Source organism: Pipistrellus kuhlii, unplaced genomic scaffold (genome assembly GCF_014108245.1).
Source record: "Pipistrellus kuhlii isolate mPipKuh1 unplaced genomic scaffold, mPipKuh1.p scaffold_m20_p_3, whole genome shotgun sequence".
NCBI classification, from domain to species: Eukaryota; Metazoa; Chordata; class Mammalia; order Chiroptera; family Vespertilionidae; genus Pipistrellus; species Pipistrellus kuhlii.
The window spans coordinates 3,145,543-3,213,800 of NW_023425529.1; the positions used below are offsets into that span (position 1 = coordinate 3,145,543).

General features: G+C 55.4%; 4 protein-coding genes and 1 long non-coding RNA gene across 8 annotated transcripts in view; 3 read left to right on the forward strand and 2 right to left on the reverse strand.

Annotated features, from left to right (window-relative positions):
- Window positions 1–283: 283 nt before the first annotated feature.
- MPST (mercaptopyruvate sulfurtransferase) lies at window positions 284–10,038 on the reverse strand. 2 transcript variants are annotated; one of them, XM_036455759.2, is made up of 3 exons: window positions 9,908–10,038; window positions 3,829–4,462; window positions 284–862 (listed from the first exon to the last, which is right to left on the reverse strand). In XM_036455759.2, the coding sequence occupies exons 1-3, from the start codon at window positions 9,941–9,943 to the stop codon at window positions 564–566; spliced, it is 969 nt and encodes a 322-aa protein (XP_036311652.1). In that variant the 5' UTR covers window positions 9,944–10,038; the 3' UTR covers window positions 284–563. The 2 variants fall into 2 exon arrangements, with proteins under 2 accessions (XP_036311652.1, XP_045443473.1); XM_045587517.1 differs by having other exon boundaries at window positions 10,006–10,030.
- Window positions 8,799–17,009, forward strand: TST (thiosulfate sulfurtransferase). Of its 2 annotated transcripts, none has more exons than XM_045587518.1 (3): window positions 8,799–8,825; window positions 10,992–11,607; window positions 16,551–17,009. In XM_045587518.1, exons 2-3 carry the CDS (start codon window positions 11,013–11,015, stop codon window positions 16,847–16,849), a joined length of 894 nt encoding a protein of 297 aa, XP_045443474.1. In that variant the 5' UTR covers window positions 8,799–8,825; window positions 10,992–11,012; the 3' UTR covers window positions 16,850–17,009. The 2 variants fall into 2 exon arrangements, with proteins under 2 accessions (XP_045443474.1, XP_036311653.1); XM_036455760.2 differs by lacking the exon at window positions 8,799–8,825 and adding an exon at window positions 10,296–10,401.
- Window positions 14,157–15,495, forward strand: LOC123653115. The gene is made up of 2 exons (XR_006742744.1): window positions 14,157–14,380; window positions 14,413–15,495. It is a non-coding gene; the product is annotated as an uncharacterized LOC123653115 (long non-coding RNA).
- A 2,657-nt stretch (window positions 17,010–19,666) lies between the features above and the next one.
- TEX33 (testis expressed 33) lies at window positions 19,667–34,113 on the forward strand. Its single transcript, XM_036455761.2, has 7 exons — window positions 19,667–19,885; window positions 19,970–20,058; window positions 24,148–24,192; window positions 25,778–26,196; window positions 29,067–29,211; window positions 33,687–33,797; window positions 33,947–34,113. Exons 3-7 carry the CDS (start codon window positions 24,171–24,173, stop codon window positions 34,033–34,035), a joined length of 786 nt encoding a protein of 261 aa, XP_036311654.1. The 5' UTR covers window positions 19,667–19,885; window positions 19,970–20,058; window positions 24,148–24,170; the 3' UTR covers window positions 34,036–34,113.
- An 18,443-nt stretch (window positions 34,114–52,556) lies between these two features.
- The window catches only part of CSF2RB (colony stimulating factor 2 receptor subunit beta), a 22,194-nt gene continuing 6,492 nt past the window's right edge, over window positions 52,557–68,258 (reverse strand). Inside the window, exons 2-15 of one of the 2 annotated variants that reach the window (XM_045587519.1) lie at window positions 67,918–68,097; window positions 64,393–64,636; window positions 63,294–63,417; window positions 62,292–62,482; window positions 59,941–60,092; window positions 59,689–59,857; window positions 59,019–59,154; window positions 58,705–58,859; window positions 57,445–57,581; window positions 56,521–56,680; window positions 55,926–56,016; window positions 55,636–55,693; window positions 54,798–54,901; window positions 52,557–54,293 (exon numbers count right to left, since the gene is read on the reverse strand). In XM_045587519.1, the coding sequence (XP_045443475.1) occupies window positions 53,159–54,293; window positions 54,798–54,901; window positions 55,636–55,693; window positions 55,926–56,016; window positions 56,521–56,680; window positions 57,445–57,581; window positions 58,705–58,859; window positions 59,019–59,154; window positions 59,689–59,857; window positions 59,941–60,092; window positions 62,292–62,482; window positions 63,294–63,417; window positions 64,393–64,468 (2,688 nt within the window). In that variant the 5' untranslated portion in view covers window positions 64,469–64,636; window positions 67,918–68,097 and the 3' untranslated portion in view covers window positions 52,557–53,158. Of the gene's footprint in view, window positions 54,294–54,797; window positions 54,902–55,635; window positions 55,694–55,925; window positions 56,017–56,520; window positions 56,681–57,444; window positions 57,582–58,704; window positions 58,860–59,018; window positions 59,155–59,688; window positions 59,858–59,940; window positions 60,093–62,291; window positions 62,483–63,293; window positions 63,418–64,392; window positions 64,637–67,917 lie in introns of both variants that reach the window. The other variant, XM_036455762.2, reaches the window with a different exon arrangement.

A 68,258-nucleotide genomic window follows, 5' to 3' on the forward strand; every position in this document is an offset into this window, starting at 1 on the left:
CACCTGTGGACCCCCTCTATCCGGAAATGAGAGGCACCCTCACCCCTGGACTCTGAGGGGAGCCTCAGACATCTCAAGGCAGCATTCACCTGAACCCGTGCAGGAACCGGAAGGGAGCGCCCCAGCACTGGGGGGTAGGGGATGGTTGTTGGAGGCATTTGGCCCTTGTCCCCAGCTCCTCTCAGGGGCGGGGACAGGCCCCCAAGACCCTCGGGCTCCGTGGAGCTCCCCTTGCTGCTGGGCGTGCTGGAAACCTTGGGAAACCGAGGCAGCCCCCGGAGTGAGAAGCACTTAGCACTTGGCTTTTTTATTTCCTCAGAAGTAAACCAGAAGGGAGGTGGGGCCCGACTCCACTGCATGTGGGTGGCTCCCCTCGCCCTGTGTCCACCACCACCTCCCACCCGCCCACAGTCAGAGGAAGTCCTGGCCTCCTGGGTGGCACCCCGTGCGCCCCCGGAGTTGGAGAAAGAAACGCTCTTCTGCTGAGAACAGCGTGAGAACGACCAGGCTGGCCCCGCGGTGGCCGGGCGCCCCCTGAGCTTCCTGTGTCCCGTCCGCCCGCCTCAGCGGGTCTTCCCCCGGCCCTCGGAGATGATCTCCTCGGGCTGGGCCCGCATGTACCACTCCACCCAGGAGCCGTCGTAGATGGCCACGTCCGGCTTGCCGCAGAGGTAGGCCCCCAGCGCCACGTGGCAGGCCGTGACGCCGGAGCCGCACGTGGCCACCAGCGGCCGGGACAGGTCCACCTTCTTGTCCTGGAACATGCGGCGGATCTCCTCGGGCGTCTTCTCCAGGCCCTCCTTGGTCATGAAGTCCGTGAAGGGGATGTTCACGGTGCCGGGGATGTGGCCAGGCTCGATGCCTGCAGCAGGAGGGGCAGACACAAGGGCGTGTGAATGGCCCCGGCGGTAGGCAGCGCCCCCGCCGCCCTGGCACTGCACCCCCCGATGGGCATCATCTCTCGTGGTCCGCACAACTGGGAGCCCGGGTGCGACTCACGGGCATCCCCATTTCACAGGCGGAGAGGCTGAGGTTCAGGACTGCCCAAGCTCGTGCCTGCAGCCAACTGATGGCGGGAATCCGAGCCCAAGACTCAGAGCCCATCGGAGCCACACTGCCCGGGTTTCCTGAAGACTGACTATGTGCCCTGAGGCAATGGAGAGAAACAAGGCCTCTGCTTCTAGGTCAGGGAGTGCCCGCAGCCCAGGAGTTCAGATCCGGCAGAGCAGGCACACCATAGCTAAACAGTTAAAGTATGATGAGTGTTGCCAAAAGGCACACCATATAAGATAACAGCTGGCATCACTGACCGCTCACTCTGTGCCTGGCACTGTTCTGAGCCCCTCCGCTGTACTTTCTCCTTTAATTCCCCCCCTACCCCCCACCCAAACGCTGTGGGAAAGAAATTACCACCATCTCTTTTGTAGAGGAGACTGAGGCACACAGACTAACTTGCCCAAGTGAGTACGGGCAGAGGCCCAGAGCCTGTGCTCTAACCATCAGGCAGCACTGCCTGGTTGGGGTGGTCAGAGAAGCTTCTCTGAGAAGTCCCTGAAGGGTGAGTCGGATTCAGCCAGGTAGAGGAGTCTGGGCTGTGGGAACGGGAGGTGCTTGGAGGGGTTCAAGGTCGTCATAGCAAAAAGCCTAGACAGTGGGGGGGGCTGAGGCCCAAGGGGAAACTGAGGCAGGCGGGAGCTCTAGGGTGGCTTCTGCCTCAGTTTACCCTCTGCAGTGGAATGACACTCCTCCAGGGAGGTGCTGACTGCAGCCACTATCTCTCCTCAGGGCCACACAGATGGCCAGACTGGAGCCCCTCGTGAGGCTGGAGCGGGCCAGCAGCTCCGCTAACGGATGCAGAACTGGGCTCAGCCAGAGACATTCCGTAGAGACTAACTTGGATCCAGAGAAGCACAGCAAACTGCCACGCCCGGTCAGAGTAGTGCTGTCCCTGCGCCTCGAACCCCACCAAGCAAAGCAGGCTCCCCTCCCGGCCGGGACCACGTGGCCAATTCTAGGCGCACTTGGCCGGGTCTCGGGCCAGGGACGGGAGGGATGGAGACAGTGACCTTCTGCGCAGGCTTAGCGCTGCTGCTCACTGACATTAAGTGTCCCTCCTGGCTGGGCTGCTTCCTGACACCACACACATCCCAACTGGGTCATCTGACATCAGGCCTGCTGGGTGTATCTCCTGTCCTGTTTCAGGGATGAGCAAGCTTGGCTGAGGTGAGTGTGAAGCACCCAGGTCAGAGCCACAACCAGGTAAGCACCGTAACTAGATCACTTCCCGTTTCCGGCGTGCACCTGCCAACGCAGAGCTGCCACGTGACATCTGACCCTGACCCCATCCTTGAAGTTCCCCATTCTGCTGCCACTGTACACAGGCAGAAACCGCAGGTCAGAGATGAGGTGGCTGCCAGGGGTCACACAGCCAGATGGCCTTCTTATGGGGCCGAGCCTGTATGGCTTTGCAAGTGGTTGGATATCAGCAACGAGGCAGGGACTTTCTGAATTTAATACTCTAAGGCAGTGGTCAGCAGCGGCTAGTCAACAGAGCCAAATATCAACAGTACCGCGACGGAGATTTCTTTTGAGAGTCACATTTTTTAAACTTAAACTATATAAACTAAACTATATAGGTAGGTACATTGCTATTAACTTAATTAGGGTACTCCTTCAATCGCACTGTACGTGCACGCCCACACGTGGTATGTTGTGGAAGAGCCACACTCAAGGGGCCGTCCCAAACACGGCTGGGATAGGGTGAGTCCCAGCTGCTCTGCCCGCTCCGGAAGCCCCACCCCGGATCCGAGGGCCCGGGGGTGCCATTCAGGAGAGCATCCCAGAGCCAGGGGCAAGTTCCTCACCCCCTCCCTGAAGCAGGCGCGGGAGAGATGCTGGGGACTCACTGCTCACGGACATTAAATGCACAGGATCCAGGAGTTCAAGTCCTGACACCCACAGCCAGGTCGCCATTCTATGGCTCCACTTCCTCTGCTCTACAGCGACAGCGGACACCTTGAGGCATCATGGAAAAATCTCGCATGAGGGCCGCTGACTCGCCTGCTTTGTGGAGACCCTTCCCTGCTTCACATGGGCTCCCTGAAGGCTCCTTGCTTAGAGAATGGAACCCCACCCAGAAGATGCTGCCCCAACTCCGGCCAGCAGCCACCCTCTATTTTAGGGGTGTCGAACTCAATCAGAGAAGGGGCCAAAATCTAAAATCCAGCCTAAATCGCGGGCCAAATGGTTTACTGAACAGTCATAAACTGTCATTGTGATGGAAACGCAGCGGAGTGCAGTGATGACAGCGCGGTGCGGGCCACATTGCAAGGCCTGGCGGGACGGATTTGGCCCGCGGGCCTTGTGTTTGACACATGTGCTTAGTGCCCCCTCTCCTGCCCTCTGCCAGCCCTGTCCCCTGGCGCTCAGGGGATTGGGGGGAGGGGGGTGTCTCAGCCTCCTCTATTCCAACCCCATCACCCTCAGAGCTGGCCTAGACCTGGCTAGGCGCCATTTCTTTGGGGCTTCTCTCAAACCGGACCTGCCCCCCCACCCCTATACAGTGACCCCCTCCATCCATAGCATTGGGTTTGCAGATATATACACCCTGGGACTCCAACAAACTTGGGGGAGTCGTGGCCCCAAGCGTCCCTTGTCCTCGGGTGAGGAATGAAGTCAGCGGGGCTCCCAGAGGGAGCGACTAGAAACCACACCTTGGGCCCCCACCCCACGCGGGGTCCTTTACAGGCCAGGGCGGTGCCCCGCGGGCGCTGACCCCTCTCCCCGGTGGGGGCACCCCCCAGACCCGTGGGCCACCCCGTTACCTACCATCTCGGGGCTCAGGCTCGGTGCCCTGGAAGCGGCCGGCGGCGCGGGCGTCCACCACCTGGAAGCGCCGGGACTCCAGGTTCTCCTTGATGTCCTCGAAGGTCTTGACGAAGGCGGGGTCCAGCGTGGCGCGGAACTCGGCGGGCGCGGGCCGGCTCTTGCCCGAGCTCAGCGGCAGGCCCTGGCGCAGCCAGTTGCGGAGGCCGCCGTCCAGCAGCGACACGGCGGCGTGGCCGAAGGCGCGGAACATCCACCAGACGCGGGGCGCGGCGTACAGGCCCTGGTCGCTGGCGTCGTACACCACCACGTGGGTGCCCGCGCCCACGCCCAGCTGGCCCGCGTACTCGGCGAAGCGCGCGGCGCCGGGCAGCATGTGGTCGTAGGGCGACGTTTGGTCGCTGCACTGGTCGATGTCGAAGAAGGCGGCCCCCGGGATGTGCCGCTCCTCGAACTCGCGGCGCGCGTCGCGGCCCAGCTTGGGCAGGTACCAGGAGGCGTCCAGCAGCTGCAGCGGCGGCCCCTGCCCGGCGCGCGGGGAGCGCAGCGCCTCGGCCACCCACTGCGCCGACACCAGCGCGCGGAAGAGCTGCGGGCGGGCCATGGCGGCGGCGGCCGAGACACTGGGACTGCGGGCCTGGGAAAAAGGGGGAAAAGTCAGGAGGAAATCTAGGAAGGGCCGGCCCCAGGGCAGGAAACGCCCCGTGCCTCTGAGGCTGGGCCTGGGGCAGGGGCTGGGCCCCGGAGGGGAGGTGGAGCCGCCGGAGGGCAGAGTCCAGGGACCTCAGAAAATCAGCCGCGGGTGAACCCAGGTGCAGACTTGGGTTCACCGCAGCCTTCCCTCCCCTCCCCCGCCTGGATCTATAACCAGCACAGCGATGACCATGACCCCTAGAAAGGGCCAGAAGGGCCCCTCGCTGCTGCTTGCTGCGTGGGGCTGGGGGGCACATTGGGAGAAGGCCCAAGCAGAGGCAAAAGCCTTAGGCCCTCCCGAAGGTGCACCCAGCAAGGACGGTCCCTGGAGAAACGCATTCACTCAGCATTTACACAAGCAGCCTAGAAGGAGGAGTAGCGGGGGCCCACTGGGTCCGGCTGTGGGGACCGTTTCATCCTCACACCACCTTAGAACAGTGGTTCTCAACCTTCCTAATGCCACGGGGTCTTAGGCGACCCTGCTAGCGGTTCTCTACAGCAGTGATTCTCTACAGCAGTGCTTCCCAAACTTTTGACATATGTGTACCCCTTCTATAATTTTCATAATGCTGAGTACCCCTCATACTCATGAGAACAGTATTAGGTGCTTAGGCGCATCTAAGCACGGTGCAGTGCATATCCCCACCAAACTCCGGTGCAATGCGTACCCCCACCAAACTCTTCCAGTACCCCTGGGGGTACGCGTACCATACTTTGGGAAACACTGCTCTACAGCAGTGGTTCTCGTTGAAAACCCAGTCAACCTGTTGAGCAGTAGTGACCAGGCTCCACACTAGGCAGTCCCACAGGGAATCCAGACCTCAGCACCAGCCTAAGACCATGGGGAAAACACAGATATTTACATTATGATTCATAGCAGTAGCAAAGTTACTGTTATGAAGTAGCAACAAAAATAACTTTATGGTTGGGGGTCACCACAACATGAGGAACTGAATTAAAGGTAGTGGCATTAGGAAGGTTGAGAACCGCTGCCTTAGAACAAGGCAGGTCACCGAGTGGGCTGGAAACGTTTCTTCTGCCAAGGCCATTGGGATATTTATAACATCATTCGAGGCTATACAGAGTGTGGAGGGAAGGGCCACTTGCTGATCTGACAGCTCAGGGGAGGCCTGCATGGTGGGCTTGCAAACTCAGAGACCTAGAATCAGCACAAAGGATGGTCTGAAATTAAACTTGAACTAAACGCAGTGATGGTGGGCAGTTACGTCCTAGGCCGGTATCTTCACTGACAAGGTCAACCATTACCTAAACTGAGCCTGTCTTTTTGCATCTAGGATAACAGTATCCTTGAAATGTCTGGGTAACTTGTAACTTCCCTTTTTCGGGAGCCCCTGGGGCACAACCAAGTGTGGTGGGCGCCAGGACAGATGCATCAAATTCCTTCGTTATCATGTTAGTTGTTCCAGCACCCACCTAAGTATGTGTCCTTCATTTTACTTTTTATCCTATCCCAGGGCTTTCTCTGCCCCCCTCCCTTTGCTTTATCCCCCCCTCCTTAATCTATCACCAATGAATTTTATGTAACCCAACTATGTCCCTCTTTTGATTGCAATGTATGAATACAAATGTAAAGGGCCATTCTCCCAAGCATTATCTCAATTTCTTGAGGGTCTGTATATATTGACAGTTTGGCGGGGCAGCTCTCATGTAAACTCACAAAAAATTCTTTACTGGCTTCAATGTTTTTTGTTTTTACATTAACAAAAGTTATCAACTTAAAGATCAGCCTACTATAGTGGTCAAACATTTAAGTTACTGGCCCCTAAAGCCTTGACTGGGCCAGACCAAATGATTTCTGGCCCCGCAGGCCGAATGTTCCCCACCCTGCTCTAGGTGATTTGTTGAGTGAGTCCCTCAAGAGGTTTGGTATTATCCTCCCTGTTTCATGAGGGGCCGCTGAAGTCCTAGAAGTGCCCTAACTTGAGCAGCAGTGACCAGGCTGCACACTAGGCAGTCCCACGCGGGAATCCAGGCCTTACTGACACGCACTGAGGGCTCCCCGAGTCCAGCACAGTCAGATTTTGCCCTGTGAGCCTGAGCTTTCCCTCTGGATCTTCTTGTAGCAGCAACGGTGACTTAGCACCTCACTCCCTCTCCCCTCCCTTCCCTGTGAGCCAGCAGCGGCCACGGTCCTATTGGCCCTCAGTCTCCCAAAGCGGAGATGCTCCCACTGTGGCAGCCCCTGTGCAAGCAGCCCCCAGCTCCCCCAGAGGCGGTGGTGCAGGTTAGAGAAAGGCGTCCCTTTGCAAGGCCTCCAGGTCATGCCCCTCAGCTGTGCGCTCCCTGTGCAGGGCACAGCCTTTATCTCCACCTCAAGCGGATGGTAGAGAAAAAGAGTTTTCAGGAGGGCCCTTTGGGCCAGGCTACAGGCTACGCACTGCAGCAGACCAGGGGCAGCCTCAGGAGTTGAAGCCAGATTTCAACTCCTGAGGCTGCACTTCTCCGCCAGGCGTAGGTCCGAGATGTCCAAACCTAAAGGTACTGTGCGCGACCTCAGGCCCAGCCCCCTCCCACAGTCTCACTGCAGGCTGAGGTTTAGGAACCATGTTGTAGCTGAAACCGGTTTGGCTCAGTGGATAGAGCGTCGGCCTGTGGACTGAAAGGTTCCGGGTTCGATTCCAGTCAAGGGCATGTACCTTGGTTGCGGGCATATCCCCAGAAGGGGGAGTGCAAGAGGCAGTTGATCGATGTTTCTCTCTCATCGATGTTTCTAACTCTCTATCTCTCTCCCTTCCTCTCTGTAAAAAAAAAAAAAAATCAATAAAATATATATGTAAAAAAAAAAAGAACCACGTTGTCCACAGGCCCTGTGCTGGACACAAATAAACTCTTGACTTGGCGAGGTCCTGGAGGTAAAGACAGGCCCCAGGTCGGCTTGCGGTACAGTATAATTAAGGAAAAGCTGAAGGAAGTTCAGCGGGAGCACAGGGGGGCCTGGAATGGAAGGTGTGGGAAGGCTTCCTGGAGGAGGGGGACATCCAAACTGGTTTGGCCTTTTCGGGGGGCTTTGGTGAAGGGGTGACCCCAGAACCTGTGGCTTACACAGCTAGGTGATATTGAGGTTTGCCTTGGGCCCCTTCTTAAACCAAAGCAGCCCCTGACTCTCCCACCCTCCCCACCATTCTTGGGGCTCTTTGCTTCAAGGGTACATTTAGAAAGAAAAGAACCATGGTTTGGGGGTCAGATCCCCCCACTCCCACCTGAGAGCCAGTGCCAAGTTCACGCTGCAGCTTAACACATTGCGGACGGAACACAAGAATTCTATTCTATTCTTTTCTATTCTATTCCATTCTTGCTTTGTGTTCTAAGGCTTGTGGCCAATCATACTTTAGAAAGATAGTTGCTTATAAGAACATGTCATAAATGACTTCAACGTGCAACGGGTATTTAATTTTAAAGCGTGCCTTTAACATTTATGTAAAACTTTTGTACTTGTTTCATAGAAACTTACCTGGTCACTGGGTAAAGTAGTAATAACACTGCTGGTCCACAGTGTGTTAACAGGCTGGCAATGTGAAGGTGCATGTTAAGCTCCCTGGCCTGTTGCCATTTCCCATAAAGGGCTTTCCAAACCCCACCTCTTTTAGCAAAGATTAAATAATGAGTGCAGAGGCCGTGGTGATGCATATGCTGGCATTAATTATCATTCGAAATGGCTTTTGATTTTCAAAGTTACTCTTGTAGGTGGCCCTTTTTAAAAAATGCATTTTTATTCATTTTAGAGAGGAAGGGAGAGGAGAGATAGAAACATCAATGATGAGAGAGAATCGCTGATTGACTGCCTGCTGCACGCCCCTGACTGGGGATAGAGCCGGAAACCCAAACATGTGCCCTGAACTGGAATCGAACCCTGACTTCCTCTTCATAGGTCAATGCTCAACCACTGAGCCATGCAGGCTGGGCTCACTGGTGGGACTTCAGAGGTTTGAAGTCATCCCGCCCCACGCTGCCTGCTGGATTGGCAGTTCTTAAAAAAAACCTGGGAGGTGGAGGGTCTGGGAGAGCAGGCTGCCCGTGTCACCGAAGGGCAGGATCAGGTTCCCGCGTGCTTGGCAGGCCGGGACCAGTGTAGGTGGGGGTGTCTGGGAGTGAAGGGCTCCAGGACATACAGGCTGGCCCCAGGCCCATCTCCAGCTGCACCAGGGGGAGTGTGAGCCCCAGGCCATCCTCTGGGTGCCCCTCCCCCCCAAGATCAAGGCTCCAATCAGACTGGCATTCAAAGACTTGTCAGCCTTGTCCTCCCTGGGACCCCAGCTGCAAAGCACAAAGTTCAGAGGATTCGCTGGATAAATGCTCCTGCAAGTATGGCTTTGTGCAGCTTCCTGAGAGAATATAATTCTTTCAGAACAAAACAACACTTTCAAAGGGGATGAGAAAAGCATTCCAGGTATCTGTAACCACATATGCCAAAGCTAAGTATTGGGTGGTGAGGCCTCACCAGTTGTTAGGGTCTCAGGAATGATGCCAACTGGTTGCTAAAGATGAAAGTATATAAACTTACAGTTAAATGAGAAAACAAAGGCAATTATATTTAAGAGTTTAAAGTCCTGGAGTCCTAACCGGTTTGGCTCAGTGGATAGAGTGTCGGCCTGCGGACTGAGGGCATATACCTTCGTTGCAGGCACATCTCTGGTGGAGGGTGTGCAGGAGGCAGCTGATCGATGTCGCTCTCTCATCGATGTTTCTAATTCTCTATCCCTCTCTCTTCCTCTCTTTGAAAAGTCAATAAAAAATTTATTTATTTATTTATTTATTTATTTATTTATTTATTTATTTTTAAGTTTAAGGCCTGCAGATTGGCAAGGTAAGGAAACGCGGCTGGTGCCACGTGGGCTCCGGATCTGGCACAGCCTGGCCTCCACGCGAGTGCCCCGGGGCAGCCAGCCCAGCTGCTCTCTTTGCTCTTTAAATAAGTTCTGGCCTTGGCCGCGGGGCGATTATGGGAACTAAGGAACACCCCCAAAAAGTGCCGCCCCACACAGGCCCTGACAGAAGTTACTTTCATTTCACGCCAGCAAGTTCCTTGCTAGGTTTCTCCTCTAGCCACCCCTGGGCCGGTTGGCCTCTCCCTAGCTTATCTGTCAGGCTTTGAGTCCCTCCTCCCTCCCTCCCTCCCTCCGGTCCTTCCTGGCCGCACCAGGTGTCTCCCTCCCCCAGCCAGGGCCACTCACTCCGCCCCACCCTGCAGGGCGCCCCAAGCCGCTGCACACAGCCAGCCATTCTTAGGGCAAACCCACGGAGCGCGCCCTCCCGCCCAGACTGCAATGCCCTCCTCCTCCGATCAGGCCGCGCAGGGACCCCCGCTCCGTGCACCCCGAAGACCGGCCTCCCCCCTAGCAATCAAACGCGTCATCGCAGTAAAAGTTACCCGGGGTTCGGGCTCTTGGGCTCCCGGCTCGGCCATAGCCCTCGCCGCGGGGTGCCCCCTCCCCGCGCCCGCCGCTGTCCCCTCCTCCCGACACCCACCTGCGGCCGGAGGGAGGCGGAGACTAGGGCACAGCCCCCCGCCCCGGCCACTCGGAGCCGCCTCTGCCCGCGCCTCCCATCGGCCGGGCCTGGGGGACGCCCGCGCCGCTGAGGCCCACCCCGAGCCACCCCGATGCCCCCCGGCGCTCCCGGCGGGGTTTGCGGGGACCGGAGAGGCGCCGAGCGGGGGGACGGGCAGGGGCGGCGCCGCGGGGCGGCGGGGCGTGCGGGGCCGGAGCGCGTGGCGCGCGTCCCCCCCGCGGGCGGCGGCGGATGGTGCAGGCCGGCGGGGAGGTGCCGGGAGGGGAGGTGCCGGCGGGGAGGCGCCGGCCCCGGGTTTGAACCGACAGCTCCTCCGGCGGGCAGGGGCGGGAGCCCGGGCGGCTGCGAGGGCGAGTAAGTGCGGCGGCGGGTGAGGGATCGGGCCGCCGGTTAGGGCGAGGTCCCGTGGCGAGGGCGGGCGCGATGCCCCCGGAGCCCCTAACCCAGCTGGGCAAGAGGGCACCGACCCGGGGCTGGACTCGGGCATCCTGGAGGCAGGCTGGCCCGGGCTGCCCGGAGACCGCAGGAAGGCTTTTGGAGACCCGAGGCGGGTTAGGGGGGCGGGGAGAGTGCGGGGCTCCGGCGGACCCTCCCCCGCGAGCCATTCACCTGCCCTCCCTGGGACGGGGGCTCTAAGCCCAAGATGCCATCTCCCCCCCATCCTGGGCATCTGTCCGCCGTTCTTCTCGGCTGGGTCCTGAGGGCAAGTATTGTAGCTTCTAGGGCCAGCTACCCCACCCCCACCCCCATCCCCTTCCGTGATGGGACCCCGGACCGAGGAGGCTTTCCTTAGGGGATCTGCCCACCTATCCCCCTGCACCCCCGGCTGTGGGGCTGCAAACGCCCCACCCCGAAGGGTTCCAGCTCCTCCCAGGCCCCAGCCGCCGCGCTGCCCACCACAGGGTCCTCACGCCCGTCTCTCTCCCGGTCCCCACCCGCGCCAGGTGACGCGCCGAGCCGGAGCCATGGTCCGCCAGGTGCTCTACCGGGCGCTGGTCTCCACCCGGTGGCTGGCCGAGTCCGTGCGCGCCGGGAAGCTGGGGCCCGGCCTGCGGGTGCTGGACGCGTCCTGGTACCCGCCGGGCACCCGGGACGCGCGCCGGGAGTACCTGGAGCGCCACGTGCCCGGCGCCTCCTTCTTTGACATGGAGGAGTGCAGGGACCGGGCATCCCCCTACGAGATGATGCTGCCCAGCGAGGCGGGCTTCGCGGACTACGTGGGCCGCCTGGGCATCGGCAACGACACCCACGTGGTGGTGTACGACGGCGACGACCTGGGCAGCTTCTACGCGCCCCGCGTGTGGTGGATGTTCCGCGTGTTCGGCCACCGCACCGTGTCCGTGCTCAACGGCGGCTTCCGGAACTGGCTGAAGGAGGGCCACCCGGTGACGTCCGAACCCTCCCGCCCCGAGCCCGCCGTCTTCAAGGCCACCCTGGACCGCTCCCTGCTCAAGACCTACGAGCAGGTGCTGGAGAACCTTGAGTCCAAGAGGTTCCAGCTGGTGGATTCGCGGGCCCAGGGGCGGTACCTGGGCACCGAGCCCGAGCCGGATGCCGTAGGTAGGTGTCCCAGCGGGCGGGCTGGTCCCTGGAGAAGAGTGCCCAATGGGAGAAGGGTGGGGGAGAAGGATGGCTGGGACCCTCTGCGCGTTTTGCCCTCAGGACCTCCTAGGTGGGCCTAAGTTTTTCCATCTGTGAATTGAGAGGACAGAGCCGAACCTAAAGGCTTTTTCCCCTCTGATGCATGAAGACCTCCATATGTGGTCCCATAGTTCTGTGCCAACAGGCCCCTAGCATCTGTACAGGGTGGCATCAGCAGGAGTGGCTGGTGACATATCTGCCCACACCCATACCAGGCACTAGCTCCCCACATGCCCAAAGGCACAAATGACTGTACGGAGGCCTCTCAAGGACATCTAGGTCCCAGGGCCTCTGTTCCTCAGAAACCCTTATGGACGCCAGCAATGTCCTCCCCGTCACCCCCCCATCTCCCCCCCCCACACACACACACCACCCTCTCCAGCTCTCCCAGGCCCCCTGACCTTTCCAGACAGCTGCAGCCTGTCTGCAGAGCTACAACGGCATCTGCTGAGCACTGGACATCACATTATCTCATCCAACGAGGCTTCATGTCCCCGTGTGAGAGGGGAGGCAACGGCGATGCCAGGATATTGAGTTACTTGCTCAGTGACACGGCCAAGTGAAGATCGGAATCCAGTGCTGCCTGCACGCTTCAAACCAGCGACCTGAACCAGGATGCATTGCTCTTTCTGCCCACCCCTGCCTTGCAGGGTCAGGAGGGAGCCCCCTCCCTAGGGATCAGCAGGGAGATGGCACATGAGTGCTCCCTCTCCTTGTGGAAGGTTCTGGACTGCAGGGGAGGGGATTGTCTCGGGAGAGGAAACACAGAGTTCTAGAACCCGCCTCACAGACCTCAGAGGCCTTGCCATCTCCCCTGCTGGCGCCCTGGACCTCAGTGCTCTTGGGGCTTCTCGTGGCCCAGGCTGGCCTGAGCCCTCAGGGTGCCTGGCCACCTCCTGGGGCCGTGGTTCTGCCCTGGGTCAGGGTTTCTCTGCAGAATCTAACTCCTTTGCAGCATGTTGCCCAACTTGTTGAGAAATGTCTCTTCCTGTCTGTGCGAGGAAGAGAACTCGGAAAGCCGTTTCCAACACTCTGAGCTGGAGGGCCTGAAAGGCACCTCATCGGACAGAAGGGAGACTGAGGTACCGGGAGGGAGGGCGGGGCCAAGGCCACGAGGCTGGTTCGTGGATGAGTCAGGAGAACGCAGCGTTCCGCGCCCCTGTCGTGGGCTTTTTCCACGTCCTGTGTTTTCCTTGCCCAGCTTGCTCTCTGAAGGTCCAGAGTTGAAGATTCAAGTTCATTTGGCACCTTCTAGAGACTCCTGGCACGGCGTTCTGGCAACTCCCTCATGGCCTTGGTTCAAGACGCCTTTCTCTCCTTGGGACTTAAGCTGCCTGATGGGGAGGGCATGTAGGGGAGGGGAGACTGGTGGAGTTGTTCCCCAGCTGCTTTCCAGCTAGCCCCAAGCTCTGTGAGAATCAGGGAAGGGATGCCAGACCCATTTTAGAGATGAGGAGACTGAGGCACAGAGAGGGGAAACCGCCTGCTGCATGTGATGCCTCTTGGAAGTCTGGAATTTCCAAGCCCTGCCCCCTGCCCTGTGGCCCTATTCTCACCTCCCACAGTTCCCATCTGGAGGCCTGGGGAGCGTGGGTCTTAGTTGAGGTCAGGAACCGGGTGGGACCTCAGTCTAATTGCTCAGCTTCTCTGGGTTCCTTTATTGTAAAAGGAGAAGCGAAAGCCAGCCCTGCCCACCTGGGGGCAGTATTCCTTTAAAAGCAGCAGTGGCTGGGAGGGTGTTTTGAGAAGGGTGAGGAGGAACTACAGAGGCTAAGGCCGCCTGGAAAGGCATGGAGGACGGAGCCCTTCCCTCCCTTACTACCTAAGTGGCTTTGCTGGCCTTCCTTCCGTACAGGGCACTTTGGGGACACAAAGGCACATGAGGTCCCGCTGAATTCCTGGTCGCCAACTCGGGGTGGATCAGGGAGGCAGCGCGTGGGCCCGGCAGTCCGGATGTAACACCCGGGGGAATGTGGGTGGCGGGCCCCGGGCAGCCCTGGAAGGAGTGTCCCAGGAAGAGCCGGGAGGAAGCAAGGCCACTTCTTGCAAAACCTAGGCAAGCCACGCCCCCTCGGGCCTAGGGTTTGTGCCCCCAGTACCTCTGGTCCCGTTTGTGAGGGGAGCGGGGGAGAGGCAGACGCCTGTGGCCCTTGCGTGTGGCCTCGAGCAAGTCCCTTCACCTCTGAACCCGGATGAAAGGACACTGCTCCCCTTGGAGAAGCCTGGGGTGAAGGGGAATCAGGTGGGAACTGAGCCAGCTCCGTCTTTATAAACCCAGGGGTGGGGTAAGGCTGAAGAGGGAGGATATTGACCTAGTGAGCACTGTATTTGCAGAGCCTCTATAAATCTATTTTATTGATTTTTCTTACAGAGAGGGAGGGAGAGGGATAGAGAGCTAGAAACGTCGATGAGAGAGAAACATCGACCAGCTGCCTCTTGCACACCCCCTATCGGGGATGTGCCCGCAACCAATGTACATGCCCTTGACCGGAATCGAACCTGGGACCTTTCAGTCCGCAGACCCGGGGCTCTATCCACTGAGCCACACCGGCTTCGGCTGCAGAGCCTTTACAGACGCCACAGCAGCCCTGCCCAGGGAGGCAGGTGGCGGTTAGAATTGGTCCCGCTTTGCAGGTGGGAGCAGAGACCTCTCTAAGGAGGCAGCGTGGCCAAGGCTTGACCCCAGTCTGCAGTCTGGCATGACCACACCTACTGTGTGCCCAGGGGATAAAGCGGGGCTGTTTCCCGGACCACTGTGTGCCAGCAAACACAGACGGAGGAAAAAGCCCTCACTGTGTGCTGAGGCTACGGGATCCTGTGGCCCCTCTGCCTCTCTCCCTTGAGAGTCTGGGGGCTGGGGTAGGGTGTGGGAGGGTGCTAAGATGCCTCCCAGGGGCCTGGGTTGGGGGCTACCCACTGGCGCTACTTGCACCGAATTTCTTAGTGCCTTTAGGAAGAAAGAGCCAAACAGGTTTCCTGGCCTTGAAAACCCACACCTACCAGTAGCCTCACCAACTTGACTGGCATCTTTGTGGCCAGAGCTGGAGCACAGAGTCCCAGACCTCTGAGCAGCTGAGGAAAATGAGGGGTCGTCTCATTCATCCCCCCCACCTCAGCCCCCTCTTCCAGGAAGGCCCGGGCAGTCAAAGAGCACGGTGTGCCTTCACACTCCTGTGCTGTGTGTCCTGGGGAAGGTTCCCTCACCTCTCTGAGCCCGGACTCCCCATTAGTGCCAAGAGGATAAGGTTCTTGAGGTTGTCCTTTGGGGGCTTGAAGCCAGAGGTTGTGAGCTTGGTGGTTGGGAAAGCTGAGCCTGCAGCTGGAGTTGAACCTGGAAAAAGCAGCAGGAGCTTCTGGGCCCATCACAGCTGCCTGTTCTCCAAGGTGCTCTGGGCTGGGTTCACTCTTCCCCTCTATGCACGCATGTACACACGCATACAGGTGTGGGCAGGACAGGCAGTTCCTGCTCATTTAAATTCCTCAGACACACCCTGAGCCCCTGCTGGCTGAGAGGAAAGGGGCCCCATCCTCTGACTTCTTCACTCCTAAGAGGCGCCTCTTACATAATCAGAGGGAAACAATGAAGCTGTTTCAGAAGGAAAATCAGCATTCAGAACTCGGCAGGCGCTTGTGCTCTTAAATGCACTAACTTCAGCCCACTGCGTGGATGCTGACCATCTTAAAGTGGGTTTCTTGGCAAAGAGCATCCTCAGAGCCGACAGGTAAAATATTTCTCATTGGCAGGGTCAGCACCATCCAATCTCGAGATTAAAGTTGCCAGACTAAAAGATGAAATAATTTTTTTTTTTTTTAAAGGGGAGATCAGCACAGGAAGAAATTGCTGTAGTTTTTTAAGCTGGGCATCTATTTAATCAAAGAAACTCTTGAGTTGTGCCAGCAAATTCCAGAATCCTCTTTGTCCTTGGGGGAGAGGACTGGGGCTTTGCTGGCATGACCACACCTACTGTGTGCCCAGGGTCCCTAGCGGGGGCGGTGAAGTGGTGGGAGCGACAGCAACTGAGGGTGGGAGGCGGCCTCAGTAGTCAGTGCTGCTGTCCTTACAATGACTCTGCTCATTCCCATTTACCCATGGGGAAACAGGCTCAGAGAAGTGAGGTCACTTGCTGAAGGCCACCTTGCTGGTAAGTGTCAGAGCTGGGATTTGAACTTGTCGAAGACCAGGGCATATGCTCCTTCCACAGCTGTGTGCTTAACAGGAAAACCCAGTGACTGCGATCCTGGGTCTGCCCTTACTTCTCGGTGTGCCCTTAGGAAACCGGTTTATTTAGTCAACCTCAATAATCACCTTTTAAAATGGAGCCATGTTAAGATGAATGAATTCTGAGGGTGTCTGTTTAACATCTTTCGTCCTTGCTGGACCATACATACTCCCAGAGAGCGGAGCTGAGTTTCTTTCACCTCTGCATTCTCAGCAGTTGACATAGCTCATAGCATCCACATTATTTCACTTGCTCTTCTCAACAACCCTCTGAGCCGGGGCTGTACCGCTGAGCCCATTTTACAGATGAGAAAACTGAGGCCCAGAAAAGTGATACGATTTACCCAAGGCAAAGGTTAATAAGTGGTAGAGCTGAGGCTCATTCCCTGTCCTCTCAGGCAGGTATGATTTTGGAAATTCCTACTTCGAGGCAGTTTTGCAGGGAGAGGACACTTTGTAGTAAGGCCTACAGCCAATGCTCAGAGAAGAATATAGGTGAGCTCAGAGAAGGGCAAAGACGATCTGTGTTTTTGCGAAGCGCCCTATCCTGATAGCCTTGATGGTTTTGGACTCCAGGCCCTACTTGCCCCACCCCCATGCCTGCCTAATCCTGCCCTTCCCCTCGCCCTCTGCCCCTCCCCAGGACTGGATTCGGGCCACATCCGAGGCTCGCTCAACATGCCGTTCATGGACTTCCTGACGGAGGACGGCCTTGAGAAGAGCCCAGAGATGATCCGAGCTATGTTCGAGGCCAAGAAGGTGGACCTCGCCAAGCCCCTCATCGCCACCTGCCGTAAGGGTGTCACCGCCTGCCACATTGCCCTGGCCGCCTACCTCCTCGGCAAGCCCGACGTGGCCGTCTATGACGGCTCCTGGTTCGAGTGGTTCCACCGGGCCCCCCCAGAGACCCGCGTGTCCCAGTCGAAGGACGGGAAGGCCTGAGCAGGGAGGCTCTCTGCTCGCCCAGAGCTCAGACGATTAGCGACTGGCATGGCCTGCAGCTGGTTCTTAGCTCCACCTAGGAGATCTTAGGGTTGTGGCTAAAGCTCTCTCCTTACCCCTCCCCCAACCACAAAGCTGGAATAAACGTGGCTTTTTCTGAGTGCTGTGTCTGCCCGTCTCTGCCTGGCTTCCCTCCTTGCCCTGCATACTCCATATTTCCATCTCCGGCTGATGTCTTAAAAACCCCCAAGGAAAGACACTCTGTAGCACCTGCCAGCTGGGTAGCCACTTTATTACTTAGTTTTGGCAAAGGAGGCCACCTGTTGTCCCATGTCAGGTGGGGCATGCTGGGCCCTACAAGGAAGGGGCACCAGGAAGCCGGAGAGAAGTGAAGCCACAGCTGGCCAGGCACCAACCCCTGCTCTAGGCCCAGCCCTCTGGGTGTGTGTGTGGGGAGTGAGACTGGGGGGAGGGGAGGGGCAGCTAGCCTTCAGAACGGCTATTGAAAGAGGTGTCACACAACACAGGCCCTGGGGCCTCGGAAGAGGAGATGCTCAGCAGCAGGCCAAGGGAAGGTGGCCACCACCTTAGGTGACCTTCCTGGCTCAGAGTAAGACCCTCCGTCCCCGGGACAGGAGCTCCGCAGGTGAACCAGAGCTGCAGTGGGAGAGAGCCACCCGGCAGACTGGACCCAAGTGGCTGGATTTCCAGTTTTCCAGCAAGAGGCTCTGGGGAGAGAGGATGACTCCAGGCCCCACCTCCTGGGGGTTCCCTACTGCCTGCTGTCCAGCTTGGAAAGAAGTTCTTCTGAGGGTAAAATGCTACCCCACAGCATCACATGCCACAGAGAAATTGTTCATGAGAGGGAGAGTCAGTGGATGTGGCAGGCTCCGTCTACACCACATGTGTCAAACACAAGGCCCGCGGGCCAAATCCGTCCCGCCAGGCCTTGCAATGTGGCCCGCACCGCGCTGTCATCACTGCACTCCCCTGCATTTCCATCACAATGACAGTTTATGACTGTTCAGTAAACCATTCGGCCCGAGATTTAGGCTGGATTTTAGATTTTGGCCCCTTCTCTGATTGAGTTCGACACCCCTAGTAATAAAAAAGAAAGATGCAAATTAACTGTGCCTTCACAATGCCCACCAGCCAATCAGGAGTGTGTATGCAAATTAGCCCAACAAAGATGCTAGGTTAATTTGCATATGCAGGCACTGAGCAGCAGGGGGGTGGGGGGTTTGGGCTGGACACAGGTGTTCCATACCGCCCCAGCTGCTCCATGCCTCTGGGCAGCATGGGAAGGCAGAGAGGCAGCTCTGGCCAGAGTGAAGGTGGTGCTGGCAGCCAGGGGAAGGAAGGCTCATTCTTGCACAAATCTGCGCGCATCGCACCTCTAGTTGTTTTCTATTGAGAAATTGCCACTGCCACCCCAGTCTGCAGTAGCCCACCCCCCTGCTCAGTCAGCAGCCATCCAGGCAAGACCCTCCACCAGCAAAAGGGTTATGACTTGCTAAAGGTTCAGGGGGTGGTTAGCAATTTTCAGCAACGATGTATTTTAAATTAAGAGGTGTTGTTTTTTAGACATAACACTAATGCAAACTTGATGGACTGTATCGGAAACATAACTTTTATATGCCCTGGGAAGCCAAAACATGTGTAGGACTTGCTTCATCGTGATCCTCGCTTTATCATGGTGGCCTGGAACCAAACCCACAATACCTGTGAGGTCCGCCTGTACGTTGATGCACTTATAGGCAGTTAATTTAGGGGACAGAGCAAAACCAGGAAACCCGTGAGGGGGCCAGTGTGCTAGCCCAGGCAAGAGGTGGTGGTGGTTTGGACCAGGGTCAGGAAAGGTGAGGGGGTGGATAAAGGGGTCTGAGTCTGGTATACTCTGAAGGACTTGCTGATGGGTCATGTACGGGGTTAGCTTAGGGTTATAGGTGACATCTCTCTCTGCCAGGCAATGTTCAAGGCATTTCACAAAACGTCCAGTCCTCACTTACCCTTGGAGGTGGGTTATGTATTATATGTTTCACACGTGAGGAAAGTTCACCTAAAGAACATGGGCAGCCAGGCTGGTGTGGCTCAGTGGTTGAGTGTCAACCTATCATCCCCAGTAGGGGGATGTAGGAGACAGCCAATCAATGATTATTGCTCATCATTGATGTTTCTATCTATCACTTCCTCTCCCTCTCTGAAATCAATTAAAAAATATAAACAAACAAACAAACAAACAAAAACCCACCCATGGACAAAGCTACTCTTTTTTAAAAGTGGCAGGCCCAGACTCTGGCACCCCAAGTTTAACCACAGGGCTCTCTGCCTCCTGGGGAGACCCTGAAAGGCTGAGCAGCAGCGAGACAGGACTGAGTGCTGGCACCAACTGCACAAGTCACAACCTCATACAATCTTCTGAAGCCCTTATGTTTCAAGAGGAGGAGAGTAGACCCCCACTATGCCAGCCCCCTTAATTTTACTCCTCCTTTCAGAGCCCTTCACATCCAGCTCAGGCAGTTAGTGCATCTTCTCCTCCCCTTCCCTCCCCTCTCCCCTGGACCTACATGTATGCTCATAAACACATCCATGCCTTTCATATTTGAGGCCCTTCTAAACTGTTGAACTCCTCTGCATATTACAAAACTCAGCTCACATGGCCCTTCTTTAAGCCCTGTCTTTCCCCCCTAGATAGAACGAATCTCTCTCTACTTAATCCTTTGTCATCCCAAACCTTCCTTCCCACTTGATGGTACACAGCCTGGCACATGGTGGGTGCTCAGGGGACATTTTGTCCCTCAGTTCTGGTTTTCCATGGCCTCTGGCCCCTATGATTGGCCTCTCTGCCCTCTGAGGTAACAGAGCCCTGTGTATAGGGGTTGCCATGGAGACTCCAATGAACAGCAGGGAAGGGCTGCTCCCTAGCAACCACTCATTGGTCTTCAGCAACTGTGCAGTGCAGATCTGCATTCCTGGGCTTCAGCACACACCAGAGCGGTTCACATGTTTTCTGACGTTATAACGGAGAGTGGAGAGGTCAGACAGGCACTGGCCAGGTGGGTGGGAGGGTGGGGGGAGTGTCTATCATGATCCAGACTTCATCTTCCTTCTCCTGTTTAGAGTTGCTTGTGAGTGAAGAGTGCCCAGCCTGCAACTGGACCTTCTCTTCCTCCCTTCTTCACCAACGTCTCTTGGGACCTTCTCTTCAGGTCAGAACCTGCAGGGAGTCCACCCATCTGTGGGCTGGGGGCGCCATGGGGGCAGATGGGACGCTGCTGTGGGCACTCGGGTGGGAGGCTGGGGATGGGGAATGAGGACAAGAGCAGAAAACTCACTTGAAGGACATAGAAGATGTGGGTTTGTTTTCAACACCACTCAGTTTATTAACTCACCCTCTTTCTGCATCTGTGAAAGAGGGTGAGTTAAGACTTTCTCTAAACACCTCGCTGAGTCCTTGTGAAGACAGATCAACCTCCTAGACTGCATAACAAACCGCCCAACGCGTAGTGGCTTAAGACCACCATATTGTCTCCGTTTCTGTGGGCCGGGAATGCAGGTGAAGCTTCCATGGGTCCTCGGTCTCAGGTGCTCTCACAGGCTGTGATTAAGCTGTTGGCTGGGGCTTCAGTCTCATCTGAAGGCTCACCTAGAGAAGGACCCCTTCCCAAAGCTCCTCACCAAGGTAGGAGGGTGAGCGAGAGCCTCAGTCCCTCATGAGCTGTTGGCCACGAGGGGGGCCTCTCCGTTCCCTGCCCTGTGGGCCTCTCCAGAGGGCAGCTCATCACATGGAAGCTGCTTTCGTCAGAGTGATGGAGCCAAGAAGAGCCAGAGAGAGTGAGCCAGAGAGTCACAGTCATTTATCCTCTCATCTCGGAAGGGGCATCCCATCGCTTCTGTCGTATTTTATTTGTTAGGAGCAAGTCAGTAAGTCCGGCCCACAGAGGGAGCGGTTAGTGGAATGAATACCAAGGAATAGGGGACCCTGGAGCCATGTCAACTGCCCCGTCTCACCCTCGATGATACACGTCCCTTCCACTTGCAATATACATTCACCCCCTCCCAAGATCTCCAAACGTCTCACCTCATTGCAGCAGCTCCTTCATATCTAGAATCTGTTTCCATAAATCAGGCCCAGGTGTGGACAAAGCTCTTTATGTGTTGTTTCTTTTCTTTTTCTAAAACTAGAAACACTAATACAACAGTCTTCAGGGTCTCGAACTCTCTGCCTGCAGGTCACAGATGTGTTTGATGGGGCATGTGTGTGCGTTATTTTTTTTATTTTTTATTTTTATTGATTTCAGAGAGAGAGAGGGAGAGGGAGAGAGATAGGAACATCAACGGTGAGAGAGAATCATCAACCAGCTGCTTCTTGCACGCCCTCCAACCGGGGATCAAGCCCACGACCCTGGCATGTGCCCTGACCGGAAATCGAACTATGACATCCTGGTTCACGGGTCGTCGCTCAACCGTTGAGTCACACCAGTCGGGCAGGGGCTGTTGCTTGAGCTCAGTCCCCCATCAGGAGGTCTGTGAGACTGAGTTGCCTTCCCTGAACACAGCTGGCATGCAATGGTGCGGCAGGCAGAGGAGAAGAGCTGCTGACATTCCTATCCAAATAGGAGGAAAATGGAAACACGGAGTCACTGGTCCGTAGCAGTTCTGAAATCTGGTCAGGCAAATGTTGGACTTTCTTTATTAGGTTTTAAGGCATGGAAATAATTCTCCATGGCTCTCAGCTCTGCCCTATGGACCCTTGCTTCCACTCTCTAAGTTACCCTTAAAAAAAAAAGAGGTAGTGCATGTTTGCAGCTGAGTGGTTTTTTCAGATCATATCTGTCAGTAGAATTAGGAAGTCCACTGGTTTCTCTTATTTTGTACTGTCTCTGCCCCCTCACTCCACGCTGGCAGTACTTTTGCCGATACAGTTTTCCCAAAAATACGACATTGTGCTTCTCATTGGCACTCCTGCTGAGAGTTAGCAACCTTAAACTTCCTAGAGGCCCTATTATTTTATTAAGAGAGTCTGTGAGGCATATTTTTAACTCTGTTAAGGGCCCATTGTGTGACTGAATAATACTCTGATTCTTCACCTTTCCAAGGTTTTAGCTAAAGGTTGTACAGTCACCCTCTTGGATAAGTTTTCCTGACAGCACTCTGAAGCATTCCTTTCTTTTTAAAAAAATTATATTTTATTGTTGACAGTATTACAGATGTCTCTCATTCCCACACCACCCCCACCCCCACCCCCACCCAAAGCATTTTCTTAATTTTAGCATCATTTGGCATTTGGAGAGAGAGAATTTTCAAATTCTGCCTCATTTTCCTTTAACCATTCTTTCTTCAATCTTTCTCATTCCCCTCACCTTCCACGACAAGTAGCAAGAAAAAACCAGGAGGTACCCCCAGTACTTGGTTTGGAAATCTCCTCTGTTAGATCACCCCGCTCATTAGACACAGGCCCTGCTTTCCACAGAACTCCAATGGGTATCCCTAAGTTTCTGTCACTACACAACACGTACACTTCTTCTCTGGGTTCCAATGGCACGCCCCTCACTTCCTTCTGTGCCTTCATCGGCAGCATTCTCCAAGTCCAGATGTCTACTACCAGCCCATTTAACACAATTCAGGTCTGGTCTGTCATGTTCCTCAAAACCCTTCCAGGCTCCGCCCACTGCGTGGTTCCAAAGCCACTCCCACACATTTAGGTATTGGTTACAGCAGTACCCCATCCTTGGTACCAAAATATGTGTTAGCTATTGTTGCATAATACATCACCACAAAGCTCAAGCAGCATAAAACCATGTGTTTTAAACAACAACAACAGGCAAATTATTACCTCACAGTTTCTCAGGGGCAGGATTTTGGGTGTGGCGTGGCTGGGTCCTCTGGCTCAGTGTCTCCCACAGACTGTAATGAATGTGTCAGCTGGGCTGTGTCCTCATATGAAGGCTCAACTGGGGAAGGATCGTTCAGGTGGCAGGATTCAATGAGCTACGTTCTGAATCCTGCTGGACGAAGGGTCTCCATTCCTCCCCAGCTGTTGGTCAGCCCCCCCCCCCCCCCATGTACCTTCCACCGGAGCCTCTCCATAGGGCAGCTCAAAGCACAGCAGCTGCTTCCGGCAGAGCAGGCAGGCCCAGAAGAGCCGGAGAGCGTGTGTGAACAGGACAAAAGCCACTGGTCTAAGGTGGAAGCAACATTCCCTCACTTCCGTCATATTCTTTCGATCTGAAGCAAGTTGCTAGGTCCAGTCCACATTTAAGGGGGGCATTTTGCGCAGTGTGTGAATACTGGGAGAGCTGGCGGGGGGTGGGAGGATGGGGGTGGGGGAAGGGAGGGTGTTGGGATCGTTGGCAGTTACATCAGAACCTGTACAATCACCAAACAATTAAGTAAAAAACTAGTAAGGCGTTTTGCTTAGTGATTCTTCAAGATGATAAAATGAACCCAGTTCTTACACTGCTCTGAGCTTGCTTGCAGAAAAACTTGCTGGATGACCTAAGACAAGTCACTCTCCTTCTCTGGGCCTCCATTATATTTATTAATAAAATGAAGCCGTTAAATTATCTCAAAGATCCCTTCTAGCTGGACTAAACATCTGTTATATCATAACTTGCTTTATTTAAAAAATCATGGGAACCTTTTTAAAAATGTGATAAAGTAAGAGAACATAAATAAAAAAGAGATCACCTTGGAAAAAGGAACACAGACCTAAAAGGTGCAGAGGCTTTTGAAGATGCCGGAGCAGACCCCCCCCACCCCCCCCTGTTCGGCCCAGAGGCCTGTCTTGGGAGGAGAGACACCAGAGTGGGGGGTGGGGGGGTGCTCTCAGCTTCCCTCCAAGTTGGCCAACTTGGTTCCCCTCACGTGAGCTTGAATGGCCATCTGGTAAAATGGACAAAATCCCATTTGCAGGGAGGCAGACAGTCACCAGCATGGGGGGCCTGGGGCAGCACCCCTCAGCCAGGGGAGTGTTGGGGGTGCAGATGGGGGAGGAGGAGGAGGAAGAGGAGCCTAGGCCCCAGGCTGCCTGAGAAAGGCCTTGGGGGCACTCGCTGGTGTGGGGGTGACCAGGGCTTCTAGAAAGAGCAGAGCCCGCAGGGGTCCAGGAGGCAGGCCCAGTGCCAGGGGCGGTGGGTAGGTGGATGGGGCAGGGGACCCCTTGAGTGCCAGGGAGCACCGGGAGCATGGAGAGGCCTCCGGTCGGGGCGGGGCAGGTAGCCACCGGTTTCCTGTTCCACTCTCATGGAGCCTCTGTGACATCTGAGCCCACTGACCGGTTGTTCCTTTGTCCTCAGCATTAAGCTTGGAACAAGAATCCATGGAGCTGGGCCATCGAGCAGGTAGGTTGGGCTGAGCAGGTTGGGCACTGACCGTGCAGGGGACACTCAATGCAAACCCAGGGCTTCGAGAGAACTCCCCAGGGGCAGCAGGGACCACCCCCTCCTCTCCCTGGGTCTTGCTCTGGCTTCCAGACCCTCTGGGTGGCCCTGACCTCCTTGGGCATTCCCTGAAGGTAGAAGGAAAAGAGAAAGAAAGGAATATCCCTGCTCCGGGCCTCGATCTCCCTGTGAGCAGAGAAGGGGCCACAGTCGATGGGTGGGTGCTGAGTGCACTCTGCCTCCGCTCCTCTCCAGAAGTGTCCCCACCCCACACCACCCCACCCCCACCCCCCATCCCCATCCCCACCCCCACCCCCACCCCCACCCCATCCCCATCCCCACCTCCACCTCCACCCTCACCCCCATCCCCATCCCCACCCCCACCCCCCATCCCTATCCCCATCCCCACCCCCACCCCCACCCCCACCCCCATCCCCATCCCCATCCCCATCCCCATCCCAGAAGCCTTGGTTTCCCCAGAGGTGCCCCTGGCCGGGCGGCCTGCTCCTTGGGACAGAACCCAGGACAAAGGGAGGGGACGCGTCCAGCCTCTTAGACTTGAGGGCGGTATTACTCTGAGCTGAGGTCCCCTCCCTCACGAGGGACTCCACCTACGTCCGATGCCCAGGGCTCTCTGGTGGGTGCTGGGGGAGGCCCAGGACTGACTCACCCATGGACCCCACCTTCATGACCGCCCCCAGCTAGGAGGAGAGACAAGAGGTGCGGAGGAAGGGAAAGCCCAGGGGTGAGAAGCCAGGGGGAGACTGGCGGGGCATGCTGGGGACACAGTGTGAAGTGCAGAGGAGGGAGCGGGTCCCCCAGGTTGGCAGCTTGGGGTGGCTGAGGCTGTGGTGAAAGGAATGGCAGAACTTTGATTTAGGGCGGAGAGGGGCGGGGGGAGGGGGGGGCAGAACCAGGTGGCAGAACCAGGCTGGGCAAATGCTGGGAGGAGGGACATCCCAGGTTGTCATGGAGATGGGAGAAGAGGATGAAGAGGAGACCTCACAGGCTGGGAGCAGGAGACCCCTGGGACAGAGAGTCAGAAGCAGGGATGGGGAGGAGAGGAGGGAGGGGAGAGGTGTCCTGTGAGGCGGGGTGACGCTAGGTTGGGCTGACAGCACCCGATTAGCCCAGGGAATAGAGGAGGGAAGTGAGGGCTGCTCAGAACAGGGAACAAAGACCGTGGCCCAGATCCAGCTCTGGTCCATGCCAGCCGGGGGACTTGGCCAAGCCAAGGAATGCCCTGTGCCAGCTTCCAGGGCTGCTGCCCCCACTGTCAAAATCCACGTGGGAAGACCCTGTCCCGCGGGAGGCTGGCAGCTGAACGACCTTCTCTCCTTGTCTCTTTCCACATTTCTCACCCGTGCTTCCGGCTCCCTGACCTCTCTGTTTCCGCCCCTTTTTCTGCTCTGGATCTCTGGGGCCCTGGGGCTGTCCATTCCTCCCACTCCCCACCGCTCTCTGTCTCCCTTCCCGCCTGCCACTCTGCATTCGTCTGCTGTCTCCTTCTTTCTCTCCCACCCGCCCTCCCTCGTCCCTCTTTCAGGTACAACCACTTTGACCGGGGCCCGCCTGAATAGCGAGGAAGGCCAGCAGGACACGGACCCCAGAACTGCCCACAGCCCCTTGGAGACCTCCAAGGTCAAGCTCCAGACCCCAGTCTCCCCGCTGGCCTCCCAGGACCAAGAAGGCAGCCCCCAGGGGCAGGCCTACCCGGCGGGGAGCCGGCCTCCAGGCTCAGCCGCCGGCCAGGACGGCTCTGGGATGGACTCACGACCTGGGTGGATGAAGAACGGGGACAACAGAGCCTCCCCCCGGGAGAGTGGGGCCACTCTCCAAGAGGGCCAGGGGCTGAGGGAGGGCCCCAACCCCGGGGCCCAGGGCCCGAAGAGCAGCGTCATTCCTGACAACATTCGCCACAAGTTTGGGAGCGACGTGGTGGACCAGCTGGTGACCGAGGAGCAGGTGTCGGCACAGGGCACACAGGAGGCCCAGGGCAGCTGGAGGGTGGTCCAGGGAGACGTGTAACGGGACCCAAAAGGAGCCGCCCCTGGAGAACAGAGTTTCTGTGATAATGTCACCAGGAAGCAGTGTTTACTGAGCGTTTGCTGTGTGCCAGGCCCCGTGCCCCGTGTGAACGCTACACACATAACAACTCCTTTCTCCCGCCCAGCCAGCAGCTGCTGTCATCGTCATCTCGGGGAGGGGCCCACGCTCAGGCAGGGCTAGGGAAGTTGGCCAAACGTACCCAGGTGTGTAGGGTGAGGGCCCAAGATGGGCCAGCAGATTCTGGAGCCCAAGACCTCAATGATGCTGTCGTAATAAGTCTTAGGTTTGAATTAGAAACTTTCATTAAAAAAAAAAAAATGGATTTCTCTATTGATTTCAGAGAGGAAGGGAGAAGGAGAGATAGAAACATCAGTGATGAGAGAGAACCATTGATGGGCTGCCTCCTACACGCCCCCTACTGGGTATGGAGCCCACAACCCAGTATGTGCCCTTGGCTGGAATCAAACCCAGGACCCTTCAGTCCACAGGCTGATGCTCTAGCCCACACGTGTCAAACACAAGGCCCGCGGGCCAAATCCGTCCCGCCAGGCCTTGCAATGTGGCCCGCACCGCGCTGTGATCACTGCACTCCGCTGCGTTTCCATCACAATGACAGTTTATGACTGTTCAGTAAACCATTCGGCCCGCGATTTAGGCTGGATTTTAGATTTTGGCCCCTTCTCTGATTGAGTTCGACACCCCTACTCTAGCCACTGAGCCAAGCCGGCTAGGGCGAATTAAAGACTTTTAACTCACACAGATCCAAAGGGGACAGGCATGGAATAGGCAGCTCTGATCGGGAATCGGAGACTTGGGTTCGAGTCCCGGCTCTGCCACGAGTGCTGGGTAGCTTCGAGTAAGTTCCTTCCCCTCTCTGGGTGTCAGTCGCTACATCTGTAAAGTGAGGCACTTGGACTGATCCCGCTGGCAAATATCTGGCATGCATCCCACAGCGCCCTGCTCTGCGTACATTGCAGACATCATTAATCAATGCTGGCACACCTCCCCCCCCCACCACCACCACCATCACACACACCGTTTTGGGAAATTATTACTGACCCATTGAAAGTTGAGATAAGCCGGGACCGGTTTGGCTCAGTGGATAGAGCATCGGCCTGCGGACTGAAAGGTCCCGGGTTCGATTCCGGGCAAGGGCATGTATTCAATACATTGGTTGCGGGCACATCCCCGGAAGGGGGTGTGCAAGAGGCAGCTGATCGATGATTCTCTCTCATCGATGTTTCTAACTCTCTATCTCTCTCTTCCTCTCTGTGAAAAATCAATAAAATATATTAAAAAAAAAAAAGTTGAGATAAAATTTATCTGCCATTTTCTGGCCGGATACTAAGGGCTTTTCCTGCTTTGGCATTCTGAGACATTTTCAAAACCACCTTCTCCACACTCTTAGCAACTGCATTGTGTGGCAGGCTGGGTAGGAGCTATTGCTGCTTTATTTAAATTTAATAAATTTTTATTAATGTCGGAGAGAGGAAGGGAGAGAAAGAAACATCAATGATAAGAGAGAATCATTGATCAACTGCCTCCTGCACGCCCCCTGCTGGGGATTGAACTTGCAACCTGGGCAAGTTGAACCATGACCTCGACACTCAGCATTAAACCACACTGGCCTGGCAATTGCTTCCTTTGTAACAGATGGTAAAACCAAGGCTCAAAAGGTGCTATGATCTGCCCAGGGCCACACTGAGCTAATGGAAGATCCAGACTCACCAGGCTGTGGGCCCAGTCCCTTCCATTTGTCATCTGAAGGTGCAGTGACTATCCATGTGGCTGAATTGGGACTCAGAGCCAGGTTTCCTGGCTCCCAGGCCTGGGGTGCAACCGTTCTGGGCCTCAGTTTCCACTTTGGTACAAGGCAGGGTTGGCTTCCATGCAGTCAAGAGGAGCCTCCTAGAGCTGCCTAGAGTGATGCCAGCCAGGCTCTGTCCCCAGCAGTGTGGGTGGCAAGTCCCCATCCTGGGCTCCAGCTTCCTCATTTTTAAAAAGGCAGGAGATCTCAGAAATCGGTTTGGCTCAGTGGATAGAGTATCGGCCTGCCGACTGAAAGGTCCTGGGTTCGATTCCGGTCAAGGGCATGTACCTTGGTTGTGGGCACATCCCCAGTGGGAGCGTGCAAGAGGCAGTTGATTGATGATTCTCTCTCATCAATGTTTCTAACTCTCTATCCCTCTTTTTTTTTTTTTTAAAGTACATTTTATTGATTTTTTTACAGAGGGGAAGAGAGAGGGATAGAGAGCTAGAAACATCGATGACAAAGAATCATCAATCAGCTGTCTCCTGCACACCCCCTACTGGGGATGTGCCCGCAACCAATGTACATTCCCTTGACCGGAATCGAACCTGGGACCTTTTAGTCCGCAGGCTGACGCTCTATCCACTGAGCCAAATCCGTTCTGGCTCTCTCCCTCTCTTCCTCTCTGTGAAAAATCAATAAAATATATTAAACTAAATAAATAAAATAAAATAAAATGGCAGGAGAAATGCCACCTCATAGAGACCTCTCCAACGAGGCACACAGTCGGTGCTCAGTGCAGGGAGAGCTTTAGGGTCACCTTCATCTCTGAGGTCCCCGCCCGTGGGAGGTGGGGTGGATGAGAGAGAGGAAGGCCCCTCAGCATCAGTTCCCCAGCCCTGGGGTGTGGCAGAGGGCTGCAGGCTAAGGGTGGAGCAGGCGCGGTGAGGGCTGGGGGCAGAGGAGGTAAAGGGGAAATAGAAAGAGAAGTGGACCTGCTTCTCTCACCATCTCCTCTCCGTCCCTCCCTGCCCAGGCTCGCAAGGCCCTGGGGGAGGTCGCTGAGGGCCAGAAGAGGGCCAGCTCGTGGCCCAGCAGGACCCAGAGCCCCGCGGAAATCGCCTCCATCTTCTCCGACTACTACGATCTGGGCTACAACATGCGGTCAAACTTGTTCCAAGGTTAGGTCAGAGGGCAAGGGTGGGGGCCGTGAGCACCCACGGTCCCCGAGGGGCAGGGAAGACCTATGGGATGGCTACCCCTTCCCGGGCCTCCATGGATCCGACCCTAGGATACATCCCCAGGGGTACGCATTCGCTGCCACCAGGCCCTGCTCTCTGCCAAGCCGTGGGGTGACTGCCATGCAAGGAATCCACCCCAGCTGGCTGTCAACTCCTCCCTCCCCCAAACACCGCCAGTGTCCTGGACTGCCAAGACCTAGGCACCCCTGAGCTGGGCACCTTGGTCACAGTGACCCCAGGTTTCTGGCTCAAAGCTCAGCTTAGCAACGTGCTGGGTGTGGCCTCACGTAGGAGCTTTAACCTCTCTGAGCCTCAGCCATCACCTCCTTGGTCCAATGGGGACAGCACGGTGACATGGCCCTCCCTGGGTTGGCAGGACCCGGAAGGCCCTTGGTAGCTGGCAAGCTGGCGTTTTTCCTTCCCAAACCTGGTGGTGGCGCTGCCGGGAGCAATGGGTCAGCCCGGGACTGTTCAGTACAGGGGGGTGCTGCTGGCTCCCTTTCCCAGGTCGGAATCAGTTTGCCCAGGACCTCTCAGTGGTAGGAAGTGGATCTGAAGCTCAAACCCAGGTGTTCCTTCTGCCTCTGAACCCCAGAATCTTCCCTGGGCCCCGGGTCCCCTCCCTCCCTATGACTCTGTTCCCAAGCATTTACTGAACTGCTCCGATGGGGGTCCGTGGCCAGCACGCAGGGGCTTCTGTCTGCCCCTCCCTCTTCCCCCGCCCCCCGTGGTCCGGTTCTGCCTCAGTCCAAAAGGTCAAGTGTTTCTGGCCCTCCCCCCTCCTCCTGCCTCACTCCAGGCCCTCTCCAGGGCCCCGAGGGCCTGGCACAGATCCTGGCTCAGATCCCCTTTACCCAAGGAACCGGACAGCCACTGCCACCTTCCGGGTTTTCCTTGGAGCTTAGAGAAGGGGTGGTGCTGGGGGAGGAGGGAGAGAATACAGCTCAGGTTGTCCTGTGTCCTGGGCCTCAGCATCAGCCTTCTCCTGACCCCTTTCACCAGCATCCCCACCCGGTACTTCTTACATGCTGTAAGAGAAGAGTGTTCGAAAGTGTGTGTACCCAGCATCCCGTTGGAGCAAAACACCACTGAGTGTCCTAGCACCGTGGTCGGCAAACTGCGGCTCTGGAGCCACATGCGGCTCTTTGGCCCCTTGAGTGTGGCTCTTTCACAAACTACCACGGCCTGGGCGAGTCTATTTTGAAGAAGTGGCGTTAGAAGAAGTTTAAGTTTAAAAAAATCTGGCTCTCCAAAGTAATTTTAATCGTCATGCTGTTGATATTTGGCTCTGTGGACTAATGAGTTTGCCGACGACTGGCCTAGCAGCTCCCAAGAACCGACTGGGAAATCTCCCTGGGCCGGCTGGCTGGCAGCACGGTGCCATCTCTCCACGGGCGTGGTGGGACTAACACTAGGAATGGGCAGGCGCTGCGAATCCGGATGTCACCCTTAGCGCACCGCTGTCAGGGTGCTGCCGGGCACCCTCTCCATCCCCACCCTCCGGGTTGGCCTCTGCCCTTGCTGTTCTGGGGGCGAGAGGCCCGGGCAGCTGGACGGAGTGAGGGGAGGAAACAGGGAGGAAAGGGAGAGGTGGGGAAGGCGGAGGAAGGTCTGTCCTCTCGGGGAGAGGGATGCCAGGGCGGGTCTGTGAGCTGGAGTAGGGCAGGGTCTGGCCTAGTGAAAGGGCGGCTGTGATCTCTGCGCTGAGAGGGAGACGCAGAGCAGTGAGGAGGTGACTGCAAAGGTCCCGCTGGGACAGAGGGTGGCGGCTGGCCAGGCAGCAGGCACTGCCCTGGAGGGCACCCCTGTGCCATGGTGGCCCCGGGAGCTCCTGGGAAGGTCTGACGTGGTAGGACTCTGGGCATTTGAATGAAGTGGAGCGGACAGCATAGGCTGGTGAATGGGTTTGGGGTGAGGGGCAGGTTGACGAAACCCTATCCCCTGCTGAGTGGCGAAGGGAGGGTTTTCTATTGTCTCCTATCGATATTTAATTTTGTGTTCCACATTTAAGCCTTTCACCCACCTGGAGTTGAGTTCTGTTTTTAGTGTGAAGCAGGAAGTCATTTGTAATCCCTCCTTTCTGTGGATTACCTATGGCTCGGGCCCTTTGATTGAACAGTCCCGTTGCCCCCAGTGGCCTCAGTGCGATGGCTGGCCCCACGAGTTCCCTAAGAGCACGGATCATTTTCCAGGCTCTATTCTGCCCCGTGGGCTAATGTGACACTTTTTATTCCCAAGGTGTTATTAGTCATCGATATCGGGTTGGGTAATCTACCCCCCAACCCCCCATTCCTATACCACCACCACCAGCTAGTGTCTCGGCTATCCTGGGTCATTTCCTCCTTCATCCAAATTCCAGAATCAGACTGTCTGTTTCCACGGAAAGCTCTGGTGAGCTTTTGTTGGAAGAAATTGAACCTATAGCTCAGTGTAGGGGCAGATGTCAGTGTTATGATAATGAGCTTTCTAATTCATGAATATGGTATTCGGATCCATCAATTCAAACCTTTCTTCACTACCCATCAATAACATTTTCTGATTTTTTTCTGTAAAGATTATGCAGCTTTTGTTAGCTTCATTTAGAAGAGCATCTTTTTTTTCTTCTTGCTGTTTATTAAAAATGGTATCTTTTTAAAGTCACCTTTTCTGACTTTTCTGCTTAGATGCACAGAGGTAATTTTAACTTTTGTACACTAATCTTTTTAAAAAATATATATTTTATTGATTTTCTTTTTTACAGAGAGGAAGAGAGAGGGACAGAGAGTTAGAAACATTGATGAGAGAGAATCATCGATGAGCTGCCTCTTGCACACCCCCCCACTGGGGATGTGCCTGCAGCCAAGGTACATGCCCTTGACCGGAATCGAACCTGGGATCTTTCAGTTCGCAGACGGATGCTCTATCCACTGAGCCAAACCGGCTTCAGCATGTACAGTAGTAATCTTATAGCCAGAAGCCTTACTCAGCTCACCTCGTAATTCTAGTAATTCACATAGATTCTTTGGGGCTTCTTTTTAGTAACAGCAATGGCCGCATTTATGCATGGTATGTAGCATGTGCCAAGCACTGCTTTAAGTGTATTTTCGGTTGTACAAGAACTTTATAGAGTGAGTGCTATATTCCCTCCCTCCTCCCCCTTCCCCTTTTAAGACAGAAAACAAGGAGGCATGGAAAGACAGGACAACTTGCTGAAGGCCACATGGCTAGGAATGGTCTCCACTGGGATCTGAGCTGGCAGCCTGGGGCCGGAGTTTACATTATTATCCGCTAGGCTTGTCCTGCTTTCTGCCACCTGTCCTGGTTTATTTCAAACAGACCCCAGGCCTCTCATTAGTCTGAGGTTCCAATGATTCTCATGTGTCATTTCTGAAATTCCATTTGCTTCTTTTATTTTTTAATGTATTTTTTATTTTATATTTTATTAATTTTTTACAGAGAGGAAGGGAGAGGGAGAGTTAGAAACATCGATGAGAGAGAAACATCGACCAGCTGCCTCCTGCACACCCCCTACCAGGGATGTGCCCGCAACCAATATACATGCCCTTGACAGGAATCGAACCTGGGACCTTTCAGTCCGCAGACCGACGCTCTATCCACTGAGCCAAACCAGTTTTGGCATTTGCTTCTTTTACTAACCTGCACTTTCCGGGAACTTTCTTATTCTTTGCTTAGATGTTTATTCTCTCTCTTAACTCTAAACATTAAATAGACTGATGTTGTATTCTGTAACTGGTTATTCAAATACCCTTGCTATCTTTTGGGATTTGATCCCCGGTTTGATGTTTCTGCTGACTCTTTTTATTGCACCTTATTTCCTCGGGTGCGTTTTACCTTTCCACCTAGAGATACATTTTGCGAAAATACAGGGCGTCATTGCCGCAAGCCACAGGTTTTGATGGATTTCCAATAATAATGTAATCTTCCCCAAGCAAGTCATTTTCCTCCTTTGAACAGACGGAGAGACCAGATGTCTGAGACCGTGGTCGGCAAACTGCGGCTCTCGAGCCACATGCGGCTCTTTGGCCCCTTGAGTGTGGCTCTTCCACAAAAAACCACGGCCTGGGCGAGTCTATTTTGAAGAAGTGGCGTTCGAAGAAGTTTAAGTTTCAAAAATGTGGCTCTCCAAAGAAATTCCAATCGTCGTCCTGATGATATTTGGCTCTGTGGACTAGTGAGTTTGCCGACCACGTCTGACTCTGAGAGGTTAAACGCGTGTCTGAGGCCACGCCCTCCATGAATGATGGAGCTGAGGTTTGAACCCAGGCCTGCCAACCTCTGCCTTACCCTCCCCACTCCCCTACCCCCGACCCCCACAATCCACCTCTAAGGGGGAACTCACACCCCAGGTATGACCCCAGGGCACCTGACCTCCGTTGACTTGTGGCCTCTGGGGATTTCTTTCTGGGCTCCCACAGGGGCCACCGAGGAGATGAAGAGCCTCATGAAGGCCTCCTACACCCCCGAGGTGATTGAGAAATCCGTGAGGGACATCGAGCACTGGCACGGCAGGAAGACGGACGACCTGGGTATGCGGAGCTGGGGGGACTGGCTGGCCCCAAGGTGCAGGGCGAGCCCTGGGTGCGAGTGGGGGGCCTGGGAGGGGCGTGGGCCCCTCGGGACCTGGGCCCTCGGTCCTTCGGGTGACCCGTGCTGGTTCCTGCCCTGCCCTCTGCAGGACGGTGGCACCAGAAAAACGCCATGAACATGAACTTGCAGAAAGCACTGGATGAGAAATACGGAAAGAGCAGGGCCTCAAAGTACTAGATACGACCCGAATACGGTGCCCTTGACTCAAGAGGAAGTGCTAACAATAAAGCTAACAATAAAGAGAAAGGCACAAATTAAACCTCCTTCCCTGCGCCGGGGCCCTCTTCACGCTGGGGCTGGGGCTGGAGAGACCAACTGAGGGAGGACAGGAGCCCTGAGGGCCCCAGTTCTCCCCAGACTGCTGCCTACACACACACACACACACACACACACACACACACGCACACCACAATTCTCCCCCAGACTGCTGCCTACACACACACACACACACACACACACACACACCCAATTCTCCCCCAGACTGCTACCTATACACACACACACCACAATTCTCCCCCAGACTGCTGCCTACACACACACACACACACACACACACACACCACAATTCTCCCCAGACTGCTACCTATACACACACACACACACACACACCAATTCCAGGAGAGGGTGTGAGAGCAGAGTGGGACTCTGTGTCTCAAGGCCAGTGTGCTGGGCTTTTCCCTCATGTCCTGTGTGGAGGGGTCCTATCGCGGACACTGGTGGATCTCACCTTCTCTGCCCTCCTTATCATTTCCAGACCCCCATTCCTTCCCTATGAGCCCAAGGCCTTCTGGGGAATTGGCCGTGTCCCCCTTTAATCCAGGGGCGGTTTTGATTGGTCTCGTGGTTATTCTGATCCCTCCCCCTTCACCTACAGAAGGAGAGGTTTAGAAATGGGTGTGGCTCCATTTGGCCAATGAGGTGCATCGTGACTGGAATTGAACTCAGGAAGGAAGGATGTGTGTGTGTGTGTGTGTGTGTGTGTGTGTGTGGCCTTCTGGGAGATTCTTTTCCCCCCTAGGAGAGCTGGGGAGCATCGTGCTCTCCTGTGGCACTGAGTGAGGACATACTCCGCCAGACTGCTCTGGCAGACACAGTCCAGGTCCTGTGCAATCTTGGTCCTCCAGGGACCTCACTGAGCTGTTCCATCTGCCTGGCCAGAGGCTGCCCAGCTCTGGACTTCAGATAACGTGAGCCTGGGCGTCTGTCTAGAGAGCGAACCTTACCCTTCACTGAGAAAGGGTCTCTGGTAGCAACAGGGCAGGGACCTGGGAATGGGGGCCCCGGGAAGAGGACCCCAGAGAAGGAGCGCCAGGTTAGACAGGCCTACCTGCAGCTCATTACCTGCTGGGTCTCCAAGCCAGCGGCGCCCCTGCCCCCCAGAGCACTGACTTGCTCTCAGGGAGCACTCTCTGCTCTTGGTAATTTGCTGAGTGTTTCAAACCATCTGGAAGTCTCGTGGCTTAAAAGAACAGCAATCATTGACCAGTGTTTGCTCAGGATGGTGCAATGTGGGCGGGCTCGGGAGGTGTGCTTGCTTTGGCTGCCTGTGGCGCCTGCTGGGAAGATGGCTCCCACCAGGCGCTCAGCTGGCCTGAGCTCCACAGCTGGGCCTGGCCGGCATCCCCCTCCCTGTGGCTAGCTCGGCCTTCTTCCTGGCACGGCGACCGGGTTCCAGGAAGGAGCCTTCCCGGGGGACAAGAGTCAGTGTGCCCGAGCTCCTCACGCCTTGCCCTGGCTGGTTGATACACCGTGGTGTACAGGTCACGTGGGTAAGCCCAGCCTTGCAGTGGGAGGAGACAGCCCTGGAGCAGTGGTCGGCAAAACGCGGCTCACGAGCCGCATGCGGCTCTTTGGCCCCTTGAGTGTGGTCCTTCCCCAAAATACCACGGGCAGGCGCGCACGTCCAGTGGGGCTAAAACACTCAAGGAGCCAAAGAGCCACCTGTGGCTCTCGAGCTGCAGTTTGCCGACCACTGCCCTAGAGCATTCCTCAGGCAGGACTGGGTCCTTGGGGACCACACTGATGATAACAGTCTGCCTCAGTGGCGATCATGCTTAGGAAAAAATCAAACAAGATCCCTGAGAGGGTGCTGCCCTTCCCCCCACAAGCTGACGTCTCTGATGTGGGAACCCCTTTCACATCCCGCGTGTTTCAGGGTTCCGGTTCAGGGTTCGGGTTCTGGAGAAGGCCGCACACAAATGAAAAAAGACTTAGAAAGAAAAGCATTAATTTGGGAATTGGGGGCCAGGCGATAGTCCGACTTAGTGGGAGGACTCCTCCTCGCTCCGGCTTTGCCATCCCTTTTACTAAGATTAAAATGATGGGATACACCCATATGCCCTAGGCAGGGAACTCCAATAGAAGCCAATCAGTGAGTTTAGGACTACCAGGTGGGGGCTGCCTTAACTACCAACATCTATAATTAGCTCTGCCAGGCGTCTTCAAACTACGGCCCGCGGGCCACATGCGGCCCGCAGAGGAGTCTGATCCGGCCCGCCAGGTTTTTTGGGCAGTGAGCGCAGCCAAGGTGTTACAGTAGGAATTAGTAGTTCATATAGTCCGGCCCTCCAGCTCTCTGAGGGACCGTGATCTGGCCCCCACTTTAAAAAGTTTGAGGACCCCTGCTTAGAGCAATTAAGGTTGACCATTTCCTGTCCACAGCTCTCTATTATTAAAATAAGGATCGGCTTCCGACGCTCTGAGGTAGACTGGAGCGGGGTGCTGGACGGGGAGCTGAATTCGGCTTGACAATATGTGTTAAATACCTATTTCTGTGCAAGGTGCTGAGTTCAGCTCAGCTTCCTCCCCGAGTACCTGATTTCTGCAAGACGCTCTTCCTGTGCTGGGAGACCAGACTTTACTGAGAGCTACTCGCCACTTACCTTACCGCAGCTGAGAAAGATGAGCCACCCGGAGCACTGTAGCCAAAGCAAAGCCCACACTGTTTGGTTGTAGGCACTGCAGTATGCCAAGTGCTGATCCCTCCACCCTTCTCTCATCCTTACGCCAGTCCTCACCGCTAGTCCCACCCTCGTGATGAAGACGAGGAGACGGAGGCTTAGAGAGACCAGGTGAATTGCCCAAGATTCTACCAATAGGAAGTTGGGGTTGAAAATCCAGGGATTTCTGGGCAAAGCCATTTCTTATACAACCAGGCAATCACACAGCCAGGGCAATAAATAGCCCTGGCCGGTTTGGCTCAGTGGATAGAGCGTCAGCCTATGGACTGATGGGTCCTGGGTTCGATTCCAGTCAAGGGTACATGCCCAGGTTGTGGGCTTGATCCCCAGTAGGGGGCTTGCAGAAGGCAGCCTATCAAAGATTTTATCTCATCATTGGTGTTTCTCTCCTTCTCTCTCCCTTCCTTTCTGAAATCAATAAAAATATATTAAAAAAATACATACGAAGCGCCATGAACACTTGGCACTGTGAGGCACTGAGGGGGACAGCGATGCGAATCTCCTGCAGTCCTGTCCTCAAAGATGGGGCAGTCTGCAGAGGACTGATGTGGAAGAAGCTGGCTCTGAGGCTCATCCACCCATCTGACGAACAGACACCTACCCTCTCTGCCCAGCCCTGACCACTGAGCTGGGAGCTCTGCGATGAATAAGACATGGCACCTGTCCTCTGGGCGCCCGGAGTCTGGTGGGGAGGTACACCAGTAAACAGAGGCTCGGAGGTTTTACATACGCGGAGAGAAACTCACACGGGGCCAGCGGGAGCACCGAGGACCTGGGTGGGACAGGGGCCAGAGGCCATGGAAGGCCTCAGAGAGGAGGTGGCTGTTGAGATAAGTCTTGGGACACAAGTTAGCACACTCGGATGGACTGGGAGAGGCACCGCATTCCAGACAGAGGCCCGGTGTGGAGGATCCCAGCATGCGCATGTGGGGAGCTGTGGGGGGCTGTGGGGGTGGGGGGGTGTTAGGGCTCCAAGGTGGGGCACAGAGGTCAGGTGGGAAAAGTAGAAAGAGAATCCGGGCTTGGATGGGACTGGGGGCGCCCCGTGAAGGTCTCAGCTGTGAGACCCGGCCTCTCCCCCAGGAGCTGACGGTCTGGCCGGAGCACCAAGGGTTCATAACGCCTGGAGAAGCCACACAGAAGCGTTAAAAAGACGCTCAAGATCCCCAATAATCGGATGGCGCAAATGAAAACGATACATCTGTTGGCTGGCAACCATTAACATGCAAGCGTAGGTGAGGAGGAGGGGAGTGGGAACTCGCGGCCCCTCCATGAATTGTGAGCGCAGAACAGCAAGGAGGAACTTAGCAAAATGGAAACGACATCTCCTAACTCAATAGCCCGTGTCTGTGTGGCCCAGAGAAACACACACACACACAGCGGGAGCCCCACCCTACGGAGCCACTGCAGCTCTGTTCGTCATGGCAGACCACGGCTCATGCCTGTGAGCAGGGCGGTGGACACGTGGGGAGGAATGAACCACATTTCCCCCCCCCCTTCCCCCCCACACACACCCAGCACCGGAGGATCTCACAATACATCAGAGCGGGCGAAACAGCAGCCTGCAGCCTGCAGCATGAGCCCCCAGTATGAAACGCGCCATTTGCACAACCTCCAGTAGGCACACGCCCAGCCCTCCAGCATGTGCGGACGCAGTTATGTGAGTGTGGAGGTGGGCTGGAGGATGCTGCAGGAATTCAGCTCCACGTTATAGTGAGTTGAGCCCCTTTCGGGCATCACTCCGCTTTCTGTAACTGCAAGAGCACCAGGGCTGGGAAGAGGGCCAGCGGGCTGGACGCCAGGCAGGGGGCAGTGCCGGTGCTGAGCCCCGTGGACCAATGCTGTGCCTCAGGGAGAGCTTTCACCTGGAACATTAGAGGAAGCCTTTTACGTTCAGCCTTGAATACTTCGGAGCTGTCATCTCGGCAAAATAAAACCTGCGCAGATTTTTTAAAACTTAAGTTTGGGCTTTTCTCTCTGACACTTGTTTCCAGCGGTGTTCCTTGTTCATGCTCCTGAGGTTCTCGGATGGTGGGATTCGCAGTGATTCTTATTTCAAGGAGCTACAGGGACAGATCCTAAGAAGCATGAGTTCATATTGAGGAGACGTCACTCACCCTTCAGTTCATGCAGAGTCTTCTTTGCACATCGTGACTCAGAAATGGCTTCCTAGCCCTAGATGGTTTAGCTCAGTGGATAGAGCATCGGCCTGCGGGCTGAAAGGTCCCAGGTTCGATTCCAGGTAAGGGCATGTACCTTGATTGCGGGCACATCCCAGTAGCAGGTGTGCAGGAGGCAGCTGATTGATGTTTCTAACTTTCTATCCCTCTCCCTTCCTCTCTGTAAAAAAATCAATAAAATATATTTTATAAAAAAGAAAAAGAAATGGCTTCCTAATTTCTATTATATCCAAGTACCCCTTGAGGGGGAATCCCCCAGTTGACCAGCACTCGTGGTTATATTCCTACTCCAGCTCGCCCCCTGGTGGCAGTGCAGGCTTAGGTCTCTCGGTTGCAGGCCAGTGCTTAGGTCTCCTATATCCATGGTAAGGAAGGAGCCTAGAGACCATGTAGTTACATCTTTCTAACCATGCCTTTCCCACACTCCTCCATAGCTCCATCTCATCCATGAGGAAACTAGGCCCACTTAGATTTATGTCTAATCTGGAAGCAGACAGTCCTTGTTGGCCAGGTTTGCAAATCCACGCTGTCAGGGACGGTGCGGGGTGGCGGCCAAAGCCTTTTCTCGCTCTCCCTCCAGGAGTCACGGTGTCTGGTTAACGGGAGCAAGCAGCAGCTACACAAACGCAGAGGAAAGGCAGGTTTGTGGTCAAGGGCAACAGGAGACCCTGAAGCCCTGGTGGCTCCCGAGCCGGCTCCGCTCCCGGGCAAGGCCGTCCCGCTGGGAAAAGCCCGTTTCTCCTGGACGGCAGGGCCAGCCCCTCCTTCCCCAGGGCCTTGTGAGGGTGACCCGAGAACATGTGCATCTGGGGCCTGCATAGCTCATGCGCCCCTTACAGGCGTGTAGAACATGCTGTTCTTTTCCTTCCTTCAGGCCCAGGTTTCCCCAAGTCTGTGTTTCATGGAACACTGGGACATGTGAACAGGTACCATCAGGATAAGAACGTCCAAACCTGGAAATAATTTCTAAAAGATTTTATTGGAGCCAAACAGACCACGATTGCTGGGAAGCAAGAGCTCAAATGCTCTGGAATAGGACAGTTTTTTAGTGTTTTGTTTTTGTTTTTTTTTAAAATACACTTAGAATTAATGAGAGAGAATGAATGTAAGATTACGCAAAGGTGGGAGAAAGCAAGCTACAGGATGGCCAAGAGGACAGTGTGTTCCCCAGAGGATGCTTACGCCTCAGAGGGGATGTCAGGGTGTGTTAACCTAAATGTCCAAGAACAATAGACAGGGCTTGCTTAAGGCAAAAATAATCCTTTTATTTTTTAAAATATATTTTTATTGAATTCAGAGAGGTAGGGAGAGGGGGAAGAGAGAAACATCAATGATGAGAATCATTGATCAGCTGCCTCCTGCACACCCCCTACTGGGGATTAAGATTGCAACCCCGGGGCTGACCAGGAATCGAACCATGACCTTTTGGGTCAAAGGTTGACGCGAAACTACTGAGCCACACTGGTCAGGCAAAAATAATAAGCCTTTTCTTAAAGAAGTTATATGGCCAAAACCGGTTTGGCTCAGTGGATAGAGCGTCGGCCTGCGGACTGAAAGGTCTCAGGTTCGATTCTGGTCAAGGGCATGTGCCTTGGTTGCAGGCATATCCCCAGTGGGGGGTGTACAGGAGGCAGCTGATTGATGTTTCTCTCTCATCGATGTTTCTGACTCTCTGTTCCTCTCCCTTCCTCTCTGTAAAAAAATAAATAAAATATATTTTTTAAAAAAGGAAGAAGAAATTATATGCCTGGGGCCTAAGTACCCACCATGACCTGCCTGGTGAGGATGCTATGATCAGATCACCCTGTGAGGTTATGTCCTCTCACTGGCCTTGCCAGTCTTATTACAGAACCCCTTTTCCACCTACAGTTACTCTGTGAAAAATTCTCCATTGTCAAAGGAATCTGGGTCATGCTGTTTGAATAACAATAGACAGATTTATTTTGTGCAAGACTTCTCAGAAAGAACCCGAAAAATGCTAATATCCATGGTGTCTCTCCTGCTTACTGCCTACAGTGTTCCCTGTTCCCCACTGGGCCTGGCAGAGACAAAGCGGGCCGCTAATAGCCGCGACAGTAATAATGATTTCATTAGCATCGCAGGTTCAGGAGCCTGGTAAGTCTCCCTGGAAAGAGTAGACCTTTTGGGGGGACTGGGGGAGGAGGTGGGTGAATGGATCGACATGTAAACCAGGAAGCTCATTACCAAGGCCCACGGAGAACTGTCTGCCCAAGGGCCTGGCCACCGCCTCCATCTGGCCAGCCCTGCAGGCATCCCACCTGGGGAGCAGGTAAGTAATTTAAGAAGGCTGAGCCTGTGCACAGAACAAGGTGGTGGTGGTGGAGGTTTATGGCTGGTACTGCTCACTGCCATGTGCTTCTAGCTTACCACCTGGTTTACAAGCAAGAGGTTGACCTGCCCAGGCAATAATCACTTTCCAGTGGGCTGCTATTTACTGAGCACCTACTATGTGCTGGGTACTTGGCATCATGGGGGCGGGGAGAACAGGGAAATAATCCCTGTGCTCAGAGGGCCCCCAGGCTAGGGTGTGATAATGGACAGTGGGCATGGACAACATAATATAAGGGAGTGAGAGGGTCAGGAAAGGGGGGAGGGAGCGAGGTGGTGTGTTTGCTGTGGTGGTGGAGGGGTGCTGGGCCTCCCGGTGGGAGCCTAAAAGCTGGGATTTGGGATGGACATTACTGGGGCCCTGGCGCAGGTCAGGGTCTGGTGGAGACTGCTGGAGTAGAACGTTCCAGAATGTTCCAGACCTGAGGGAGGGACACTTGTGACTGCTGGCCTTTCGGAGATCAGAGTAATGAGTTCCACAGCTGCGGGCCCTGCCTCCATGGACACTTCCCCTCAGGCGTCTCTAAGCCTCCAGCCCTCCTGGTGACCGGTTCTCCCTTCCATTTACCTTAGCCCCTGACTCCTGAGGCATTTTCCCTAAACTTTGTTTTGCTTACGGGTCGGTCTGATTACCCCTTGGCCCAGGGTACGTCCCCACTCTCCAGGCTCCCTGCGAATGTTTACCCCAGAACAGCTGAGTCACTGCAGAGACATCACTTCCTCAGACTTAAGAGGCTGGGAGCACAGGGTGACCCATTACGAGGCACAGCTAGGGCCTGGCTGGTGTGGCTCAGGGATTGAGTGCCCACCCATGAACCAAGCGGACCCTGTTTCTATTCCTGGTCAGGGCACATGCCTGGGCTGTGGGCTGGATCCCCAGTGTGGGGGAAGGGGAGGGTGATGAGCAAGAGGCAGCTGATCAAGGTCTCTCTCTCTTCGATGCTTTCTATCTCTATCCCTCTTCCTTCCTCTTCTCTCTCTTAAAAACACACACACAACAACATTCTTTTAAAAGAATAATAGCTAGGACGGAGACAGCTGTAGGCATGAACTCAGTCACAGCACCCCAGCCAGGTACCTCTATCTTCCCCGATGCACACATCCCGATTCAGAGAGGCCTGATGACTTGCTTAAGGTCACACAGCCAGTGAGCGCCAGAGCTGGGATTGGAGCACCTCGGCCTCACTCTGAAGCCCAGGCCCTTAGCCAGGAGGTTACGTTGCTCTGAGGAAGCGGGAACCATGCTTTTCTCAGGAATTTGGGTGGAGAAGGGGGAGAGGCGTCTGGCATGTTTGCATAGTCCGGATGAGGAGGCTCACACCAGGATTTATGTCCTTAAATTCCCCTTCCAGCTAACGAGAGACCGGTGATCTTTCCGAGCCCGTGAAGGAGGCGGACACGCTGTAGAGCATCTGATCTGGGCGAGAGCCAGGCAGCGTCCGCAGGAACATGAACCCGGCGACTGGGGTGGCGGCCGAGCGTGCAGGGCACGGGGCCTGCGGGCCTGCGCCAATGGACCACGTGCTCCCGCCCTGGACGTGAGGCAAAGGCTGGAAGGTCTTTAGAGACGACACCCCGCCCCCCCCCCCCCCGCCCAGTCCCCTTATTAACAAATGGGGAAACTGAGGCACGCGGAAGTGGCTCAGCAACCTCTACCTTGGCGCGCAGTGGGCAGGGCCGGGACTCAGGCCTCAGGATCCTCCCCCTGGAGGCGGCTCAGCTGCCAATCAGCTGTGAGATTTTTTTTTTTTTGGGGGGGGGGGCGTTTGTTATGGAAGCTGGCAGGTCAGAGAACCTCACTCACAGGAGGCTGGGAGGGCAGCCGTGAGGGGCCCCGCGTCCGCAGCAGTGCCTGGCACAGGCTAGTGCTGTATTGTCTCCCACCCACTCTTGCTCCCAGAAATCACCTAGAAAGAAAGAAGCAAAGAACGGGCGCTGTTGGAAGCCCTGCCAGACAGAGCTGGTCAGGCCTCTCAGTGTGGGGACAGGGTCCCTGTGTGCCCTGAGGTCGCAGTCCCGGGGGCGGGGCCTGGCCTGGCTGCACCTGTGGCAGGTCGTGTGGAGAAGCCAACAGCTCTGACATCCCCACTGGGGCCCGAATCAGAGCCCCGAGGCTCGCCGGCCCCGGAACACAGAAACCTGCTTTCTCTTTCTCTCTCACACGCACACACACTTACACATACACACATACACACACACACACACACACTCACACTCACACACACTCACACATACACACACACTCACACACTCACACACACACATACACACGCATACACACACTCACACACACATATACACACACTCACACTTACACACACACTCACACATACACACACACTCATACACACACACTCACACACATATATACACACATATACACACACACTCACACACACACTCACACACACATACACACTCACACATACACACACACTCACACATACACACACACACTCACACATACACACACACTCACACACATATATACACACACACACATATACACACACTCACACACACACTCACACACATACACACACTCATATACACACACATACACACATACACACACTCACACACTCATACACACACACACACTCACACATATACACACTCACACACATATACACACATACACACATATACACACAATACACATACATACACAAACACACATATACACACACTCACACACACACTTACACTCACACTTACACACACTCACACACACACACACTCCCACATATACACACACATACACACATATACACACACTCACACACACACTCACACTTACACTCACACTCACACACACACACACACTCACGCACATATACACACTCTGTAGAGACATACACGCGGTCATCTAAGCAAATGTGTGTATCCACACAGGCACAAACATACGTGTTAGTACATAACACATGCGCGTCATACAGAAGCATGGCTAGTGTGCACACATCCAAACACCGGGGTGCAAGCAGGGACCGCTTCCTTGGTGGGTAAGCTGTACAGGTGCACCAGCCCCACGCTCAGAAGGCTCCACACTTGGTTCTATGCTCTGTGCTAGTGTGTGGTGGTTTGGCAATGCTTAACCCTTTTGGAACAGACGCACACACACGGTTGTTCCCTATCTCGTTAGGTCTTGCTCTTTCCTCCCGTCTTGCTTCACATTGAACTTTCCCTCAAAGCTCCACTCTCAGCTCTGAAACCCACAGGCTGAAAACTGCAGCTCCAGGGGCTGCCCCTCCAAATAGGGGTGAAGTAATGCCTGGCGCTGACCTCTAGATGGCAGCACCAACCCGAGTCAAGCCTCGTGGATCAGGGAAAGGATGTTGGTAGGAAGGTGAATGAGTGCAGCCACTGTGGAAAACAGTATGGAGGCTCCTCAGAAAATAAGAAATAGAACTGCTGTAGGGCCACCAATCCCACTGCTGGGTATATATCTAGTGGAAATGAAATCACGGTCTCAAAGAGATCACTGCACTCCCATATTCATTGCAGCATTATTGACATTGGCAAAGACAGGGAAACAACCCAAGTATTCATCCATAGAAAAATGGATAAAGAAAATTATATAATAGATATGTACACACACACACACACACATACACACATGTGAAACAGAACACTATTCAAATACTATTCGTTCCCATAAAGAAGGGAATCCTGCCATTGTGACAGCATGGATGGACCTGCAAGAATTATGCTAAGTGGAATAGAAACAGAGTAGAATGGTGGTTGCCTACAAGCTGGGGGCGGGAGAAATGGGGAGATGCCGGTCAATGGTGCAAACTTCCGGTGATAAGATGAGTGCATTCCGGGCGTCTAATGTGCAGCATGGTGACTAATACTCTATAGTGTACTTGACATTTGCTAGGAGAGTAGCTTTCAAGTGCTCTCACCACAAAAAGCAACCATGTGAGGTGATGGATGTGCTCATCGACCCGACAATGGTGAGCATTTCAGTGTGTACTTACATTAAATCATTGCGTTGCATGCCTTCAAAACTCACATTAGCCTGGCTGGTGTGGCTTGTGGTTGAGCGTCGACCCATGAACCAGGAGGCCTCGGTTTGATTTTGAGTCAGGGCACTTGCAGGGTTATAGGCTCAATCCCCAGCAGGGGGCGTGTAGGAGGCAACCAATGGATAATTCTCTCATCATCGATGTTTCTTTCCCTTTCTCCTGCTCTCTTCCTCTTTCTGAAATGAATTTAAAAAACACACAATATCTCACATTATATAACCTAAATATGTACCATTTTTATTTGTCAATCATCTTATATAATACAAGCCTAATATGCTAAGTGTTCAGTCAACTGATAGGTTCTTCAGCCAATCAAAGTGTAATATGCTAATGATATAATAAGGTTGTTCAATCACTCACTATGACATGCACTGACCACCAGGGGGAAGACAGTTGCTGCTGGGGTCCAGTTGATTGGGACTGAGATGGGCTGGACATGCTCTGGAGCCCTCCCACAGTCCCTCCTCAGCTAGCCAACCTTCAGCATCTCTCCCCAGCCTAGATCATGCCTGGCCTGCACCCTCTTGCAATCCAGGACCCCTCAGGGGATGTCAGAGAGCCAGTTTTGGCCTGATCCCACCAGCCAGGCTGAGGGGACCCCACTGGTGCATGAATTCGTGTACCAGACCTCTAGTCTATAATAATAAAAGCGTAATATGCTAATTAGACTAGAAGTCCTTCTGGATGACCTTCTGGATGAAAGCGGGGCTGCGAGGGAAGCTGGGGTCTCTGGTGCCAGAGGGAAGCCGGTGCTGGCAACTGGGGAAGGGAAGGCCTACCCTTGCACGGATTGCGTGCATCGGGCCTCTAGCATCTCAATAAAGCTCGGGGGGGGGGGGGGAGACAGATAACTTGGTGTCATGAGACAAGGCCTGTTGAGATAGAGAAGTCTGGCTCCCATCAGTCATGTGGGGATAAGAAACCACACTGCAGTGCAGACAGCCGCTGCTGAGACAGAAATATTAGCAAGGAGCAGGCCGTGTGTCCGCTCAGAGGGGGATCGTTGCTGGGATCTTTGCTAGAATCTGTATGCAGAGCGAGTACCTGGTGACTGATAAACGCGCTGGGTCTTTCAGGTGTGATCGCCCACCCTGTGGCCTCGGGGGCTGGGGGGAGCACAGCAGAAGGTGGAATGTCCTTTGGACGGGAAGGGAAACAGCACACTTAGCTGTGGGGCCATCCTCCTCACTCCTTACTCTCTTCGGTTCACATGTGTCATTTCCTATCCAATAAACGGGTGCCATCGAGGCCTTTGGAAATGGGACCATTCCTGCTTCGTGGGCAGAGAGACGCAGGCCTCCTGAAGGGCTCTGCAGTGGACAGACAAGTATCCCATGATCTCACTCATATGTGGCATCGAGTGAACAAAGTAAACGGATGAGTAAAATAGATCCAGAGACACAGAAGCTCGGAACAGACTGTCGAACCTCAGAGGGAAGGAGGGGGAGGGTGGGGAGAGATCAACCAAAAAATTTGTATGTATACTGGTATATGCATAACCCATGGTCACTGACAAAGAGGGCTGAAGGCCTGGGGCAGAAGGGAGGGCAGAGGTGGGCTGAAGAGGTCACTGGAGAGGGGGAGGAGGAGCATATGTGAAACTTTCAACAATTAATATTTTATTTTTTTTAAAAAAGAAAACCTCGTAGTGGTTTTCCTTTGCAGATGATTGACAGATTGGAATTTTATCCCTTTTTTAACAACTCTTTTATTGTTAAATACAGTCCACATACCCCAAATCACAGGAAACATGTTTAGCTTAAGCTGTTAGAAGGTGATGATCCTTGTAATTGCACATCCAGGACAAAAGATAGAACCTAGCCAGCCCCCGACAGGCTGCTCCCAGACAAACCCAGCCCCCCAAACCAGTATCCCGACTCCTATGACAGCACCCACCACTTTCCTCCATCATCGTATCCCCCAGGGGGCCTCTGTACACTATCCCATAGTTTTGTCTTTTTTTTTTTTTTTTTTTTTTAAACCTAGAGACTCTTTTGTCTCCTTGCAATGAGTTCATTCAGGTACCTTTTATGCTAAAATTGAATCAGTCAGTTGAAGTATAAATCCTATTTATTCGTTTCAGAGCAAAATGCGGCACTAACTAATAACCAGGAAAGCTATTCATTTTCCAAAGAAAAACAATAATTGAGCTTTAAACAGTTGAATCAGGACATAGGCTGATGGTTAATATAAATATTAAGATGTATTTGCTTTTAATTTCAGGGAGAACTAGGCAGTTTGAGCTTATGAAATGTCAATAACAATCAAGGCATAAAATAGAGATTTAGTTACAATCCTGGTCTCTGTAGACTCACCGGTAGAGTCTCCCATTCCTCACAGAGAGCAGGGTCCCTCTAAGAATTCTGTTTCCATTTGTAGATGTTTAATTCCTTTTAGGCCATAGAGCCTTAAAAAATAAATAAATAGCCGGAACCTGTTTGGCTCAGTGGATAGAGCATCGGCCTGCGGACTGAAGGGTCCCAGGTTCGATTCCGGTCAAGGGCATGTACCTTGGTTCCGGGCACATCCCCAATAGGGGGTGTGCAGGAGGCAGCTGATCGATGATTCTCTCTCATCGATGTTTCTAACTCTCTACTCCTCTCTCTTCCTCTCTGTAAAAAATCAATAAAATATATTAAAAATAAATAAGTAAATGATAAATAAAGGTCTTCTTGAATACATTAGAAGCAACATGTCAGTTTGGCCATGTGCAACTTTCATGAAGTTCAAAATGCCAGGTCCAGCCGGGACCGGTTTGGCTCAGTGGATAGAGCGTCGGCCTGCGGACTGAAAGGTCCCAGGTTCGATTCCGGGCAAGGGCATGTACCTTGGTTGCGGGCACATCCCCAGTAGGGGGTGTGCAAGAGGCAGCTGATCGATGATTCTCTCTCATCAATGTTTCTAACTCTATCTCTCTCTTTCTCTCTGTGAAAAATCAATAAAATATATTAAAAAAAAAATGCCAGGTCCATGACCGACGATGGTGGAGGCAGACATGAAGAAGGGAAATACACATAAATGAGGCTCCCACACACATTTTGTTCTTATTGTTCACACCCCAGAACAACAGACTTTACCAGAGCGCCCCCGGAAGGCCACTCCTCACAGCTTCGGGCCCCTGGAGGCTCCCGTGTAGACAACATGCTTGAGGAAGTGGCTGCCGACTGCCAGCCGTTTCCCGAAGTTGAGGATGAAGGCCTTGGGGAACTGCCTGAGCATCCACCCTGAGTGCAGAGTGTTTTTCTGGGAACATGTTGGCCGCAGCTTTCACCTGCATGACCTTCGGCTGCCCTGAGAGAGGAGGGACGGCCGTCTGTCCGAGCGCTGGCTGAATAGGAGTGTTCACCGAGCATCGCAGGGGCCAGGAGAGGAGACCCGGGGGCCATCTGCACTCACAGGGCTGGGAGATGGCCATGATGACCCAGGACAATGTCAGCATGCAGAGTTTGGAGACTCACATGTATAATATGATAATAAAATTGCATGATTCCCCCTTTTTCCCCTAATCCTTACCCGAGGGTACTTTTCTCATTGATCTAGGGGAGTGGTTCTCAACCTTCCTAATGCCGCGACACTTTAATACAGCTCCTCATGTTGTGGTGACCCCCAGCCATAACATTATCTTGGTTGCCACTTCATAACTGCAATTTTGCTACTGTTGTGAATTGTAATGTAAATATCTGTGTTTTCCGATTGTCTTAGGTGACCCTGCTAGCTGTTCTCAACCTGTGGGTGGTGACCCCTAGGCTGTAGAGCCTAAGACCATTGGAAAATAAGATATTTACATTATGATTCATCAACAGTAGTAAAATTACACTTATGAAGTAGCAACAAAAATAATTGTATGGTTGGGGTTCACCACAACATGAGGAACTGTATTAAAGGGTGGCGGCATTAGGAAGGTTGAGAACCACTGTTCCAGAGAGAGTGGATGGGAGGGAGGGTGGGCGGGAGAGAGAGAAACATTGATGTGAGAGAACACTGATTTGTTGCCTGTGCACCCATGCCAACCCAAGGCCAGAGATCGAAACTGCAACCCAGACATGTGCCCTTGACCAGGAATTGAAACTGTGGTCCATGGACTGATGCTCTAACCACTGAACAAAACCGGCTAGGGGGGCATTATTCCATCATTATTCCATTTCTGGTGGGTTATGTTCCAGGTTTATGATTGGATCCCAGAAGTTTGTTTGAGGACATTGATGGCTGTCTTGGGCTCCTCAGGGTGCTGGGCTCTGCTCCTGGGGGTGTGGGCAGGGCAGAGAGGGATGGAGGGGCCCCAGGCCTGCAGGTGCTGGGGGTGGGGCACAACCTGGCAAACGCCACCTGTTAGCCACGTGTCACAGATGAGGAGACCTCAAAGCTCTGTGAATCTCCCTCCATGAGCCAGTCCCCTAAGTCCCCTCTGGGCAACCCTGACCCTTCCGCAGCCAGAAGCCACGTCCTGAGCCGAGAGAGCCAGGGTGCATGTGACCCCAGTCTCCCCTGTTCCTGCAGCAGGTGGGCGATTAGTACCCCCTCTCCCCCCAGTGTTGGAGATGGTGCGGCCACTTTGGAAGACAGCATGGCAGTTTCTTATAAACTACACATACGCTTCCCATGTGGCCCAGCGCTCTTGTTCCTTCGTGTTTATCCCCCACGGGGGAAACATGTCCACATGAACACCAGCTTTATTCGTTTTGCCCAAACTTGGGAGCAGCCAGGATGTCCTTTGGGAGGTGAATGGACTGAAGACTCAGGCCCCTTCCCAGGGAAGGACCCGAGGCTCAGCTGCACAGCCTCCAGCTCTGGCTCCTCCCCTCCTCTCAGGGCCCCAACCGCTTACGGACACCAGGAGGGCCCGGGCCGGCTATTCCTGCCCCATGTGCGCCTTTCTAACAGGCAATGTTTGCTCCAGAGTTCTCCGAGGCTGGCAGACGTTCCTCCAGGCATGGAAGGTCTGAGGGCTCCTCCTGCCCAACTTGGCTTCCTCCCCGTTCCATTCACGCCCACCACGTCTACCTCCGCCTCAGGGACAGCCTCCGGGGGAAGGGGGACCCTCCAGCGGGGACTACTCCTTCATCGTCACCTGCCACACGCACAGCGCTGGGTTGTCAGGGAGATGTGGGTCTACACAGTAGGTGTCTGGGACCTCGGTGAGGGAGAGCTTGCACCGTTATATTCGGCTCCCAGAGAAACACGAGCATTTCCTGGTCACATCTGTCTCAGTGTCCCCCCTCCTCCAGCGTGGTGTATGGGTTTTCCTGCCTTGCCAAGCAGCACGAATCATCTCGCCTCTATGTGTGGTGAGGGTCCTTGCTTTCAAGGGCAAGCTCTGAACCCCGGGGGACCAGGGTTCAAACCCTGACTCGGCTACCTTCTGGCTGGTTGACCTGGGACAAGTCACGTAACGTCTCTGTGCCTTCGTTTCCTCACTGAGGAGTTCCCTCACGCGAGATAAAGACAGCGTCTGCCTCAGAGGACTGTGGAGGTTCAGTGAGCCAATCCCCCCACTCAATCTGCTGGGGAGTGCCTGCCAGGAATAAGCCTTCAACAACCTTCAGCTATGCTTATGGGACTCATCTTATCCCTGCATGAGAGGGCACACACAGGCCCCCAGTTATATTTGAATTTCAGAAAACAATGTCAATTTTTTCAGTGTAGGACCTTTATTACCCCCTACTCCCCCCATGGTCTTCTCCCTCACTGCCCCCACCCCCCTTGCTCTCCCAGGAGCTCCCCTGCTGGGCCCAGCACTCCTATGCTCGGGGTTACACTACCACCCGTCCCCACCTGCTCCCACACATCCACATACGTGTAGAGCTTGGCTTTATCATAAGAAATATTTTATTGGCAGTTTCTTTCCGTCAACAATGCCTGAAACATTTTGGAATGAATAGCTCGGACTTCTGTCTAACACATACAGGTCTACCTCATTCATTTTAAACGCGGGTTTGTACTTTGGAAGGCACAAAAATTGTTATTAACTTCACCACTGGTGAATACTCCCATTGCTTATCATTTTCTTTGGCCATAGACATTGCTGCAATGAACAAGGATCAGTGAACAAAAATACCAAGAATATCTGTTCTGAAATGTACTGGAACATATTACAAAGCTAGCAAGAACCACCCAGAGGGCGGGGCGCCTCGGAGGGAACAATGTAATGAAATGGAAAGCCTAGGAACTAAGCACATCCGGGGCTTTTTACGGTGGTGAGAGGGGCCTGCAGGTCGGTGGACGGAGAGCAGGTGACTCATTGAATAAAGCAAAACCGCCGGGGCCCTGGCGGCTGGCCCTCCATCTCACACGCATGTGTCCCCGAATCATTACAATTTTACACGAAGGAAGCTTGAAACACAAAGAGAACGAGGAACAAATCAATCGATCAGGACCAAAGGGCTTTGGAAGCGGGAAGGCCTTTGTCAATGTCACACCAGCACCGGAGCCACGTGGGCGTCCCATGGGCGACCGCTCTGTGGACACCCACGAGCCTCGTCTACACAATTGGACGACAAACCACACACGAGGGGGGGGGATCGGCACCATCCGTGAAAGACCGTATAAATAGTTTCAAAAACTCCATCAGAAAACGAGCACCCGGCAGAACAAAGTCCTGAATGGCCTTATTCCAGTTTAAAAAAAAAAAAAAATTAAAAATAAAAACACTGAGGGCCACAATATAAAAATATGTGCAAACTGGGAAGTTAGGAAGTAATGCAAATTAAAACAGCTTAATGCTATTAGTTTTGCAGAGCAGGAAGGCAGAGATGTAAAAGCACCATCACCCCCTCGTAGGCCCGGACATGGAGAGGCCTGACGCCCTCGCACATGGCTGGGGGAAGGGGGTGGGGGGGGTTGGAGTCCAAGGTCTTCCTGGGAAAGAGGCAGCCGGGCGGTTTGGTCCATAAGCCCGAGAGTATGTGTCCGTCCATCATTTCCTTGGCTGAGCTGTCTTTCCCACTTCCCGCAGCAGATGTGGGTCCCGGACTCCTCTCTCCTCCTGACCTCCCCGGCCCCCACCTGGGTGCGGGAAGGGGATCGCCAGGAACCTGCACCTCACCCCCGCAGGGCAGCGGCCTGTCCCCGGTGCAGGCCCTGTGCCCCAACACTGCCCAGTCACCTGGTGACCCCGCCAGACTTCCATGAGCTCTGAACAGCTCTTCCTCTGCACACCCGCAGGTCAGGGGCCTGAGAAGACAGGTCCAGTCCTGTGCTGCTGCTCTTCCAAGTGCTCAGCCCCCGGGACCCCACCCTGAGCCCCGCCTCCCGCCACCTGCAACCCGGTTGGAACCTTGAGCTCCTGACTGCCTGGAACAGACATGGTCCCCCAACACAGCCAGACACGGCAGCATCAGAATGGGCTCGGACCGAGTCATGGCATCTCAGGACAGGCCGAGCCGGGGCCTCACACGCGCTCGGATAATAAATCAGGGAAAAGAGAAAGAAGGAACGAGCCCAAAGCAGGAAACGAGGGCAAATGGAATGAGAACATATGGGACATTCTATCCATTCAGAACCTAAACGCCTGTGAACTTGAAAGAAAAGTGTGTGTGTGTGTGTGTGTGTGTGTGTGTGTGTGTGTCTGTGAGACGGGGGCGGGAGGGAGGAGGAAGAGGGACAGACAGAGAAGCTTGGCCTTGCTCAAGGTCAAGGAAGAAGATAGGCAGTTCACGTGTTGTCCTGGCGCCCTCCCTGGCTTTGCAGAAATGAGTGTGGAAAAACGCTGAGGCCGGTGTGAGAAAGGCAGGGCAGGAGGAAGGCAGACCCCCTCCTCCCACGGGGCCCCCAGGCCCTCGGGGTCTCAGCACACCTCCCCAGGCCGGCCGACATCCCAGGGGGGCAGCGACAGGTAGTCCTGCTGCTTCAGGGCTTTGAAGAGCTGAATGGCGGGCACCTGGGGAATGGCCGGGCAGGAAGGCTTCTTGGCCGGGAAGGCCTGGTCCAGGTCCCTGCTCTCCAGGCAGGGCCCGGGACAGGAGGACTTGCTCTGGGGGGACAGGGGCCCCGACCCCATGCCTGGGAGGAAGCAGTAGTCCCCCACCTGCTGCAGGACCAGGAGCCCCTCGGGGTGCGGGGAGACTGGGGTCACATCGCCCCGGGGCTCCCTCGGGCTCAGGACCTGGCTGCTGGCTGCGGGCGGGGCAGGACCACCCAGAGGGGACTTGGGGGCCTGGCCCATGGTGGAAGGGAGCTCCACATAGCTGTCAATCACTGATTTCCCGGGGGCGGGGCCTCCCAGGGGCCCACATGCCAGCCTGGGGCAGAGGCCGTGGTTCTGCTCCGAGGGGAGGCCAAGGGGAGGAACCCGGGAGGCGTTCGAGGCAGATGGTACCTCCTTGGGTAAGGCCAGCGCCAGGTCTGCGGGGCTGACGTAACCGGAGGCCACGCTGCTCTCCGCAGGGCGCCCGGGTACAGCAGACAGGGCTGTGGGGCTGTCCTGCAGGCCCTGTCCACCCACTAGCAGCCCAGGAGGGTGAGGGACAGGGCCCGCCCCAGTCTCCACGGAGGGACTCCCCTCCGCCCTCAAGCAGGATCTCTGCTCCGCACCCCTGGCCTGGGCCTGGCCCATCACCTGGGCCAGCGGGACCAGCTGCACCTGCTCCCCCTGGGGCAGGCACAGGTACTCCAGGGACCCGGGGGGCAGAGGCTTCTGGCTGCCCCCCATCGGCGGGGGCTCCTCCTGGCCCAAGAGGTCCGGCAGGGAGCGGCTGTGGGGCGGCCCCAGGTAGGGGCCATTGAAGTCGAAGCTGGAACCCTGGCTCTCGGGGCAGCTGGAGGGGGCCGACAGGCAGGGCGTGGGGCCTGGGGGCAGCTCCCCGGGCAGGTCGGAGGCAGCCGGAGTCGTGCTGGGCTCAGAGGGCGCGTCGCGGGCATGCTTAGGGTCCTCCACAGTGAGAGGCGACACCTCGCTGTGCATGCGGTCTTCGGGGGACACCCTGTGGGGAGAGCAGGTGCAAGGTGCTGGGACCATCCTGGGCAGACACCCCAGCTCATGCAGGAGGGGGTGAGGGGGCCTGGGACCAGTGGGGCTCACAGAGAGCACAGCGGGGATGAGGCGCGGTGGGCGGGACCCTAGAGCAGGTGAGTCCTCTCCCAGGCGAGTCGCTCTCGCCCTCTGCTCCTGGACAGGCCCAGCCTCAGGGCCCAGGCCGATGCCCCGTCCATGCGTGCTGTCACCCCTAATTCCTCACCTGCAGCCTGCAGGGCCCTGTCCTGGGGTTAGCCGTGCTGGGGGCTCAGGTGCTGACCCCATGAGGCCGAGGCAGTGTGGGCTGCCCCCAGGCAGCAGGGCACAGAGAGGTCGCCTGTCAAACCTGAGCTGTGGCCCTTGCTGAGCTGGGAATCAGGAAGTTTTCCCAGCTAAGCCCACTGCATGCTCCTTAGTGCCAACCGCCTGCTCAGGCTTCCGCCTCCCAGGGACCCCAGGCCCAGGCACTCACCCCTGCAGCCCAGGGAAGGGGCTGTCCCAGGGTCCCTTGTGCGCGAGGCTCCTGCTGGTGAGGGCTGCCGGGCCGCTGGGGGGCCAGCGCCCTGCACTCATGTCCTGGAAGAGAGGGCGTGTGTGCCTGTGGGTCTGGGGCCGCGGGATGGCGTTGGTGGAGGGAGGGCTGTGGGGGTGGCGGGGGTTCAGTGAGTCCCCGGAAAAGGGGGGGCAGCTCAACACGGTCAGGACCGGACACAGCCTCTGATACCAGGAGGGGAGGCCAGAGAGGGGCTGGGATTTCCTGGGTCCTCCACCCCAGCACTGAGGACAGGAACCCTGCTCTGGTGAGTCTGCTTGTTGGGGTGTTGCTGCCTCCATACTCACCCCCTAGTCTTCCCACACTGGCCTCGAGATCCTCCCCACACTCGTTCCCTCTGTGGTCCCCTCAGCCTCGTGCCCACCCCCCTCAGTCTGTCTCATCCCCACCTGCCTTCTGCCCTCAGTGACCTTTGCCTCCGGAGCCACCCAGATCCTGCTGTCCTGTCCTCGGAGAGCCTTCCTGCCCAGCCCCTGACCCCGGCCCCACTTGCCCTTCCTGTAAACTCCTGGCACCCCCACCCTCAACCCCTCCTGCTCCACGGGCCCCTGAAGGCAGGGCCCCTGTGCCCTGCGAGGGCCTGCGGGGAGGGGCTTCGGGGATGAACTCACAGGTGCCGGCCTCGCTCTCAGAGCCTCCCGGCCCCTCCTGTGCCCCCCTCTCCACGCCCAGGAAGGGAGGGAGGACGCAGGCACGGGCCTGGGCGGAACACAGAGGGGCCGTTCCCACCACAGCCGCCCTGACCGCAGGGCCGTACCTGGAACAGCCGGCTCTTACTGGGGTTGGGGATCTTCTCCGCCCACTTGTGGGTCCACCTGGAGAGACAGGAGGGAGGTGGCAGCCACCAGAGGCCTCGGGGCGGCTGCCCATGCTCAGATACGGAGGGGAAACTGAGGCCCCAGGAGAGGGTGAGATTTGTCCAAGAACCCCCAGGGAGTGGGTGGCAGAGTAGGGACCGGAGGGATCTGCTGTGGGATCCCTGTTGCCCCATCCCCAGGGTCTCTGGTACCCCCACCCCCACCCCCACTCATCCTGGAGTCCCCTTACCTGTACCCGTACGAGCCACAGAGACGCAGGGCCAGGAGGAAGGCCAGGGTGGTGAAGACCAGGATGAGAGCCAGGCCCCACGTGGGCAGCACTTCCGGCGGCCAGGAAAGAAAAAGGGGCGTTAGCCTCTGGGAGGGAAAAGCTGGGGCTCGGGTGAAAAGTGAGGACGAATGAAAGGAGCAGGCGCAGGGAGACACGGAAGATAAGACATCAGATCAGACCCAGACCCTCCCAGCTCAGGCCTCTGTCCGGAGGCCCTGATGTTTGTGGATGGGAACCAGAATTTTGTGCGGAGTGGTCACTGGCCAGTGGCTGCCACAAAAGCTGAGGAAGCCATGGGTCATATTAACAGAGGACTAAGGTCCCATCTGAGGGAGGCATGGCGATGAGACCTGCTCCTCTCTGCTCTCTCGGGGCCTCGTCCGCAGTCGGTGTGGCACAGCGGGGGTCATTTCTCAATGACTAGTGTCACCCGGGAGTGGGTGCTGGGGTGGCTGCAGTCCCCCTTCTGTGTCTACATCGCCCCTGCCCCTCCCCCAGCTGGGCTGTAGCGGGAAGGGAGAGCGTGGGGGGTGGGGGGGCAGGGGAGACATACCCCACTCAGTGTCCCAGGAGCTCTCCTCACTCCACTCGCTCCAGATGCCGCTGTAGCCGTTGTGGGGCCTGACCCTCACTCTCGCCTGGTACCTGGTGGAGGACTCCAGCGGCGGCAGCGACAGGAAGCGCGTGTTCTGGAGGGGCTCTGTCTTGCTCTCCTGCGGGGGCAGGTGTACTGAGCCTGAGGCTGAGGCAGCTCCCGGGGACCATGTGGGCACAGCTGCAAACCCTCCCCGCCCAGGGCTCTGCTACCTGCCAGCCCTCACCCCTCGCCCCTCAGGTCTGAGGCAGGACCACTCCCACCCAGGAGGACCCTCCTTTAGACCCAGAGAGAGAGAGAGAGAGAGAGAGAGCGAGAGAGAGAGAGAGAGAGAGAGAGAGCGAGAGCGTGAGCATGCCGAGTGGGACCGGGACCATGCCTCTTGCAAGACGCCCCTGTGACATTGAGGCCCAGAAACCCTAAGGGGTCACCCAGTCCCATTCTCATCTTGAGACCCCTGGACCTCCCAGCTCCCCGGGGGCAGCTTGGACCCCAATTATGGCCTCTCGGGAATGCAGCGCAGGGTGACTGGACTCTGAGCTCTGAGATGGGGGTTCGGGTGCCCGGGGCCTAATCCCAGACCCACCGAGACTGGCTCTGAGGTTTCTGATCTGGCCTCTGTGGAGCCCGAGGTTCTGCACATGGACTGAGGGCTGCCTGGGGGTGGGGACCTGGACGGAGCCCTGGTCCCTGCCCTGATGTCTAGGCTGCCTCCAGGGTCACGTGTGTTCATTTGGACCACGCCACTTCATCTCCCTGAGCCTCAGGCATGTGGTCACCATGTTCCACTGGCTTCCTCTGACTGTCCCCTGCAGGTGGCGCCTTCCAGGTGTTGTGTCACATGCCCCCCGACCTCCCCAGCAGGCCCCTCAGGCCCCTCACCTCCCAGGAGGCTGCGTCCTTCTTGTACTGGACCTCGGAGGTGTACTCGATGTGTCTATAGTACATGGTCACCTCCCAGCGCAGAATGTAGCCGTCTCCGCCCTTGGTCACATTGAGCGTCGGAGGAGCCATCTGGACTGGAGGGAGGAGACTTTTAGGAACTGTTCTTCTCAACATCCCTGTCCTGGAACACTCCCTGCCTTCCATGCTGGTTACAGGTGCTGTCTTCACCGGCCCAGGACCCCAGGTCCCGCCCATCTCCGGCTCTCTGCACCTTCATTTCCATCTCAGACTCTCTGCACCCCCATTTCCATCTCAGGCTCTCTGCACCCCCATATCACCACATCCTCCAACTGGACCTGAGCGGCCCTGTTCCTGGCCGAGGCTGAGTGTCACCTGTTCTGTAGCCAGGTGACGCCGAGCCTGGGTTACCCATCGCGTTTCAGTAAAAGCAAAATCTCTGCTCTTGGTTCTCGTCTAGAGCCGGGACCGTTCCGGGCACTGATAGACATGCTCGCTCCGCACGAATCGCCACCAGCGTGTCACAGGCAGGGAGAGAGAGCCCCAGGACAATTAGTCTCTCGCCAAGGTCAGGCAGCTAGCAAGGGGCAAGGACCAAGGTTGCACGCTGGCCAATCCCCAGAGAGGAAGTGGTGGGTTCCAACCCAGGCGGCCAAGACCGATGGACTGCTGCTGGGGACACGACATGCACCGGAGCCGGGAGGACGGAGAGGAAGAACTCGGTCATCCTGAGGTCACCTGGGGGCTCCTGTGCCTGGGCCCCTGATGCAAACCAGGGACCAGGGCTGTTCATCATGGAAGTTAACCTGCCAGGAGTGCCACACTCCAGGGCCCCCCGGAAGTGTACCTAGGTCTGTTGTTTTGAAGACCGAAAGGATCCCTCAGCAAAGACTTTGGAAACGTAAAGCAAAACTGGCAGGCTGGGTGGGAGCACGGGAGGCCCGCTGAGGGGGGGAGGCAGCACAGCTGTGGAGATCAGAGGGACCTCCTGTGTGTTATCTGTGGCTGCCGCTGACCTACCACTGCTTCCTGAGAGCTTCGTGAGCAGACTCTAATGACCTCATTCACTTTGCTCAAGGGACTGTGCTTGTTGAAAGTCGCAAACTGGAAGACGGGACATAGGAACCCTGAGTTTCCTGGTTTATACAAGGAGACGCAGCTGTCGCAATCCCCCCATCCCACTCTCACTCTCACCCCCTCCCACTCCCACCCCCACCCCAGCAGGCTGGGCACACTCACTGTTTTCCGAGCTCTTTATAAACTTCTCTTCCCGCTTTGGCCGAACAGAGACCAGGTACTGGCTGTGGTTCCGGGGGTCGGCCACGGGCACCTGGCACCGGTGGCAGACATAGGGGCCGCGGGCCTCCTTCAGCACCGGGGAACACTCCTGCTCCCTGAGGGTCATGGCAGAGGTGAGGCGGGAGGAGGCAGGGGCCATGGGGGGCGGGGGGCGGGGAATGAGACCCCGGGGTGAGCTGGGGCCACTGCGGGGCACCCAGAGGCAGGAGGAGGCCTGGCTGGAGAGGGCAAGGCTCAGAGGAGGGGACACTCACCCCTCGTTGGGGCTGGGCTTGTAGAAGAGGGTGAAGGAGACGGAGCGGTCCACCTCGGCCCTCACTTCCCAGGAGCAGCTGAGCGCGGTGGCCCCATCAAAGAAGCACTGGAGGTTCTGGGGCTGGGCCTGGTCCCCTGCGAGGGAGACAGCCCTTGCTCGTTCCCTCCTTCATCCATTCCTAGCTCTCCGTGGCTGCCGCCGTGGGACTCATCACAGAGACAGCCTGGGCTTTGGGGCGTGGACCGGGGCGGGGTTCAGCTTCAGTCTGAACCTGCCAGCTGTGTGACCCCAGGCCGGAGGGAATCCTGTGAGCCCCCGTGCCCCCGGGAACGGGGACAGTGTCAAGTTTCGGGGTTTGGGGACTGAACAAGGATGGTGGTGTCCGCACGTGGGCCAGCTCTCAGGGAAGCACAGCTGCTCAGATCACGGGGGAGGTGGATGGGGGAGGACACCCCGTTGTAATAGTCGCTGGGAAAAATGTGTGCAGCCCCTGGGCCCAGCGGGAGCCGATGGCTCTGCGGAGCTACAGGGCGGTGGGCCAGGGAAGACACTCGAACATGTGGCACAGAGGTTGGCGGCCCCCGGACTCCCGTTCGGACCTGTAATGAGCCGCCCTCCACAGAGCCCCGCTCCTCCCCCGCCCCAGCCCAACACCCTCCTCTCCTTACCTGGCTGGGAGTCCCAGAGAACCTCGGGGCTCCATGGGCTGGGCCGGCCTGAGAACCCCGAATCCCGGCCCAGCTGGGCGCGCACTCGGGCCACGTAGGTGCTGCCGGCAATGAGGTGCCCGGGCCCCAGGTGGGCCTGCGGGGCGGTGCAGCTGAGGCTGGAGGCATCCTGCCGGGAGAGGGGGCTGCTGGAGCAGGGGCCGCTGGGCCGGGTCCCCATGAGCTCCGGGCCGAGCGGGCTGAGGTCCCTACCTCCCAGGAGTCCTGATGCCGCCGGTAGGCCACGTCGAACTCCAGCTCGGACAGCCACGGGCTCTGGGAAGCCGCGGGGGCCACGCTCCAGGTCAGCAGGAACCGGTCCCCGTCGGGACGGATGTGGAGGTCCCTGGGCGCGGGGGGCTGCACTGAGGGAGAGGGAGTGGGGACCTGTAAGGGGCTGCAGGTCTGCATGCGGACAGCTGGGGTTCCAGGAGGAGCACTGCCCGCCGCTCCCCAGCCCACCGACCTTGGACAAGACCCCAATCCTCAGTGGACTGCAGGCCCTTCACCTGCCCAATCATGGGATTCCACGTGACGGTGAATGAATGCCGGGCAGACAGCGGTGCACATACTAGCACAGCCTGTGCTCCATACGAGGTGCTGCATTGAAACTCTGCTGCCTCCCTCTGTCCCCAAGCCCCCACTGCCCTGGATGCTGCCTGTGTGGCACCCCTGGCCCAGCAGAGGGCGCTGTGGCTCATGTTACTCTGTGTTGTCCACCTGACAATGTCCTGCATCTCGCAGGGCCCAGCATAAAAGTCTCCTCTAGCTGAAACCGGTTTGGCTCAATGGATAGAACGTCTGTCTGCAGACTGAAAGGTCCCAGGTTTGATTCTGGTCAGGGGCACGTACCTTGGTTGCGGGCACATCCCCGGTTGTGTGCAGGAGGCAGCTGATTGATGTTTCTCTCTCATCGATGTTTCTAGCTGTCTATTCCCCTCCCTTCCTCTCTGTAAAAAATCAATTAAAAAAGATATAAAAGTCTCCTCTAGAACCTTCTCGGATCCCCTCCCCCAGGCAGAATCTTGGCTCCTTTCCCAGCCCAACTAGTCACTTATACTGTCCTTACTCTGGGGGGCTTATTGTTCCCACATCTGCCTCCCTGAGTAGTCAAGGAGCTCATGGGGTGGCAGGGTTGGGTCCTGGTCCCCTCCCCTCTCCTCGGGGCCTGTGATTTAGCGATTTAGCGATTTAGCGGCTCAGTGGATTCGGGGAACAAAGTGAATGAATCAACGGAGGAGTACAGGTAGTCCACCTTCAGGTGCTTTTCATGAACCCATTCCATCAACCGCCAGCAAGCCTAGCTCTGCTGGGAGCTACCGGGCTGGGCGAGGGGTTCGTCAGTCAATGGCCTGGCTCCCGCCCTCCCGAAGCTTCTGTGTCTGAGTGCCCAGGGCTGACATTCAAGCACAGAGCGTTCAGTGAGAGCAGACAGGGTACGAATGTTCTGTGCTGGTCACGGACGTGGTGTGTGAGAGCAGGTCAGAGCTGCCCTTCAGAACATCTTTGGCCCAGGCTGGCAGAGACGGGGCACCTCTTTGCCACCCAAGGGTTTTTAGAGAGAAGTGGAAGGAAGGGAGGGAGAGAGAGAGACAGAGAGAAACATCGATGTGAGAGAGACACATCAACTGGTTACCTCCCGCACACTCCCTGATTTGGGGCCGGGGATTGAGCCTGCAACTGAGGTACGTGCCCTGGATTGGAACCGAACCTAGGACCCTTTGGTCTGAGGGCTGACACTCTTTCCACTGAGCCAAACCAATTAGGGCTAACCTGGCAAGTTTTTTTTTTTGTTTTTTTGTTTTGTTTTTTTTTTTTACAGAGAGAAAGAGAGAGGGATAAAGAGTTAGAAACATCGATGAGAGAAAAATATCCATCAGCTGCCTCTTGCACACCCCCTACTGGGGATGTGCCCATAACCAAGGTACATGACCTTGATTAGAATCAAACCTGGGACCTTTCAGTCCGCAGGCCAATGCTCTATCCACTGAGCCAAACTGGTTTCGGCTAACCTGGTAAATTTTTTTTTATATATATATATTTTATTGATTTTTGTACAGAGAAGAAGGGAGAGAGATAGAGAGCTAGAAACATCGATGAGAGAGAGTCATCGATCAGCTGCCTCTTGCACACCCCCTACTGGGGATATGCCCGCAACCAAGGTACATGCCCTTGACCGGAATCGAACCCGGGTCCCTTCAGTCCCCAAGCCGAAGCTCTATCCATTGAGCCAAACCGGTTTCGGCTAACCTGGTAAATTTTTATGTGAATCATGAGATCAGTTCTTCCAGAAGGGAAACCTTTGGCGTTGGAAGGCAATGGCCTGGCAGGCGGTGGAGCAGCTGGGGTGGGGGTGGGGCAGCGGGTCCTCACCGTGCACCTGCTCTGACAGCCCCATCATAAGGAGACATACATCCTCTTCCCTCAGAGACCAAAACCGAACCCCAGGCCAATACCTCTATCCCTTGAAGACTCACTCCCTGGCCCACCCTCTGCAGCGTGGCCACTCCCTGGGCCCCCTGTCCACACTGGGGGCCGCCCCCAGCCAGGGACCCCGAGCTCACCATGCTGGGCCAGGATGACGGTGAGCTGGGTGCCCAGAGGCCTGTCGGACTCGAAGGAGAAGTTGTCCCTGTCGGCGATGATGAACCGCGTGCTAGGAATGACACACTTTCTGGGCACGCAGTGGGAGGCCGGGCAGGCTGACCAGGGCATGTCGTCAGTGAGCTCACAGGACACTGGCTCTGGGGGGGACCTGCAGGAGAGGGCACGGGTCAGCCTAGAATGAGGAATCGCTCACTTGCAGCATTATGGGGTGGTTTCCATATGAACAAGACAAACACCAATTCCCGCCCAGGGAGCCATCACCCTGCTGGAGGGAGACAGACAGGAAACAGCGGTGTGAAATTAGTCACGTGTCAAATGGGGAAAACGTTATGCAGACAAGTGCAGCAGGGAAGGGTGAGGAGGAGGCCAGAGGTCTGGGGTGGGGGATGCAGCTGGGAATAGGAGAGACAGGGGAGGCCTCCAGGAAAGGGTGATGTTTGAGTAGAAACTTGGACGAGGTGGGGGAGGAGTCATGCAAATTCTGGAGAAAGGGAGTCTCGGGTGCTTGCAGATGCACAGGCCCTGGGGCGGACTCAGGTTTGTATGTTGTTCGACTAGGCCAGTGGTCGGCAAACTCATTAGCCCACAGAGCCAAATATCAACAGGACAAGGATTGAAATTTCTTATGAGAGCCAAATTTTTTAAACATAAACTTCTTCTAATGCCACTTCTTCAAAACAGACTCGCCCAGGCCGTGGTATTTTTGTGAAAGAGCCACACTCAAGGGGTCAACGAGCCGCATGTGGCTCTCGAGCCGCGGTTTGCCGACCACGGGACTAGGCAGTGAGACATTATGCATCGAGTATGTGAGGTTGGGAGGTCTAGGAGGCTAATTGAGTGAGGTACAGGAGGCCAACACTTAAAAGGAATTTGGATTTCACTGCAAGAGGGAAGAATGACAGAGCTATGTGCAAAGGCGAGACATATTGTGACATATGCTTTGAAAGAATCCCACTCACGCATTCAGCCTGCGGTAGAGGGTCAGGTTGACGAGCCGCTGGGCCTCCTGGGTGTCCGCCCACCGGCAGGTGATGCGGCTGGTGTAGTCATTGTGGCAGCGCAGGGTCTGCAGCGGGATGGTCTCTGCCCCGGGAGAGGCGAGAAGGGGTCACCCCTCTCCCTCCAGGTGCCCCTTGTCACCATCCCTCCCAGCCCCTCCTGGGTGCCCGGCCCTGGGGAAGGGTCCCCCAGAATCCTCTAGGGGCTCCTGGATGCCAGACAGAGGTCTGAGGGCCTGGGCAGGGCTGGGGACCCCGTGGGTGTGCGGGTGCTGCTTGCGGACCCTCCTGTCCGCTAGAGACACAATATCCTGGTTGGGTCACAGCCATGTCTAGCCCCTGCTGTGTCCTCTGGGAGCCGGGTCCCTGCCACCCCAGGACAGGGACGGGTGTCAGGCACAGGCCCTGCCCCTGGAGCCCTCGGTGCATCCTGGGAGGAGAGGCACAAACCACTGCTAACAGGCAGCGGGGCAGGGCCCTGCTCTGAAACCTCCTGCCCATGTCCTTACTCAGCGGCCAGGCCTGATGGATGGAAAGGGGGATGTGGTTGCCATGGTGACCAGAGACGCCACGTTCTCTGGGAGCCTTTGGGGAGCAGGTTTCATGCGCCTCAAGAGCATCCCAGCTGCTGGAGCCAGAGCAGGAAGAGACCCCCAGGATGAGGGTCACAGGGAGGTGGGGATCCGTCGAGGCCACTATCAGAGGGGTGGAGTGGGGGTGGGGTGGGGGTGGGGGAGAGAATGGGCAGAGAAAGGCTGGAAGGGCTGGCCTGGAGGTCAGAGGCCTTGAACGCCACGCTGAGGAATGTGAGCAGAGAAAGGACACAGCAGAGGTGGCTTTTGCAGGGGGCCTGAGGACACTGGGCGGGAGTGTGGGTGGGGCCAAGAGGCACTGGGAACACTAGGGAGAGAGAGGGCATGAGGGGACAGAGGGAGGAAGGCCGGAGCCCCCGGGGTCTGGAGCTTCCTGGGGAAGAGGTGGGGGACAGCTTCAGACAAGGGTTCCAGCAATGTGAGGGGTCTGGGGAGAGGAGAGAAAGAGGAAGGAGCTGTCGGCTCACCGAAGTCCCCTGCCACGCGGGGTTCCCGGCTCAGAGCCAGCAGGGCCATGTGGAACAGCCACCGGGCCAGCGCCATCTCCCGGTCAGCTCAGGGCGAGCAGGGCCGGCAGGGTGGGTGCAGGTGTGGGCCAGGGCTGGTCCTCACTGGCCTGGAATCCTGTGTCGCTCCCCAGTGGGTGGCCAGGCCAGACCCATGTCATCCGCTTGCTCTTGTGAATCTTCCTGCAGCTCTGGCTTCTCTGGCCTGTGGGGGACATGTCACCAGGGAGCTGCCCTCCCAGCCCTGCGCCCCAGGCACTCGGCCTACTTTGGGGGTGAACCCGAGAGTGGCCCTGATGCATGGGCCTCGGCCCGGCACCTCAGACAGTCCCTTCCCTTTCCCCTCAGCATTCCCTGGTATGACCTCGAGGGAGATGCTCTAAAGGCCTGTGAAGACATGGGTCGGGCACCGGGCAGGGCCCTGGTGATAGGAAGACAGGAGACAGAGGCCTGGTGTTGGATTTGCACAGAGATCCCCGTGGGCCTCTGACCCACATCTGCTTGGGGGAGTCGCTGGGTGTGGGGGACACAGTGTCCTCCCTGGGTGTGACCACATGCACACTCACTCACACACTCGGGGCCTGGTGCTCTCCCACCTCTGCCCCGGTTCCTGGCATTCCTCCCACACCACCTCCCAACACCGGACATCAGACACCAGTTCTGCTTTCTCAGCAGGAGGCTGGGGATTTCCTCTTTCCATCCCTAGGAAGAGAGTCTGAAACTTTACTCAGTTTGCAGGAGCACACACACACACACACACACACACACACACACGTGCGCGTGATATATATCAGTGGACACAGACCAGACAAACTGTTTTATGCAAGGATGTGCTATATGACGAGAGAAGTCATGAGTCAACATGCAGTGATAAGAAATGACAAAAAGAACAGGAATAAGAAAAAGTGCTAAGATAATTGAATAACAACATAAAACATATCAGATGAATCCCTCTCTCACACCATTCCTCGAATATCAGGCTACTTTACAATTTAAATGGAAGAAGTCAAAGCATATTAAACTTGCAGACCATAGAAGTGACTATCTTCACACTATTCCAGGTTGTACTTCCCAACCATTGGTATCAGACATGTCTACCGTGAGTTATACTGACCCAGCAGACATTTCTACAAACATGCATAAAAACAAAAACCAGTGGAAGAAGTCAGAGAGATGAAGGCTGGCAGATAGGAATACATAAAAGCAAAATCTTCTATATTTTATAAAAATAACCAGACCATGAAGCAAAGGACAAAATGCAAAAGAGACATGTTTGCAGCAATCTGATGAGGAGCAGATGGCTATCTTGATGTTGAAAATGTTTAAAAAAGATTAATGTCATCCACGAACACACGCATAAAAGTCACAGACACACAGAATTCCTGTCAGGGGCTGACACAAAACACTGACCGGGAGCCAGGCCCGGCTCAGGGCTCCACAGGTATGAACACATCACTGCGCAGTGACTACTGGAAGGCCCACTGTACAGATGAAGAAACAGGCAGATGGTCCAGGAACGCACAGCCAGCAAAGAGGCCGGGACTGAAGCCAACAGCAGGCGGGCACTAGAGTCTGTGCTCTGACCCACTCCACCAAGAGCGGCTGTACTTCCCAACCATTGGTATCAGACATGTCTACCGTGAGGTATACTGACGCAGCAGACATTTCTACAAACATGCATAAAAACGAAACATCTGATTATTGAGTTTAATATTATTATCTTGTTTTGTTGTTGTTGTTGTTTTCATTCTATACAGGGACAATTTTTTTTACTGTACGTCTTATTGGTTTCTTTTTTTGCCACCGATTCCAGCATTGTATGCTTTTTTTTTTTTCTTTCCTGAGCTCTTTTTTTCTTTTCTGAAATACTTCCTAGAGTAACTTTTTTTTTTTTTGTCAGAAAAGATCTGAAAAGTTTTTTTGTTGTTGTTACATTTCCAAAATGTTGTTTTTTCCCCCCTTGAACTTTTTTTAAATTTATCATCACCCAAGGATATGTTTGGAGAGAGAAAGGGAAAGAGAGAGACAGAGGGAGAGAGAGGTAGGGTGAGAGAGGGAGGGAGAGAGGGGGAGAGAGAGAGAGAGAGAGAGAGAGAGAGAGAGAGAGATTGAGAGAGAGAGAGAGAGAGAGAGCGATCTATCGCTTGCTTCCCATTACTATGACTGAGGATTGAACCTGCAACCCATGTATGTGCCCTGACTGGGAATCAAAATTGCAACCTTTTGGTTTATTGGATGACGCTTCTACCAACTGAGACACGGGGCCAGGGCCAAAACAAAACTTTAAAACTTCTTGCTTAACATCCTCAGGGAGATCTGAGAATTCATGGCCATTTAAAAGATTAGACTGCTATGCAAACAATAAGTAGACAGTGATCTTGAAATTTGATGGTAAAAACATCCATGGTTTTTAATAAAAGCCTCAGTAATGGGCCAAATGACTGAATGAACACGACAAACAATCATGTTATGACGGTGTATACTGAAGACAGAGCAAATGCGCAGGAGAGGGAAAGCCTGAGAGAAAAGCTGAGACCTGGGAAAGAATCCAGGAGTCCCACCCTCTGGGAGCAGAGGACAGAGAATTGCATGCAGGTGTGGCAGACAGTGTCCGCCAACTAGCTGCCCTTCCTCCTCGGTAACAGAAGTACAGGTTGTATTTGGACCTTTAGCTGCACAGAATAAAAGGCTACATTTCCCACAGTCTCCTATCATTAGGTGTGGTCATGTGACTAAATTTTATCCAAGGAGATACGAGTGGAAACGTTGGATGTGCTATCCAAAAAGGCTGTGTAGCCCTAGCCAGTTTGGCTTAGTGGACAGAGTGTTGGCCTGCAGACTGAAGGGTCCCAGGTTCGATTCTGATCAAGGCCACATGCCCTGGTTGCAGGCTCGATCCCCAATAGGGGGAGTGCAGGAGGCAGCTGATCAATGATTGTCTCTCATCATTGATGTTTCTATCTCGCTCTCCCTCTCCCTTCTTCTTTGAAATCAGTAAAAATAAATAAAAATATTAAAAAAAGGCTGGAGAGATTAAAAAAAAAAAATGGAGGCAGAGTAAGTGGATGCTGCACAGATATGCTCCCAGGTCCAAACTGGAATTACAATGAAAACACAGAAAAACTTCCTGAATAATCAATGGAAGACTTACTGGAGAGAACCCTGATAACAGAGGACAGAAAGTGGAGATGGCATAGAGATTGGTAGGAGGGGTGGAGGCACGGAAGGGCTGGCCGGGGCCCCCACAGACAGCAGCTGAAGTTCTGGGAAGATGTCTCAGTTGCCGGGGGTTGCCACTGAGAATGATGGGGTCTAATCCCCAAGTGTCCTCTCCCACCCCCAGTAGAGAGCACCAGAACTGAGGGTACCCACTTAACATCTGGCTGTGAAAAGCAGCTGGGTTGCTGTCTGCCAGGGAGAGACAGCTGAAAATTCAGACCCCCTCTTAAAGAGCCAACACACAAAATTCCCTGTGTAGCCACTCACCTTGTGCTCTGACAAAGGCAGGGCAGCGTGAACTGGAGCTGTGTGAACAGAAGCCAGGATCAGGGGCTCAGGAATTAGAGCTCAGAAGGCAGACATCCCGGTTTCCTGCGCTGAGTCTTTCGCTCTTGCTGTGGGAGGACATCTTTCTTATGTAGGTGTTACCTACACAGGTGACCTTGCCTGGGGGAAAGACAGCTGGTCCGCCCTATTGGAAAACCCCTTACCCCACGATGCAGAGTTGCTGAAGCCCAATAGGAGACTGAGAATAACAATTAGCCTCCAGGAAGAAACAACCGCCCCACCCTGTTGAAAACAACTCTTGCAACACCTGAGGTTCCTAG

Bases quoted from the DNA above. Each gene is read 5' to 3' on its own strand.
- TEX33 (XM_036455761.2), top strand. From the start codon at position 24,171: ATGGAGCTGGGCCATCGAGCAG. The intron at 24,193-25,777 runs GTAGGTTGGGCT...TCCCTCTTTCAG, and splicing joins GGAGCTGGGCCATCGAGCAG to GTACAACCACTTTGACCGGG. The intron at 26,197-29,066 runs GTGTCGGCACAG...CTCCCTGCCCAG, and splicing joins AGCTGGTGACCGAGGAGCAG to GCTCGCAAGGCCCTGGGGGA.
- TST (XM_045587518.1), top strand. From the start codon at position 11,013: ATGGTCCGCCAGGTGCTCTACCGGGCGCTGGTCTCCACCCGGTGGCTG. The intron at 11,608-16,550 runs GTAGGTGTCCCA...GCCCCTCCCCAG, and splicing joins GCCCGAGCCGGATGCCGTAG to GACTGGATTCGGGCCACATC.
- MPST (XM_036455759.2), bottom strand. From the start codon at position 9,943: ATGGCCGAGCCGGGAGCCCAAGAGCCCGAACCCCGG. The intron at 4,463-9,907 runs GTAACTTTTACT...CCTTTTTCCCAG, and splicing joins CCCAAGAGCCCGAACCCCGG to GCCCGCAGTCCCAGTGTCTC. The intron at 863-3,828 runs GTAGGTAACGGG...CTCCTGCTGCAG, and splicing joins CGAGCCTGAGCCCCGAGATG to GCATCGAGCCTGGCCACATC.